General features: G+C 30.3%; 2 protein-coding genes and 1 long non-coding RNA gene across 3 annotated transcripts; 1 reads left to right on the plus strand and 2 right to left on the minus strand.

Moving 5' to 3' along the window:
• Positions 1-14,994: 14,994 nt before the first annotated feature.
• LOC140954197 (SPX domain-containing protein 3-like) lies at positions 14,995-16,074 on the minus strand. The gene is made up of 2 exons (XM_073404690.1): positions 15,896-16,074; positions 14,995-15,454 (listed from the first exon to the last, which is right to left on the minus strand). The coding sequence occupies exons 1-2, from the start codon at positions 16,065-16,067 to the stop codon at positions 15,087-15,089; spliced, it is 540 nt and encodes a 179-aa protein (XP_073260791.1). The 5' UTR covers positions 16,068-16,074; the 3' UTR covers positions 14,995-15,086.
• A 4,904-nt stretch (positions 16,075-20,978) lies between these two features.
• Positions 20,979-24,767, minus strand: LOC118041344 (SPX domain-containing protein 3). The gene is given in 4 exon segments (XM_035048631.2): positions 20,979-21,571; positions 22,016-22,181; positions 23,384-23,671; positions 24,717-24,767. Coding segments are annotated over 4 exon segments (873 nt in total). The 3' UTR covers positions 20,979-21,203.
• Positions 24,768-34,789: 10,022 nt separating this feature from the next.
• On the plus strand, positions 34,790-35,745 carry LOC118041343 (uncharacterized). Its single transcript, XR_004686301.2, has 2 exons — positions 34,790-34,939; positions 35,075-35,745. It is a non-coding gene; the product is annotated as an uncharacterized lncRNA (long non-coding RNA).
• Positions 35,746-61,428: the final 25,683 nt, after the last annotated feature.

Consider the following 61,428-nt stretch of genomic DNA (forward strand, 5'->3'; position numbering starts at 1 on the left):
CGAAGTGGATTACAAGACTGATGCTCCTCTGTTTCTTCTCAGAAAAACAGAGATGAACGTGCCCTACGATCGTGAGGCACGAATGCACGAACAGAAGCCATTCTCTGGCTTTATAAAAGCCAGAGGAGGCCACGAAAAAGGAGGACTGAAACAAGAAAAAAAAACAGGGGGAAGAACATTGGAAACAGGGGGAAGTAGAGCGGAGAACCAACAAGAAAAAACCCAAAACGATTAACGAAGAACAGGAGGAGAACAGTGGAACGAACACAACCGGGCAGAGAACGAAAAGAAAATAAACCCAGAAAAACGAACAAGACAGAAAAGGACAAGGGGAAGCACGAATCAAAAACCAGAGCTAAAAAAAAACTCAGAAACATAGAACAAAAAAAGAAAAGCACTGAAGCTAATATTGTCCCTGCCATTGCCTTCATCTCTACAGACATCCCTGCAGAAAAAGAAAACACCCAAAAACATCACAGAAAGCCGGCACCTTCATCATCTCAGGAGCTGCTGGAAAACTAAAGTATACGGGCACAAAATCAAAAGGAAGAAAAGGAAAGCAGAAGAAGGAGCAGAGGAGAGGAGGTAGTGTCGGCCAACCAGAGCTTTGTCATCGTCTCCATCGACTCGCAGACCAGGTAAGTGACCACTTCTTTTCAGTTAATTAGCATTTACACTCACCCAAAAACATCACAGAAAGCCGGCACCTTCATCATCTCAGGAGCTGCTGGAAAACTAAAGTATACGGGCACAAAATCAAAAGGAAGAAAAGGAAAGCAGAAGAAGGAGCAGAGGAGAGGAGGTAGTGTCGGCCAACCAGAGCTTTGTCATCGTCTCCATCGACTCGCAGACCAGGTAAGTGACCACTTCTTTTCAGTTAATTAGCATTTACACTGTGCAAGTGAATTTTAATTCACGTGCACAGTGTAGCAACACGCGTGCGTTAGTGAACACGTGTTGCTTAGCCCAGCCAGGCTGCCCAGTCTAAAATTAAAAAATAATAAAAAATAAAAAATGAAAAATATGTGAATACATAAATAAAAAAAATAGATTTATTGGTTTATTCACTAACGCCAGAATGAGGAATAAAAATACTGATTTAAATTTATTTTATTTTATTTTAGCTACATAAAAATAAAAAATATGTGTATGCATAAAAATAAATTTTATTTTTGTTTTTATTCACTGACACTAGAGTCATGAATAAAAATATGGATTTAAATTTATTTTATTTTATAACTACGTAATATTTACCAACGCCAAAGTTGGAAGTATCCGTAGTTGAATATTCACTGGCGCTAGAGTCAAGAATATCACATGCAAACCATCGTAGTATAAACCAACAAAACATTAGCAACTTATGACAAAATTAGCAATGCACCTGCCTCAGGCAAGACGTTTAAGAGGTGATAATATCTTTCATTTTACGTAACCAGTCACGTACCATAAAATCTCTGCTGACCAGTCAGGGTTCCTAGTGACCATAATACTAGGTGGCGACTCCTTAAACAAGATCATTCCCCATTAAAGAACATGATGCTAGAAATCTATTCTTTCCATAATAATGTTTTAAGGTTGCCGCAATGTTGGGTATGACAAAATGGCGACTCCACTAGGCTGTTGGGTCCATCCCAAAAAAAAAAAAATATGAAAATAAAAAATATGTGTATGCATAAAAAAATATATAAAAATTTATTTTATCGGTTTATTCACTAACGTTAGAGTTAGGAATAAAAAATACTGATTTAATTTTTTTTAATTTTATTCAGCTATATAAAAATAAAAAATATGTTTATGCGTAAAAAAAAAAAATTTTTTCACTGACACCAGAGTCGGGAATAAAAAATACTGATTTACATTTATTTTGTTTTTATAGCTACGTAATATTTACCAATGCCAGAGTTGGAAGTATCCGTAATTGAATATTCACTGGTGCCAGAGTCATGAATATTGCACGCAAACCATCATAGCATAAACCAACAAAATATTAGAAATTTATGACAAAACTAGCAATGCAGCCTGCCTCAGGTAAGGACGTTTAAGGGGTGATAATATATTTCTTTTTACGTAACTAGTCTCGTACCATAGAATCTTTGTTAACCAGTCAGGGTTCTTATTGACCACAATATTAAGTGGCGACTCCTTAAACAAGATCATTCCCCATCAAAGAATAGGATGCCAGAAATCCATTCGTTGCCAAACACTAATTTTTAAAGCCGTCACGATCTCGGGTGCAACATATTTAATTGATTAATTTTAAATAATCTCAAATAAAATTGAATATCTACTATGCTGCAAGTCGGATTATCTTTTTTATAACCATAAAAAAAAATGATAGTACGAAGCCTAAAATTTGATAGATACTAGGCAACGAACTTTAAAACACAAAGAATATCCTTTATTTGATGATATAATTTAAAAAAAATTATTGAAACAACAACATATTATATGTGTTAAGGTTAACCTTGATTAACTTGCAAAACTTACAACTCGGATAATGAAACTATAATAATTCTATAAAACATAAATCAAAATAAATTATGAAAGCTAGTTCTGATTAACCAAATACCAAAAAAACAAGAATGAAAATGAAAGAAAAAATTAATTTAAAAACAATATCTAAAAAACAGGGGTCAACTTAGGTGAATTAGTCAAACTCATTATATAAGTTATAAAACTATGATGACTTCATATATTATAAATTGAAAAAATAAAAAAGAAGCTTCTTTTAAATAAAGCCGAGTGATGAAAAAATAAGAAATTCTATCCCAAAATAAATTTACTGGTGTATAGGTTTTTATAAGAAAAAAACAATTTATTTTATTTTATTTAGATGAAATTTTAAAAAGAATAAAGGAAAGCCATTTTATGACAAAGCTAAGAGTTCGGATTTAGTGGATCTATTACAAGGCCTAGAATCAGGGACGAGCCTGTGAACCTGTCATTTTAATTTTTTGTCCTCCTAACAATTTTGTTTTTCCAAATGACGTGGACATCAAATCTCTTATGAACATTGTCTTTGGCAACTACAGCCTCGTTGAAAAATCATGGTAAAGGTATGATGTTTAAAAATTATTTTTCAATTTTTTTTTTAGCTAAAACACTTAAAAAAATATTGTAGATACCTTGATAAACTTGTTTTTAACCTTAAACAACTTAAAAATCAATTTAAAAATTCAAGATTAGCCTAAATCTAAAAACTCATCGAGCTCAAATCTACAATCTCATAAAAATAAAAAAAAACAAAAACAACTTAAGCAAAACTCTCTTCATCGAATGTAATTAATTAACACAAAGATCAATATTTTTCATGGATATTATTGATGTCAATTGAAACTTTCTTTTCCTACAACTGAAATTCGAAAACTCTCTTTTCTTTCTCAACTAGAAATCTAAAAATAAAACAAATAATGTTTTGAGTCAAAATTAAATTTTAAAAAATTTAATAACTGAATAAGTTTATAACTTGGAAATCAAGAGGATGAAAGTAAAAATTTCTCTCCAGTTTTAAAATCACCACCCATTTCCTTCAATTTTTCTACTAAGATCATTAGTTTTTCAATCTTTCCTTTTCTCAAAAAGTTTAATAATTGTGCTTTTAATTTGGTCTTATAGGTGCAAATTAAAACAATGAAAATTAAGATAGAAAAAAAAATAGCACTTTACGATGTGTTTTAGTCCACATTTACACCATGGAGTTTAATGTTTTGTATAATAGTCCACACAATTTTTTGCGGATAAATTGGGCAAGCAACACACAAAATAAAAACAAATGATGAATTCACATAGCAACAAAAAGTTTTATTGAAATAACATATTTTTGGATGTCATGGTTCTAAACTGCAACATTGATTAAATTCAGAATTAATTAGTTGTTTGGTTTGTAATGGTCAGTTAAACCGATCAACCAATTTAAAAAATAATAAAGAAAATCACAAAACTATCAAAATTAGTGCTTGAGATGATTTTTGTAATGGTCAATTAAACCGGTTAATTAATTTACTTAATTTTGTTTTTAATTTGGTCTTATAAGTGCAAATTAAAAAAAAATGAAAATTAAGATAAAAAAAAATAGTGAGATGTGTTTTAGTCCACACTAGTTAGATGACCCGCGCGATGCCGCGGGTCAATTTTTTTGTATAAAAAATATAAAAAAAACTAAGATTTAAAAGTGTTAGATCTTTCTGCAAAGCTATACCCAAGAATTTTGGGTGTGGTTGCAACGCCTGATCCAAGAGTAATATTTATAATATTAATAATAACATTAAACTTGCATGACCCAAGTTTAAGTGGGTTTGGTTGCAATACCAGATCCAATAACCTTTGGATGTGGGTTTGGCTGCAAGGTCGTATAATAAAAGTGTGATAATTAAATAGATTAAGTAAAAAGAAAACAACATAGAAAAAAAAAAACCAACATGAAAAAAATAACTAATGAAGAAAAAGAAAAAAAATCTGAATTAACTGGGTTAACCCTTCAAATCAGGTTAACTCGTTAAACATTGAATTCGTGTCATGAAGTTTTATAACTAAATAGAAAAAAAAAAGTTGACGGATTAACCCAGAATTAACTTGGTTAACCCGTGAAACCAGGTTAACTCGTCAAACCCGGGATATGTGTCATGAAAGTCCGATAACTAAATAGAAAGAAATTTAACATTAACAAACTAAACCAAATGAAAAAAAAAAAAAATTAAAAAGAAAAAAAACTATGGGTTTCCTTGTCAAACCAGGTTAACTCGTTAAACCCAAAATCCGTGTCATAAAAGTCTGATAACTAAATAAAAAAAATTAACATTAACAAAAAAAAAATAGACGGGTCAACCCAGAATTAACTTGGTTAACTCGTAAAACCAGGTTAACCCATCAAACCTGAGATATGTGTCATGAAAATCTAATAACTAAATAAAAAAAAATTTAACATTAACAAACTAAAGTAAACGAAAAAAATTAATTAAAAAGAAAAAAAAGCAAAAAAAAACTTGGGTTAATTCGTCAAACCAAATTAACCCGTTAAAGTTGGGATCCGTATCATGAAAGTCTGATAACTAAATTAAAAAAATTAACATTAAAACAAGGAAAAAAAACAAAAAAAATAGACGCGTTAACCCAGAATTAACTGGGTTAACTCGTGAAACCGAGTTAACCCCTGAAACATGAGATATGTGTCATGAAAGTCTGATAACTTAATTGGAAGAAATTTAACATTAACAAACTAAAATAAATGAAAAAGATTAATTAAAAAAAAAATAAAAAAAAAATCCGGGTTAACTTGTGAAACCAAGTTAATATGTTAAACCTGAGATTAGTATCATAAAAATCTGATAATTAAATTAAAAAAAAAATTAACATTAATAAATAAAATTAAACAAAATAAAATTTATTAAAAGAAAAAAACAGCTTACAAAAAAAAAAATTCACAATGAAACGCTGAGTAGCTATAGTTTATTAGATAATAATTGCCTGAGCCTCCACATATGTCAATCAAGATTGACCAGCTTATATCATGAGGCGAAATTGCTACTGTCTTCATCTCATCCATTACGGCTTTTCCATGGTGGTAATCACTACCCCATGCTTTTATTAACATATGAGATGTTGCGGGAGTGGGAGTGAAGGGAAGGCAGAATTTATCGCGAGAACGAATAAAACTCTCTCCCATAAATACTTTGAGTCAACAGCAAAAACTGCACAGTAATCCACAGTGATCTTAGATACAATCTACAGGGATTTACTGAGCAGTTTTAGTTTTTTTTTAATTGCTTTTTAAACCATGGAGTTTAATGTTTTGTATAATAGTCCACACTATTTTTTTGCGGATAAATTGGGCAAGCAACACAAAATAAAAACAAATGGTTAATTGACATAGCAACAAATTTTTTTTACTGAAATAACATATTTTTGGATGTCGTGGTTTTAAACTACAACATCAATTAAATCTAGAATTAATTGGTTGATCGGTTCATAATGATCAATTAAATCGGTCAACCAATTTAAAAAATAATAATAAAAATCACAAAACGATCAAAATTGGTGCCCGAGATGATTTTTGAAATCTAAATATTTGATGGTCGCAGTAGCGATTTCATGGTTATTTTAAGAAAAACGATATTCAAAAACTCTTATAAAAATTTAAGTATAATCCATACTTAAATTAAAATTTATGATTTTTTAGAGTCATTATTATGATATAGCACAATTAGACTCTCTCTTGAATTTAGACTTGTTCTACTGGTTCACATATTCATTTTTCAGTCCATCCACGTAACATATATGTGGCATATCCTTATATAGTTGTGTCACACTCATATTTAATTGTTCAGAATCATTCGTTGTCACAAGCCCAATTACACATTAACACTTATAAGACATATTTGAAAAAAAATTCACAAAATCATAATTTTTATGTTCAACAATCGATCGGTTCATATAATTAGATCAATGAGGCTATACGTTAAATTATTACTACTTTGTGAAGTGCAGTAATTATCTTGTCTCACCTATGAATAACAACAATTAGAAAATGTTATATTTTTGAAGGGCGACATGTAAAAATATGTTTTTTTTTAATAATATTATTATGCCAAAACTTTCAAATATATATATTCTATTTTTTTATTAAAAAAAACCCTCATTTTACACTACACAGCACCATGTTTTCTATAATTAGAAAATGGTACGTATATTACATACCAAAAAAGAAGCTGTGTCTTAGGGGTTGGTGATGTGTCTTAGTACGTATATATATATTTGGAATTAATGATGTATTTGGTCCCTCACCTCCCATTTGGCCATTTCACAACTCATTTTTATTATCCTACTGCACTCAGGAATATGTAGGAATCGGTAGATTGATTGGCTTGATTTATTTAAACCAATTAACCGTTTAAGTCGTCAATGGAGTTCCAATAACTAATTTTTTTTAGAAACTTATAAATAGTTCTTATTTTTACAAAAATAAAGGAGGGATTCTAAACATATAATATATAAAGATCATTTCAAGCGCAAAACTAACTAGAAATCATCAATCTTAATATGCTCTAAGATTGTGCTAAATTAAACTTTCATAACCAAGCACAAGGTTATAATTATCACACTTAGCACGCTTACACTCTTTTAAATATTTAAAGTTCTATTAAGCGAGTTATAGAGATATAAGATTTAATTGTATTATCTAATCATATAAATTATTTCAAACAATCATAAACCTTCAAGAGTTTATAAGGTATATCACCAAGATAAAAAAATCTTAAAAAAAATATTTATTTAAATGGTAAAAAAAATTTTTGATGAGGATTCATCAAATACATTATAATAAGTGATTTGAATTATTAAAAAAATACAATTGAGTATAGTTGATATCTAAAATGTTAATTACTAAATCACATTAAAAATCAAGCTTATAATTTTTTTATCTATTTAATTTAAATATTATATTATATTATATTATATTATCAGTTACTGTTAAAACCAGCCGAAGTCAGCAATATGAAACGAGAAGGAAGAGGTAGGAAGTCATCACGAAAGTACCAAAAGGAACAAGGAAGAGAAAGTAAGATCACAGCCACCCATCTTTAAAGTTGAAAATATATGTACCAAAAGGAACAGGGAAGAGGTGGATATTTTGTTTTTTTGTTTTTTGGACCCCACCCCCCCCCCACCTTCTTCCCCCCGGTCACTGGTATAAGAAGCCCTGGTTTATAATTAATTTTTGGAAGAGGCATAATACACTGAGATGAGGAAACAGCGGGGCTCTGGCTATCCCGTTGGAAGGCTTGGCAACTCCTCCCAAAGAACTCATAAAAGAAAAGAACAAGGCAAGCAGAACTTCTGCTGTCACTGTGATGCTAATCTTTGCCGCTGCGAGGAAAGGTTCTATACATCCTTACTAATCTTTCATCCACTTTTATCGCTTCATAAGTTAATATGTTGATGTGCATTAGGATTGCAAGACATTTTGATGAGGTTACTCTGTTTTGCAGTTTGCAAGGGTTTATTTTCTCAACACCGTGCCATGCTGTCTTTGCCTTTCTCAATCCCTTGCTAATTACTGTCATTCAAGTTAAATTCCAAGGCACAGCACAGTCTCCATTTCAAACAAGCTTACCAAGCATGTGGGCTTTTCTGCTGGCAACAATCATCTATTGCTTTGCAGTTGCTGCCACCATGAGATTTAAGAGCACTTGGTACTCTCGACTTTCAGGCCATGTTGCTTTCTTCGCAGGATCTTTTTCATCGATCTCACTGGTATCGGTCCTGCTCCCAGCCCTGCTAGGGCGTCTTGTTTTTGCTGTGTGGATTATTTTGCCAGTCATGGTTGCTCGTAACTTCGTCCACTTCATATGCCTGTGGATCTACCAAAGGATCATGACGTTAATATTCAAAATACTTGGCTTTTGGTATTTGTTCCTGGATAACATGTCGGTTGAGGAACAAGCAGAATACCTTGTGGAGAATCTGGAGATTGTTGTTGCCCATTAATTGTGTTCCAAGGTAGAAGCTCTACTTTCCGATATTACTCCAACAAGTTTTTTAAAAAGTTTCTATTTTGTTCCATACTATCAATAAATTAATAAAGGGCAAGAGGATTATCCTAGTACAAACAATACTATATTAATACAATTTTTTCCCAAATATCGATCTAATGAAAAAGGGTGAGGCCATTTCTCTGAGTATTGGGCTCACAAAGTTAGCTAATTGCTAACAAGCTTCTGCTTATTGTGGAGCCCGGGACTTGACAAACCTCCGATGAGTTCAAGTTTTGGACAAACCGGAAAAACTAAGAAACACGTTAAAGCAGCATATATGTCGAAGCAGCACACCGAGACAAGGTTTTGATGTAAGCCGCAGTCACAGGAGCTTTCTTCGATCATTTATTAAGTGTCAAGATGACTCAGTTTATCGTCTATTTACTGTACAAATTCTTATAACAAAACATATTTCTTGAATAAAATATAAAAAAAGAGAGAGAAATAAATTATTAAGCAACTATCATATTGTTGTGTAACTACGACAGTATCAAGTATTTCATAAAATCCAATCTTATTAGACAATGGGTATAGGAGAATTGAGCTGTAGTGACTGAATAAGATCAGAATCTGGCAAGTTCAGAGGAGGCAGAGAGAAATGGCTGTAAGTAGAGCTGCCTCTTCTAATTTCTTGCATGGTCATTAGAGCTGCGATTGTGTTCCTGAAAATCCCTTCTCCCGCAACCGTTATGGCTTCTCTTCCTTCTTTCACTCTCTCTTCTTCCTCTACAGGGAATACTGTATCTATCATGTATTCGCATTGCTTGACAAGCTTTGATACTAGATCCGTAATAAAAAAGGGTTGCTCCAGCACCTTTTGAATGAATGGAAGGCGCAATAACCCACCTGTTCTCTTGTCATACTTCTTCAATATCTTGGCCAATCCTACATTAAAATTTGATTTCAATTTCAATCATACTCCATAATTAACACATTGACATTTCAATCCTTCATGCCTAAAGGGGCTAAGCCGCTCAGGGACAAGGGGGACGGTATAGTTTCTTCTCTCTCTCTCGCTCTTTCTGTTTTTTTTTTGGACAAGTTTTGTTAGGGTTTTCTTTTTACATAGAAGTGAGACTGGAAACTGAAATCTCGCCCATTTTACATATGTAAGTGTAACTCTGAGCCACAAGCTCATTTAACTTGGTATAATTAATTTATCACAATTGATCATTAAATGATATGTTATCAGGCTGTTTGCAGGAATATAGTCGATCTTTCAAAAGTGGGAGGTTGATCAGTGCGTAGCTTTGTCAGGCTAATCAAGTACCTGTGTAATTGATGTTGCTGTAATTCTCCATAAGCACCATTTCACCGTGGAAATTGACAATGTTTTTTCTAATCTTTCTCATCTGCTCTTTGTAGTTTGTACTCTGCCTCTGAAGGCTGACTTCCACTTGGCCCCCAAGTATCAATCACTTTCTGGATCCTCTGCTTTAGTTCCTGCGTATATATATACCTTCTTTAATACTTGTTATGACCCGACAATTGATGTCATTTTTTTAATATTTAGAGAATTTGCTGCAGTTAAGCATAAAATAATATGCCACCAACAAGAATTTCGAAACAGTTATTTTTTTTGTCTGTTTAAGAACCAAATTTATATCCCTGGGCTCATATACTAGTTTCTACTGTCCTTAGCAACTTATTATACATAATTACATGAATCATGTTGTGCTCTAATTTTTTCATTGGTCCAATTACATCCTCCTTTCTTAGATAAAATGCAAATAGGCCCCTCTATTAGGTCATCCAAATTTTCATTAAAACCCACACGCAAGTCAAGTTTTAACTTACAAAATAATTGAAAATCATACAACAAGCAAGAAAATCAAAGTTACACAATTATAACTTTTAGTTTTTTTGTGATTATTTATCATTTTAAAATCACGTGACTTGTAAATGAACATAAAAGTGGAAGATAATTATCATCAACGAGTTCGTAAAAGAACCCACGTGGAGCAACAATTCCTATTGCGAATCACAGTCTTCAAGATCGGCCACCAAACCAACAGCCTCATTAATTGCTTTCCAGTGGCGGCACTAATATTGGCCACCATCCTCTCCTCCTTTCTTCCTCCAACGAAAATAGCTAACCACCTTGATGACAGCTTGCCCCGCCACTAAATCAGTCTCAGCTTCACTCACTAACACCTCATCACAACACTTGCCAATCATCATAATAAGAAATCAGATTAACAAAGCAAATACCCAATTCCACCGCTCTGCCCAGACCTATCATTTAAAATATTATCTTAGATGATAATCAATGGCCGTAAAAGCATCGTCACAGAGACCCACCCAGTGCGGGAACGAAAAGAATCGAGAAGGGGGAAATATTGAATCTTTCTTTTCCAAATGAGGTCCAGAAGGGCTTAAAATTACAACACAAAACTTCTAAACAGAAACAATTTACTGGGCTACCAAAAATGACCCAAAGACCATTTACATGGGCTGACCTATAGCCCACAATCGTGCTGAAAATGCGTAATTCAGTGACACTAGGATGATGGCGAAAACGTAGCTGAAAAGGGCCAACTTCCTAACATTGCGCTGCTGGTTTAGCTGAGGAAGGCATAACACTTGACACTGGACTGGTGGTTCCCTGTTCATATGAGCAGTGACCGCCATTCTTTTCTTTCTTTCCTCTTTTTTTTTTTTTTTTTAATGTTCTATTAATCATCTGCCAAGAAGCTTCTCTCTTTGCCTAGGTATTATGGGTCATTTTAGTTCTAATCAGCCATAATGCCCGCTTGACATCGCTGGACCATTTTCAAAAACATTTTTTTTCTTAAAGTAATTAAATAAATATTCTTAAGAACTCTAATAATTTAAATTATATATAGAAACGTGTTTATTCTATCAAAATCTTTTTACTTTGTCATCATTTTCTTTTTTAATTTTGGTAGAAGAATGATTTTTTTAATTGAAAATATGATTATTTGAACAAATCAAAATTTAAAAATAAAATAAATACCCATGAAAACTCAAACAAATCAAATCAAGTAGGAAATATGTACTTATTTAGCAAAAAACTTTTTCTTTATCCATTAAGTTCTTTTTTAATTTTTTGGAAAAAGAAATTTTTATCAGAAACATGGTTATTCAATAAAAAAAAAACATATCATGAGTTGTGAAGCAATTAAAAAACAAGAAACAAAAATAAAATTTTAATTATTTTTACACACCTATATAAAAAATAACAAAATAATCACTTGAAGAAAATAATATGAAAAACAAAAAATATTTATTAAAATGATAAAAGAGAAAAAAATTGATGAGTCAGCTAAGATTCTAGGAAGCCACCACGAAATATTTGGCCAGGCCAGTGAAGGCCAATAAAATATTTGGCGACAAGGGATGGTCGGCTGAATAAAAAGCTTCAAAACTTGTCCACCCTTTTATAGTTTGGTCTTGAAACGTAATTTACAATCGTGGAGAAGAGGCATAATACACTGCGATGAGGAAACAGCGGGGCCCTGGCTGTCCAGCTGGAAGACTTGGAAAATCCTCCCAAAGAATTCATAAAAGAAAAGGTTAGCCAAACATCAGATTATAATTATTATACTCACTACACTTATACTCTTTCAAACATTCCAAATTCTATTGAGCAAATTATAAAGATATCTGGTCATAAAAAGAGTATTGTTACATTCAAACAATTATAAATTTTCAAGATCAAGAGTTTATGAGATAAATTCTTGGTTGTTGGCAAGGTACATTACCAAGAAAAAAAATCTCAAAGAAAGTATTTTTTTAAATAGTAAAAAAAATTGGTGAAAATTAATTTGAATTATTAAAAGAATTCAACACTCAATACAATACAATATAATTAAAAAAAATTATATGAAGAAAAATTATTGCAATCCACAATGTTTTCAAGAAAATAAATATAATTTTTTTAAGAAAAAAAAACTTGTGGGGAAACGCTGTAGCAATCAACAATGTTTTTTTTTAAAACTATGAAGCTAAATTTTCAACCAGTTTAATATGAAAAAAATAAAATCAACAAAGATCAATTTGAAAAAAAATATAAAAAAAAATAAAAAAAAACTATGTAGGAAAATATTGTAGCAATCCATAATGTTTTAAAGAAAAACAACTATATAGCTAAATTCTCAATTAATTTAATATTTAAAAAAAATTAACAAATATCTTTTAAAAAAAATCAAAAAAAATTAAAAAAAAAATCAATGTTGAAAAAAACAGAAGAACATCGTGTAACAAAACAGGGAGGAAAGCTATAGTGTTTTCCTCCAGCATTTTCCTCCCATGTTTTAGAGTTCTTTTAATATTTGTGAGGATTCATGACGTTTTATAGAAACTTGAAAGTCGTCACGAGGTTCAGGAAGGGAAAAGATGGGAGGAAGGAAAACGATGGGAGGAAGGAAAAGGTATAAATTATGGAATAAATAATGTTTTATGAGGAGGAAAAGGTACCAACTTGAACTTTGCCAGTGCCAAATGATGTCGTTTGAAGCCTTGGTATATGTACGCTCGAGCTTTGTCTTCTTCATCTTCTTCTGGGACCCAAACCAGAAACTCCACCTACCAGCCTCAAGGAAAGAGGTGATAAAAAGTGGAAAGTATTTCAACAAAAAAAAAAAGTGGAAAGTAAAAACACAAATTTATACATGAAATATGTGAGAAATGTCAAACTGGATTCGCACCGGAATAATTCTCATTGACAGCTTAAAATTGGTTACGGCCTAAGGGTATATTAGTACTTTTCACCTATCGTACTTCTATATATAGTTTGGTCGGAAACATGATTTACAATCGGAGAAGGCTAGGCAAATCCTTCATTAAGGCATACTACATTGAGATGAGGAAACAGCGGGGCTATGGCTATCCACTTGGAAGGCTTGGCAAATCCTCCCGAAGAACTCATGAAAGAAAAGGACAAGGCAACCAAAACTTCGGCTGTCACTGTGATGCTAATCTTTGCCGCTGCGAGGAAAGGTTATATACATCTTTACTGATCTTTCATCCACTTTTTTCGCTTCATAAGGCAATATGTTGATGTTACTCTGTTTTGCAGTTTGCAAGGGTTTATTTTCTCAACACCATGCCATGCTGTCTTTGCCTTTCTCAATCCCTTGCTAATTGCTGTCATTCAAGTTAAATTCCAAGGCACAGCTCAGTCTCCATTTCAAACAAGCTCACCAAGCATGTGGGCTTTTCTGCTGGCAACAATCATCTATTGCTTTGCAGTTGCTGCCACCATGAAATTTAAGTGCGCTAGGTACTCTCGACTTTCAGGTCACGTTGCTTTCTTCGCAGGATCTTTTTCATCGATCTCATTGGTATCGGTCCTGCTCCCAGCCCCGCTCGGGGGTCTTATTTTTGCTGCGTGGTTTATTTTGCCAATCATGGTCGCTCGTAACTTCGTCCAATTCATATGTCTGTCGATCTATCAAAGGATCATGACGTTAATATTCAAAATACTTGGCTTTTGGTATTGGTTCCTGGATAACATGTCGGTTGAGGAACAAGCAGAACACCCTGTGGAAATTATTATTTCCAATTGATTGTGTTCCACGGTAGAAGCTCTACTTTCGGATATGACACCTGACAGGTTTCTTAGAAAGCTTCAACTTTGTTCCATGGTATCAAATAAAAAGTCAACTTTTTCATTTTTCATTTTTTCTTACTCCTCTCAAATCTCCATACATGTTATGATATCCAGGAAAAAACTTCAAAGAATTCAAGAAAACAAATCCAAATGGTAGCTTTTTCATTGACCAGGAGCAGGAACTTTTTTAAAACTAGAAGGGTGATTTTTGAGAAATTCTAAACTTGAAGGATAGAAGTTAAACATTGATGAATCTTTAGGGGAAGAAATGAAGTTTACCCAATAATCAAATCATGCAATTCCGTACTAATTGTTTTTAAAAATATTTTTTGTTTAAAAATATATTTTTTAAATTTATTTTTGATTTTAACCTATCAAAATGATATGAAAAAACCAAAAAATACTAATTTGAAGTAAAGAAAAAAATAAAATTTATTTTTCAAAAAATATTTTTGAAAAGTAAAAATAAATAGACAAATAAATTAATAAATGGCAAGAGGATTATTTTATTGCAAAAAATCCTATATTAATACCATTTTTTCCCCAAATGTCGATCTAATGAAAAAGGGGGGAGGAATGGAAGTGAATTGATGCCATTTCTCTGAGTGTTGGGCTGACAAAGTTAGCTAATTGCTAACAAGCTTCTCCTTATTGTGGAGCCCGGGACTTGACGAACCTTCAATGAGTTCAGAGTTCTGGACAAACTGGAAAAATTAGAGAAACATGTTAAAGAAGCACATAGGCAGTAATACACCGAGACAAGGTTTTGATGTAAGCCGCAGTCACAGGAGCTTTCTCCGGTCATTTATTAAGTAGGATTGTCAAGATGACTCAGTTTATCGTCTATTTGCAGTACAAATTCTTATAACAAAACATATTTCCTGAATAAAATATAAAAAAAGAGAGAGAAATAAATTATTAAGCAACCATCATATTGTTGTGTGACTACGACAGTATCAAGTATTTCATAAAATCTAATCTTATTAGACAATGGATATAGGAGAATTGAGCTGGAGTGACTGAATAAGATCAGAATCTGGCAAGTTCAGAGGAGGCAGAGAGAAATGGCTGTAAGTAGAGCTGCCTCTTCTAATTTCTTGCATGGTCATTAGAGCTGCAATTGTGTTCCTGAAAATCCCTTCTCCCGCAACCGTTATTGCTTCTCTTCCTTCTTTCACTCTCTCTTCTTCCTCTACAGGGAATACTGTATCTATCATGTATTCGCATTGCTTGACAAGCTTTGATACTAGATCGGTAATAAAAAAGGGTTGCTCCAACACCTTTTGAATGAATGGAAGGCGCAATAACCCACCTGTTCTCTTGTCATACTTCTTCAGTATCTTGGCCAATCCTACATTAAAATTTGATTTCAATTTCAATCATATTCCATAATTAACACATGAACATTTCAATCCTTAATGCCTAAAGGGGCTAAGCCGCTCAGGGACAAGGGGGACGGTATAGTTTCTTCTCTCTCTCTCTGTTTTTTTTTTTTTGGACGAGTTTTGTTAGGGTTTTCTTTTTACATAGAAGTGAGACTGGAAACTGAAATCTCACCCATTTTACATATGTACGAGTAACTCTGAGCCACAGGCTCATTGAGTAAGAGATCGTAAGGATAAAGTTGAGCAGCCCCTTCGACATTAGCTGACAAGAACGGACTCTGTTGGTATAATTAATTTATCACAATTGCTCATTAAATCATATGTTATCAGGCTGTTTGCAGGAATATAGTCGATCTTTCAAAAGTGGGGGGTGATCACTGCGTGGCTTTGTCAGGCTAATCAAGTACCTGTGTAATTGATGTTGCTGTAATTCTCCATAAGCACCATTTCACCGGGGAAATTGACAATGTTTTTTCTAATCTTTCTCGTCTGCTCTTTGTACTCTGCCTCTGAAGGCTGACTTCCACTTGGCCCCCAAGTATCAATCACTTTCTGAATCCTCTGCTTTAGTTCATGCATATATATATATATACCTTCTTTAATACTTGTTATGTTCCGACAATTGATGTCATTTTTTTAATATTTAGGGAATTTGCTGAAGTTAAGCATAAAATAATATGCAATCAACAAGAATTTCGAAACAGGTATTTTTTTTGTCTGTTGAAGAGCCAAATTTATATCCCCGGGCTCATCATGATCATATACTAGTTTCTACTGCCTTTAGCAACTTATTATACATAATTACATGAATCATGTTGTGCTCTAATTTTTTCATTGGTCCAATTACATCCTCCTTTCTTAGATAAAATGCAAATAGGCCCCTCTATTAGGTCATCCAAATTTTCATTAAAACCCACACGCAAGTCAAGTTTTAACTTACAAAATAATTGAAAATCATAAAACAAGCAAGAAAATCAAAGTTACACAATTATAACTTTTAGTTTTTTTTGTGATTATTTATTATTTTAAAATCACGTGACTTGTAAATGAACATAAAAGTGGAAGATAATTATCATCAACGAGTTCGTAAAAGAACCCACGTGGAGCAACAATTCCTATTGCGAATCACAGCTTTCAAGATCGGCCACCAAACCAACAGCCTCATTAATTGCTTTCCAGTGGCGGCACTAATATTGGCCACCATCCTCTCCTCCTTTCTTCCTCCAACGAAAATAGCTAACCACCTTGATGACAGCTTGCCCCGCCACTAAATCAGTCTCAGCTTCACTCACTAACACCTCATCACAACACTTGCCAATCATCATAATAAGAAATCAGATTAACAAAGCAAATACCCAATTCCACCGCTCTGCCCAGACCTATCATTTAAAATATTATCTTAGATGATAATCAATGGCCGTAAAAGCATCGTCACAGAGACCCACCCAGTGCGGGAACGAAAAGAATCGAGAAGGGGGAAATATTGAATCTTTCTTTTCCAAATGAGGTCCAGAAGGGCTTAAAATTACAACACAAACTTCTAAACAGAAACAATTTACTGGGCTACCAAAAATGACCCAAAGACCATTTACATGGGCTGACCTATAGCCCACAATCGTGCTGAAAATGCGTAATTCAGTGACACTAGGATGATGGCGAAAACGTAGCTGAAAAGGGCCAACTTCCTAACATTGCGCTGCTGGTTTAGCTGAGGAAGGCATAACACTTGACACTGGACTGGTGGTTCCTGTTCATATGAGCAGTGACCGCCATTCTTTTCTTTCTTTCCTCTTTTTTTTTTTTTTTTTAATGTTCTATTAATCATTTGCCAAGAAGCTTCTCTCTTTGCCTAGGTATTATGGGTCATTTTAGTTCTAATCAGCCATAATGCCCGCTTGACATCGCTGGACCATTTTCAAAAACATTTTTTTTCTTAAAGTAATTAAATAAATATTCTTAAGAACTCTACTAATTTAAATTATATATAGAAACGTATTTATTCTATCAAAATCTTTTTACTTTTTATAATTTTCTTTTTTAATTTTGGTAGAAGAATGATTTTTTTAATTGAAAGTATGATTATTTGAACAAAACAAAATTTAAAAATAAAATAAATACCCTTGAAAACTCAAACAAATTAAATTAAGTAGGAAAATATGTACTTATTTAGCAAAAAAAAATTTCTTTATCCATTAAGTTATTTTTTAATTTTTTGGAAAAAGAAATTTCTTAAGAAACATGGTTATTCAATAAAAAAAAACATATCATGAGTTGTAAAGCAATTAAAAAACAAGAAACAAAAATAAATTTTTAATTATTTTTTACGCACCTATATAAAAAATAACAAAATAATCACTTAAAGAAAATAATATGAAAAACCAAAAAATATTTATTAAAATGATAAAAGAAAAAAAAATTGATGAGTCAGCTAAGATTCTAGGAAGCCACCACGAAAATATTTGGCCAGGAAGGCCAATAAAATATTTGGCGACTGGGGATGGTGAGGCTTAATAAAAGGCGTGAAAACCTGTCCTCTTTTTTATAGTTGGTCTTGAAACGTAAATTTCAATCGTGGAGAAGAGGCATAATACACTGCGATGAGGAAACAGCGGGGCTCTGGCTATCCAGTTGGAAGACTTGGCAAATCCTCCCAGAGAATTCATAAAAGAAAAGGTTAACCAAACATCAGATTATAAATTATATACTCACTACACTTATACTCTTTCAAACATTCCAAATTCTATTGAGCAAATTATAAAGATATCTGGTCATAAAAAGAGTATTGTTACATTCAAATAATTATAAATTTTCAAGAGTTTATGAGATAAATTCTTGGTTGTTGGCAAGGTACATTACCAAGAAAAAAATCTCAAAGAAAGTATTTTTTTTAAATGGTAAAAAAAATTTGGTGAAAATTAATTTGAATTATTAAAAGAATTCAACACTCAATACAATATAACTAGATGTTATGCATGTGGGATACCGCGGACTAGTTGCATGCTTGTACATTATCGTAGGTTTGTGAAAAAAATCATAAAAAAATATTATATGAAGAAAAATTGTTGCAATCTACAATGTTTTCAAGGAAACAAATATAATTTTTTTAGGAAAAAAACTTGTGGGAAAACACTGTAGCAATTAACAATGTTTTTTTAAACTATGAAGATAAATTTTCAACTAATTTAATATGAAAAAAAATAAAATTAACAAAGATCAGTTTGAAAAAAAATATAAAAAGAAATAAAAAAAACTATGTAGGAAAATATTGTAGCAATCCACAATGTTTTAAAGAAAAATAACTATATAGCTAAATTATCAACTAATTTAATATTTTAAAAAAATTAACAAACATCTTTTAAAAAATAATAAAAAAAAAGAATCAATATTGAAAAAAAAAAAAGAACATGTAAAAAACAAAAAGCGGGAACAAAACGGGGAGGAAAGCTACAGTGCTTTCCTCCAGCATTTTCCTCCCATGTTTTAGAGTTCTTTTAATATTTGTGAGGATTCATGATGTGATGGGAGGAAGGAAAAAGATGGGAAAAGATGGGAGGAAGGAAAAAAAGATGGGTGGGAGGAAAAGGTATAAATTATGGAATAAATAATGTTTTATGTGGAGGAGTATAAGTGCCAACTTGAACTTTGCCAGTGCCAAATGATGTCGTTTGAAGCCTTGATCTATGTACCCTCGACCTTTGTCTTCTTCATCTTCTTCTGGGACCCAAACCAGAAACTCCACCTACCAGCCCCAAGGAAAGAGGTGATAAAAGGTGGAAAGTAAAACGACAACATTATAAATGAAATATGTGAGAAATATCAAACTGGATTCGCACCGGAATAATTCTCATTGACAACCTAAGGGTATATTAGTAATTTTCACCTATCGTACTTCTATATATAGTTTGGTCGGAAACATGATTTACAATCGTGGAGAAGGCTAGGCAAATCCTTCATTAAGGCATACTACATTGAGATGAGGAAACAGCGGGGCTATGGGCTATGGCTATCCACTTGGAAGGCTCGGCAAATCCTCCCGAAGAACTCATGAAAGAAAAGGACAAGGCAAGCAAAACTTCGGCTGTCACTGTGATGCTAATCTTTGCCGCTGCGAGGAAAGGTTATATACATCTTTACTGATCTTTCATCCACTTTTTTCGCTTCATAAGGCAATATGTTGATGTTACTCTGTTTTGCAGTTTGCAAGGGTTTATTTTCTCAACACCGTGCCATGCTGTCTTTGCCTTTCTCAATCCCTTGCTAATTGCTGTCATTCAAGTTAAATTCCAAGGCACAGCTCAGTCTCCATTTCAAACAAGATCACCAAGCATGTGGACTTTTCTGCTGGCAACAATCATCTATTGCTTTGCAGCTGCTGCCAACATGAGATTTAAGTGCGCTAGGTACTCTCGACTTTCAGGTCACGTTGCTTTCTTCGCAGGATCTTTTTCAACGATCTCATTGGTATCGGTCCTGCTCCCAGCCCTGCTAGGGGGTCTTGTTTTTGCTGCGTGGTTTATTTTGCCAATCATGGTTGCTCGTAACTTCGTCCAATTCATATGCATGTGGATCTACCAAAGGATCATGACGTTAATATTCAAAATACTTGGCTTTTGGTATCGGTTCCTGGATGACATATCGGTTGAGGAACAACCAGAATACCCTGTGGAGATTATTATTTCCAATTAATTATGTTCCACGGTAGAAGCTCTACTTTCGGATATTACTCCGACAAGTTGTTTAAAAAAGCTTCAATTTTGTTCATACTATCAAATAAAAAGTTAGCTTTTTCATATTTTATTTTTTCTCACTCCTCTCAAATCTCCATACATGTTATAATATCCAGGAAAAAACTTCAAAGAATTCAAGAAAACAAATCCAAATGGTAGCTTATTCAATGATCAGGAGTAAGTTATTACTTTTTTTAAAACTAGAAGGGTGATTTTGAGAAATTCTAAACTTGAAGGATAGAAGTTAAACATTGATGAATCTTTAGGGGAAGAAATGAAGTTTACCCAATAATCAAATTATACAATTCCCTTATGGATAACTCATCCGCAAGCTTGCCTTTAAGAATCCTTGTGCATGCCCCTTTGCAGCTTTGCATAAACTTAAATTAATCAATGGCAAGAGGATTATCCTATTGCAAACAATCCTATATTAATACCATTTTTTCCCAAATGTCGATCTAATGAAAAAGGGCGGGGAATGGAACTGTATCGATGCCATTTCTCTGAGTGTTTGGGCTGACAAAGTTAGCTAATTGCTAACAAGCTTCTGCTTATTGTGGAGCCCGGGACTTGACAAACCTCCGATGAGTTCAAGTTTTGGACAAACCGGAAAAACTAAGAAACATGTTAAAGCAGCACATATGCCTAAGGAGCACACCGATACAAGGTTTTCACGTAAGCCCCAGTCACAGGAGCTTTCTTCGGTCATTTATTAAATAGGACTGTCAAGATGACTCAGTTTATCGTCTATTTGCAGTACAAATTCTTATAACAAAATTTATTTCCTGAATAAAATAAGCATATGGCCCAAATCTCCTCAACTTAATGTACCAACAGACTCGTAATTGAATCTAAATTCGTTAATCATCACTAGGAACTGCATTGACACTATTGTATACAAAAAAAGAGAGAGAAATAAATTATTAAGCAACCATCATATTGTTGTGTAACTACGACAGTATCTAGTATTTCATAAAATCAAATCGTATTAGACAATGGATATAGGAGAATTGAGCTGTAGTGACCGAATAAGATCAGAATCTGGCAAGTTCTGAGGAGGCAGAGAGAAATGGCTGTAAGTAGAGCTGCCTCTTCTAATTTCTTGCATGGTCATTAGAGCTGCAATTGTGTTCCTGAAAATCCCTTCTCCCGCAACCGTTATGGCTTCTCTTCCTTCTTTCACTCTCTCTTCTTCCTCTACAGGGAATACTGTATCTATCATGTATTCGCATTGCTTGACAAGCTTTGATACTAGATCGGTAATAAAAAAGGGTTGCTCCAGCACCTTTTGAATGAATGGAAGGCGCAATAACCCACCTGTTCTCTTGTCATACTTCTTCAATATCTTGGTCAATCCTACATTAAAATTTGATTTCAATTTCAATCATATTCCATAATTAACATATGAACATTTCAATCCTTAATGCCTAAAGGGGCTAAGCCGCTCAGGGACAAGGGGGACGGTATAGTTTCTTCTCTCTCTCTCTCTGTTTTTATTTTTTTGGACAAGTTTTGTTAGGGTTTTCTTTTTACATAGAAGTGAGACTGGAAACTGAAATCTCACGCATTCTACATACGTATGAGTAACTCTGAGCCACAGGCTCATTGAGTAAGAGATCGTAAGGATAAAGTTGAGCAGCCCCTTCGACATTAGCTTACAAGAACTGATTCTGTTGGTATAATTAATTTATCACAATTGTTGATTAAATCATATGTTATCAGGCTGTTTGCAGGAATATAGTCTACCTTTCAAAAGTGGGGGGGTGATCACTGCGTAGCTTTGTCAGGCTAATCAAGTACCTGTGTAATTGATGTTGCTGTAATTCTCCATAAGCACCATTTCACCGTGGAAATTGACAATGTTTTTCCTAATCTTTCTCATCTGCTCTTTGTACTCTGCCTCTGAAGGCTGACTTCCACTTGGCCCCCAAGTATCAATCACTTTCTGGATCCTCTGCTTTAGTTCCTGCGCATATACATACCTTCTTTGTTAGCTAGTTTTAAGGACATGGTCAAATCGCGCATCAGCTTTGCTACTTCAGAGTTACCTTCTTTGTCATCGAGTATATATACGAGACTAATTTATGTTATTACAGTACCTTACATTAGTTTTTTCATATCTGTAATTTCTCTCTTCCATCTATATTTTAAAGGAGAAATAAGATGTGAGAGAACAAAGTAGCCGTATAAATTACATCCTATAAAATGCAAGCCAACTATGCTAGTTCGCGCGTGTCCTCATGTAAAAATATCTGAAGCAAGTAATTTTTTAGTTCTGTTGCATAATAATATTAAATTCATTTTCTTATAAAATTTCAAAAATAACAAGTAAGATTCCGAAAAATCTATATTTGTGAGTATTTTAGAGATGCTTCATGTTTCGCAAATATTACTGATAATATCATCACATGTGACATATGAAATTGTTATTTATGTAAATAAACACATTTGTGTCAAGTACTTAAGTAAGAATAATAATAATAATTTTGAATTATACACACACACACACACTTGTTTCATGTACTGAAGTAAGAAATAATAATATAATTTTTGAATTTATATATATAATATATATATATATATAATATATATATATAATATATATAAACACAGTCTGTGTCAAGTACTTACAATAAAATAATTATTATTATTATTATCACACGTATGCAGTGTTAAAAATAAATAATAAAAAACAACAATATATGATTTTAAATTTCCTCATACAAGGTTGTTTTCTGTCATTAAATATATTCTTTAGATGTAAGAATCTAAATAATAATTAAGATTCGGAAATAGAAGAAGTACAAATCATACCAATCTTGTGCGAATGAGATCTGATAATTACTTATAAAACTTACATGAAGTTGTTAATATAAGACCACATTTTCACTAGCGTTGCTTGTGAAGCTATTATTCCTGAGTTTGATCGACTCAGCACATAGTCCATTGTGTCAAGCAAGTAGAGTGAGCATTTTTTCTTCCCTTTTTGACCCCATTTTAGAACCATAGTTGATTGCTAATTTAATTATTTAACCCGACAAGTCAAACAAGTATGCTAGCATTTGACTCAAATTGCTTTGCCTCCATTAATTACCCACCAAAACTAGCTTGATCAAACGAATATCAGAGTAAAAAGGAGGAAAAACTGCGAGAAAAATAAAAGCATACCTCATGCCGAATAATGAAATCCTCTTCTTGTTCCATGAAAAAAGTATTGAACTTGTCGATTTCAACTGTTCAGCCAGACGCACCAAACTCAGCCTCTGCCTTTCCATACTCAACTGATCCATACGAGAACGGTGGAGCAGATGAGATCAGACGAACAAGCTTCTTCAATTCCTTGTAAGACAAAAACTTGTCACGCCAATCTGGCAAGGTTTCTTGAACTTGTTGCTTCAATCTCTTGCCGACTTCATTGTATGTCCGAATACTTATGCTTCTCGGACAAAAATCAACCTCTAACAATTTATTGCCTGAGTTACAAAGAAGTAAGGCCAAACAAAGTGGAATTGTAAAAGATTGTGTAATGTGTGGAAAGAAAATGAATTAATGGGGGGATTTATTAAGAAAAGGTTAGTAGAATATTAGAGGGCATATGCTTGGCGTGATGAAGTGGCAGTTAGAAAAGCTACAAGAGAGTTGTTGAAGTAAGAAAATTCCTAAGCATATTCGGTTGCTCTCTTGCCGAGGACCAAATTTATGAAAAATGACTTTATGGTATAGTTTTGCATTAAATATTAGCAAGTGGGGTAAATGGGCCTTCGGGCTGTCTAGTTTTCACACTTTCACATCCCTGTGGGGTTATACACCATTTGAATTGGTGTCCGTACAAATCCTGAAGTGGGTCCTACATCCTATCTATTGGTGTTTTGAGGAGGGGTGAGTGACTGCCAGTTACTATAATATTGTAGTTATAGGAGAGGATATGGAGAGAGGATGATTCGAGCTAGAAATTCCACAGAATCTCCTGCTGGAACGGAGATTGTATATAAACGTGAGTTCGGACATGTTTTTGGCGGTGAACAAACGAGCGAATATTTGATCTTCGAACTAGAAAATCCTCTGCTCCTTTTTGTTGTATTGGGCCTCAACCACGTCACGTCTCTGAGCAGACCATTCGATTAAGGTCACATTAATACCTGTTATGATCCGACAATTGATGTCATTTTTTAAATATTTAGGGAATTTGCTACAGTTAAGCATAAAATAATATGCCATCAAGAAGAATTTCGAAACAGGTATTTTTTTTGTCTGTTGAAGAGCCAAATTTATATCCTGGCTGTCATGATCATATACTAGTTTCTACTGCCTCTAACATAACTTATTATAAATAATTACATGATTATGTATGCTCTAATCTGTAAAACAGCTCATATGACAGATATTTACATGCTATAATGGATGGGCTTCCAGGCTATTAATGAAGATATTCCGGGGTGACAAGCCATTAGCCCATAATCTCCAGTCTTAGATGTTGAAATGATCATTGTACAGTGCATACCTTAAATGGGCTAGCTCCATTTCTATGTTGGGTTTCCTTGACTTTTACCATTTTCTCGATTTCTAGCACCCTGACAGTTTTTTTTTAATATATATATATATATATATATATATAAATATATAAAATTCTCTACAGTCAACTTCTGAGACTCGACAATCAATGGATTTTCCTTTGAAAAAAAAATAAAAATGAAAGTTAGTGGATTTGGTTTCTCGCTGTTATAGTAATGTTTTTATTTTAACTGTAATTTTTTTTCTCTCACTTTGCACATTGAATTAATTTTTTTTATTGAGTTCTGAACAAAACATTTCACTCTAAACTAGCATATATTAATCAGATTTTTTCTCATGACCTTCTTTAAGATTTGATCCATAAATGATAGATGATAGCTTAAGAACTAAATTCACAGCCAACCCTAAATCTTATATTACAGGAGGAATTATTAAATATATCTATAATTATACTTTTAGATTTCATTAGATATATAAACGATCATAAGATATTATCTAAGAACTCCAATCATATTCGCATAGAGATTTATTTTTTGAACGAAAAAAAAAGGTGTGGCATTATCAAGCAGTAAAAAAAGAGAGAAAAATTATAAGGTTAAATTTCCTCTATCATTTCACATAAACCAATTGAATAATCAAACATTACATGTAAAAAATAAATTGACCCTGCAAGATCATTTATGAATCCACTTACGTTACTTGTTGATGTATTTATATAGTCTATGAGTGATTTAACAGAGTAGGCAATTGAGTATACAAAACAAACAGACAGATAACTAGATTTGCCGTTAAGAAAAAACCCGGCAATGAAGGGGAAGTGCCTTATTTTTATTTTATTTTTTAACAGTAACGATGCAGACTGCAGTACGTCCGTGCGCTTCACGAGTAAGACGTCTCCCTCGTATTTTAACTTTTTTTTTTCCTGTTTTTCTGTTTTTCTTAAATTTAAAAAAAAAAAAAAAACGCGTTGTTTGTCTGAAGACAGACTTCTGAGCTCTAAAGGGACCCTCTCATGGGCAACTTATTTGTCTATCTTTTCATTCTAATGTTGTCTTTTTTACATCTGCATTTACTTTGTCGAACCTGGCTTGAAAATTTTATAACATAGGGAGTTAATACGGATTATATTATTTTTTATTTATTGTATAAATAGCTACTCAATTTTATTGTGTGTTTTACAAGCAATATAATAATTTTTGTAAGAGTAATTTTTAAATTAAAAATTAATTAAATGATGTTTTTTTATTTTTTTATATTGAAATATCAAAATAATCAAGAAATATTCTACAAAAATTAATTTATATAATTTTTTAAATTAAAAAAAATAATTTTAAAAAAAACTTAAAAAAATAGATTGAATAATAAGCTCACCCTTAATTAAATCAATTACAGTGTCTTATTGTTCAAACAACATTAGAACAGCCGAAAACATCTTCACTTTCATCTTCAATTATCACACGAGCTCACACTCACTGATCCTCCTTAATCATTGAGTCACCAACAAGGAACTCATCAAGTTGATGCTGAGTTGCGAAATAAGATCGTGGTTCTTCTCCTAGGATCTACTCGTGGCGAGGAAGCACAGCAGAGTGTTGGTATTTTAGCAAACAAATTAAAGAGGTAAAACTTACTTTACTGATTTTATTCAGACGAGGTCATACAAAGTGTTGGAAGAAACGGATGAATTAGCCACCATTTTTTCTTGTGACTCACCCATGAAGATATTTCTTTTTGGTGACTTTTTCGTTTTTCAATGATAATTTTGTGGATTATTTTTTTTACTTGTAGCACTAAAATTAAAACAGGAATTAGTTGTAACGAAACGTAGAGGTGGCTTTGACAGGTCATGACTATGTCACTCCCGGTAAGGTAAGTTGATTCTGAAAAGTTTATTATGTAAAAAAAAAAAGAATAAATAAAATAAATCATAAAATACTCTCAGATAGTGGTAGCATTAGGAAATGCAGCACAAATGTTGTTAGGTGAAATTTTTAAAAAGTTTTTAAAATTATTTTTATATTTTTATTATTGTTTTTATATATTGATGTCAAAAATAAATTTTTAAATATTATTTTAATATATTTTTTAATAAAAAATATTTTAAAAATAATCATTATAATAATATCAAACACGAAAATTATAAACAGATGAAAAGCTATTTTTTAGGAAGGGCTGTGCTAAATTCACAGGCATATCAATCATTTTAAGAAGTTAAACAGAATTATAAAGTTGTTACTGTAGCATCGACTTTTTAGAAGAAGAGAAAAGTCTCGCTTGTCGTGTAATTTTATTTTTTATTTTTTGAAAAAAAGTCATATAAGCATCAATACTTTTTATTCTAATCTTTTAAAACTAATATAGTTTAACTTAATATTTTATCTTTTTTAAAAAAATCATTTTTAACTGTGTGACACATATTTTCCACTTCATATACTTCAAAAAAATAATCCATTAATTGGTTTTTTTATCTTTTTTTTTAAAATAACTTTAATAATAATTTTTTTAATATCATATTTCTCCACCTGTGAAATAGTTTTATAGCCTATAGTATTATTTTATATTATCATTATTTTGTGAATCTTGATTATATCAAAGTCAAGTTATGATAGTAAAATAGAGAAAAGTATTCTTCATATTTGTTAATTAAATCATATTTTTTTAAAATATAAAATTTAATGTTCATTAGCATAATAATGCGTGTCTTGGAAAGCTTCTTAAGAATCATAACAATTAACAAGAATAAATCTGGACGATAACAAATCTTTGATTTAAAAAAATATAAAAAAATAGGCAAAAAATATAATATATATTAAAAAAGGTTACGTAACAAAAACTTAATTATAAAGTATTTTGTAAATAAAAAAGATAAATGACAAAATTTTAAATGTATTTAGAATCGCTTAGGAAATATAAACAGACATGAAACTTATTAGAAAGAAAAACTTAAAACTAAATTTATTGGTTTAATAAAACTTAATCGGTCAATTATCTTTAAAAAATGATCTTATCTATATTTTTTTTAATTTTTTCCAAGGACGGTAAAGGTTCTATTCACTTATAAGCTAATTATTTCTTTGATCATAAAATATTCTTTTATTATTGACTAAATTTTTTAAAGTGAGCCAAACCCAAAAAATGAAAAATATTTAACTGTAAAATATTTTTCTCCAGAATAAATGAAGGCTAATTTCCTTCAATCACCTTTTCTTAAAAGAAACGAAAGAAGGATGAGAAATAAACATGAAAGATATGTGCATTGCACTGCTCACCCCTGCACACAAGCCACTATCTTTCTTATTTTTCGCCTCTCTGTAGTTTCTCAAACATACAGTCAATGCTTAAAAGAGAGATTTTATAGGCGAGGTCAAGCTCATAATTGGGATGGAGTGGAAATGGAATGATGCTAACAAGTACTTACCAAATCTTCTTTCGTCTTGGTTTTTTTAGAGAGATTGTGATTGTCGGGCTTGTTGCATTGAAAAAATGAAGTGAAAAAAAGAAAGAAGGAGAAACGATGCTTGAAATATATATATATATATAAATATATATAGAAGAAGAATGAGAAATCTTCATTTAAAATTAGTTGTATGGTTTTGATCGCAAGAGAGAGTAAGAAAGTAGTTTTGTTGCCTTCAAGTATTATAACTAAAACATGTCACAAGCTGACTGTTTACATAAGCACATTTTTTCAGACGAACTTTCTTATTGTTCTTGTAATTCTGTGTTAGAAGACTTTGATTGACCTGCTTATATTTTGATGAATGATTGCAAGTTTCTACTCCAGGGACCTGATTTGGATCTTCTAGTGAGACGCAGGGATCAGAAATTGCGTCTCTTGACAAAATTGAAGACGTATTAATACTTGGGGACATTTTATTAGTTTATCCAAGCTTCCAAGGAAGGCCCCCAAACAAAAATTCCACCAATCAGAAAATACCGAAAAGGTCAGCCTGATATTCCCTCTCCTCACCGTATAAAAAAAAAACCCCTCCCTCCATCTCTACCAGCAAATCCAGCATAAACACTTGAAAACCCATTTGAGCCTCCTCCAGTACAAACTACAAAGACAGCATCTGTGTAGAGCAGAATGGCTGAAAACCTCAGGGAAAATCCTGCTTTCGAAAAAGAAAGGTTGGTCTAAATTAAATTTCTTTTGCTTTGTTTCCTTTATGTTTTTATAAGCCCGTCACTTTCTCTTTCTTGTATTAATGCTTCCTTCACTTTAATCTCTATTTTTCCAGTCAAGGAATTAGCCTCTTAAATTGTCCTTAAATTTTTTGACCTAGAAACTTAGCGTTTTTAATTGTTGATGTGATAACAGCATTACTATGCAACATGGAATATTTGCCCTCTTGGTTGGGACGCTAAACAATCAAATCCAAGTGAAGTACCAATCAATTAAAGGCTCTCCATTCGACAGCCACGACGTTATTATGTCAGTTTTCCTTGTTGCTCTGCATCTTTTATTATGCCACGGCATCGGTGGCCGAAGTTATGCTCCGAGCTAGAAAATCAACTTACTACACAGTGGTTGGCAATCTCCGACTCTTTGCTAGTGCCCTTGCTGCGATATTGCTTCTAGCTATTCTGGCTCCAATTCTGGGGTGCGTTATTTCCGTTGTATGGGCTTGTTTATTTTTAAGAGTCGCATATGAATCAAGCCAAGAGATGTCCAACATTTTAAGCCAGTTAACCACCAATAAGTTGCTTGACATGGTGACCAGGCTTATTGCTCGCGTGAGGAGCCGCAAGGAGCGAAGAGAGAAACCGAATCAGCCACGTGTCTAGCTCACTACATGTCCTTAGAATTTAGATAGAGTAATTGACAGAGTAAATTTATACATGTTTGGGACTTGTTCTGGTTGTTCTCCTCCCCACCCTCTCTGTTTTCTTTTACCTTTTAAAGAAATGTTTGTATGTTTGAAGAGGAAGATTTGAGAAGATGTTGATTATCAGGAATTTACTTGGCATGTAAAAAATGTGATGAAATAAATTTTTTTCTTTTATTAAATAGTACGAACAATTTTTTTTTTGTCTCGACTTATTGTCAACACGCTAACAAAAAGGTTTGTGTCTTCAAGCTTGGTTAGGGGCTAATACACATTTGGTTAAAATATTCTTCACCCGGCACGGTACACGTCAGAACATTTTAGTTAAGGCTATATATTTTTACTTTTTAAAGGTAATTTTTTTAAAAAAATAATTTTTATTTTATTTTTTTAATTTAAATTAATATATTTTTTGTGTTTTCATGTTTATTTTGATGCGTTGATGTTAAAAATAATTTTTTTAAAAAATAAAAAATATATTTTAATAATTTTCTAAAACAAAAAATACTTTAAAAAACAATCACAATCATAATCTTTAAAAACCTCGTAACTCTTAGTAGATTTATCTAATGCACTTTTGTTAGAGATAGTACTCAAAGTTTTTGAAAAATAAAATAATAATATCTAAAGCATTAATTTTTTCTATATATATATATATATATATTTTTTGTAATTAAACTTGGTATAATTGTTCAAATTTGAAAAATACTGGCCAAACTAATTTTTTAGATTTGAATTTTTAAATTAAATTATATAAAAATTACTACAACATGACCTTACTCACTGGTTAGATCTAAAGAAAGAAAAAACATGTTCCCCTGGTCACCTGCAAAACTAGCAAATTAGATTATAAATTTTACTGGACTATCTAATTTTTTATTTCTATAATTTCATAAAAAAATACAAAAATTAATTTACAGTGAATTCAATACTAAATAATAAAATTATTTAAAAACACAACATTACTCTCGCGTATTAACTGTTGAGCTACAACACTAAACTATTAATCAGATGATTTAAAAGATATACTAACTTTGTTTACTGTTGATACAGTGATCGATTATAATCTCTATGGAAGCTAGACTTGAGCCACCATGTGGATGAATCTAAGGGGCCGTTTGGTACTGCGGTCCAAACGGCTTTTTACCCAATTTCAAATTTTTTTTTTTTTTTTTTTTACTAAAATTAAGTTCGGTTTGTACTTTCTGGATCGTTTTGATGTGCTGATATTAAAAATGATTTTTAAAAAATAAAAAAACATTATTGGCATACTTTTCGGCACGAAAAGCTATTTGAAAAGCAACAGCTACCACACTCCCAAACACCCTCTAATACTTGGCACGTGATCCATGGATCTACTGCAAGGAAAGACAAAATACCCTCACTGCAAAGAAAATCAGATGCAGTTGGAGAAGAAATTAATATTTAGGTAAGTATTGGGATTATTTTCCCATGGTGGTTGCAAATTACACAATATAACTAAATAAGACAGTGTTTACTGTGGATGGACTCTTTTTTTTTTTTTTTGTGATCATTGAACTTTGTTTATTTACAGTTCATCATTACAGGCTGTGAGCATGTTTTTTACAGGTTAAACTTGATGATAAATACAAGAAAATATATATAATAAAATAAAAATTGATGTAAAGTATTTGTATTTTTTCTACGTTATTTACTTATTGCTATGAATATTAACCTTTTTGTTTTAGTTTTTAATTAACATCTGCATTTTTTTAATTTATCATTTAATAAATTTTTTAATTAATCTTATCAGACACATGTATTATGTTTTTCATTTTTTAGCTAACAAGTTTTATAATACTATAAAAACATATTGACAAGATAAGATAAGATTATTTTCTATTATTTTAAGAATTAATTGAAACCCTGTCAGAGTACAGCGCAAATAGATTAGACTAGTTTGTATGCTTGTAGTATGCTATGAGGAGCATGATTTTTTAAAACGTAAAAAAAAATATAAGGTCTCGAAAAATTATTTAACATTATTATTAAATCAAAAAATATAATTATTTTGAAATTTTTTCTATGAGGATAATTTGTTTATTAACGTATTTCTTATTTATTTTTAGTAAACACAAAGTTTTTTAATTAGAATTGTTGTTCCAATTAAAAAAACTATTAATCATCATTTAAAGCAAGTTAACAAAAAATAAAAAACAGTATTTACGTGTGGTTTAAGGATGAAAGAAATCTTAAATGTAAATAAAATTATGTTCAAATTTTTATATAATTTTTTTAACAAAAAAACAATCTGCATCAGTTATGTCAAAATTAAAGTGCAGGTGATTATGGTGAATTTTTCATGAGTTTTTTTTTTTTTAAAAGGATCAGGTCTAGCATCTGCCCAACTATAACAAATATACTAACTCGTGCACCTAGCCCTGCTTTAATATTTTATTAGAAGGCGGGTGACATCTCATCCTTAATGAAAATATTACATGTCTCAGCGCTCAAACTGCTGAGCTCTTGCTTCAATTCCATGCGATAATTAACTAAATTATGATATAAAGTTGTTATTAATTTAATGCTGAAATAAAAATTGATTTCACGAGATAGAGTTTTAGAATATTTCTAAAAGATTGAAAGATGAAGGACGAATTTAAATAACAATAGTATTCTTTCACTTAAAGCATGGCAAGCTTCAATTTGGACATCCAAGTTTTTATTTTTACTTTTTCAGTCCTTGATATTTTAGTTATTTATATTTTGACTCTAAACTTTATTTTTTTTTTTTTGCATTTTAATCCCTGGACTTTTATATATGCTAGAGAAAGACATCATGAAATGGAGATGAGAGAAAAAAATATTTGATAGATCAATATTTCTGACTATAAAAAGAAGATCGTGGTGTAAATTAATTATTTTTTACAAAGAAAGTTTAATGTTGATGGTTTTTATGCATAAAAAAATAGATAGGGCACCTAAATATTTTTTATTTAGTTTAATTTTTATTTTTTAAAATGTTTTTAGTGTTATAAAATAAGAGAACCAAAACTTGAACCTTGCTTTTTTTTGTCACGAAGATAATTGAAAACAATAATGGTAGACAACAAATATCCGATCAAGACAAACAATGTGTCATCCAATCTAATAATTAAAAAAAAAAAAAAACAGAGAGATCTGAGGTGGTGGCATAAGAAAAATATAAAGCAAAACCAAGGAAGTGGCCTCAGGCTTCTTTTTTTTTTTCCCTCTTAGGCTAGGTGTGTTAAGAGTGATCATTTCTGATTCGGTTCGATTTGGTTTTTATTAAAAAAAAAAATTAAACTGAATTTTTTTTAAAAAAAACCAAAACCAGTTTGAACCGGCCAGTTTCGGTTCGGTTTTGTTTTTTTTAGGGAAAAATACCAGTTCAAACCGGTTTGGCACGGTTTTTCCGGTTTGGCTTGATTTTTTTTTCCAGTTTTTTTTCTGTTCGGTTTTTTTCAGTTTTAGGCTTATAAAACCGATACTGAACTGGTCGGTTTTTTTAAAATTTTAATTAGTTTAATCGGTTTTTTTCATGGTTCAGTTTTTTAGGTTATTTTTTTTTGTTTTCTTAATTTCTCAGTTTTTTTGCTCATCCCTATGTGCGTTCACCATAATGCCTAACTTTTTTATATATTTGGTTTTATCTTTTATTTTATTTTTTAACTAATATCTTCTCCCTCATTTCCTGAAAAAAAATAATTTACCATCTAATATATTTTTAAAACAATTGTATTGGACAAAATATATTGTTTTTTTCCATTTTTTAGATAACAAATTTTTATAATACTATAAACATATTGATAATATAAAAACTATTTTATATTACAATAAAAATTAATTTGAATCGTGTTAGAGTATAACGGGGATAGATTAGACTGATTTGCATGTTCGTGCTATGCTATGGAGACTATAATTTTGTAAAATATGAAAATATATCCAAGTTTTAGGGAATTATCTAACATTGCTGTTAAATTTAAAATTACACTTAATTTACTTGTCCTAAATAAAAATAATATATGTCTCAACACTTAAACTCATGATCTCTTGCTTCAATCTCGTGTACTAACTAATTAAATTATGATAAAAATTGTTATTACATGTGTTAAACAAATAAATTAATTTGATTAATATTTTATACAAATAATAAATCACTACAAGCATCCCAAGATTTTTCTAGTTTTAATAAGTTTAATAGTTTAGTTTCATTTGAAAGTAATTAAGATAACTGCAATAAACTATTAATCCACCAATGGAATGGATAGAGGGTTTCATTGACCTTACAGAACGCCACGTGTCGATCCCTAAACCGTCGATTCAATCGCCCTTGCACCTCCATTCATTTTGTTTGCTTATTAACAGTTAAGTACAGCTCGAGGACGTCTCGCCCGTTTGCCATTCTAGAAGCCTCTAGTCCTGCGCAATCACTTTCATCCTTTTGTGTTGCTTTTTCTATATGTATATTTTTTTTTAAGTTCCCTCTTTAGCATATCCAATAATCATACTATTGCCATAAATCTATTAACCGTCTTTAATTACACGCACTAGTTTCTTGACAGGCACTTCAAAACTTATATTATTTAATTAATTTATATCGTTGTTTTTTCCATTTTCTAATAGATTGTTTAAAGATTTATAAATGAATAAAACTTTACTGTTTATTAAATAAACATATTATTTTGAAATAATTTCATAAAACCTTAATAATTATAATTAAATTAATCTACTTAAAAGCTCAATCGTATAAAATATTGAATTAATATTAGAAACATAAATTGAATTATCTCTCAGAAATTAATAATTAATAGTTAGGTTGAATATATGTATGTAAGTTTGAAGTGTTGATATTTTTAAATATTTACAATAAATTAAATACTGTGATTGATTAAGAATATTAAATGATTGTTAACAGTTTTTTGGGAACTCAGCATGTTGATTGTTTTTTGCTTATAATTCGTTGAAGGCATTTTAATTGTATTGCTTTTTTAATTTAATATTAATGAGATAAGAGTACAAGTTTTGTAAGATGATTTATATATATATATATATATATATATCGTGACAATTGCAATGATTCTTTTTTCTCCTTTTAAATTAGCTTTAGCTACGAAGTTGATGTTTTAGCGTGAAGCGAGGATTAATTAATTTCCCAGGACGCCGGCTTTTGAAGAATACGTCTTTGACAAAATTGACAAAACGAAAGACGTCTTTTGAAGACCCCACCCGTTCGAGACTAACCCTTTTCCTCGCCTATAAAAGGCCCTATCAATGAAGTAACGACACCTCACCCATTGGTCTAGAGATCCAAACCCCAAAGACAACATCTCTCTAGCTAAAGAAAGCTGCAGAAAATGGCAGAAAAGCACCCGCTCAATCTTGGTTTCCAAGTAGACAGGTTACTCTAAATCCTCTTGCCTTTAATTCTTTTTTTCATCAAGTTCAGAGGGATTCAAATTAAATTCCGTTTTCCCTTTATTTCACCGTCTTCAATTCTTGTGTTCAAGTAATTTTAATTTTGTTATGATGACAGCATCGAAGCGCGGCATGCCATTTTTGCCCTGCTTGCGGACACGTTAAGCAACCAAATCCAAGAGAAATACCAGTTTCTCCATTTGACATCCACATGAGGGTCATGTCAGCAGTTTTTGTTGCTCTGTTTATAGACGCCACAACATCAGTTGCCGAGGTTATACTCCGGACGCAGAAATCATTCCACCAGAGACTTGTCGGCAATATTCGCCTCTTTGCCAGCGCCCTTGCTACAATTCTGCTTCTAGTGACTTCCCTGATTGTGTCCTGCATCGTTTCTGTCTTGTGGACCTGTTTACTTGTGAAATTAGGACATGAATCATGTCAGGATCTATGCCTGTTGCTAAGCCAAACAACTGATGAGGTACCGGACATGTTGAAAAAGCTAATTGGCTCTCGTGACGATAATGAGATAATCTTTTATGGGCTGGGCTATCATTTTGATTTTGTCAAGCTTTGAATGGGCTTCATCTGTACTGCAAACAAAAAAAAAAAACTTCAGAAAATATAAAAGAAACTATTAGTTCTAGGGCATGGATTTCCAGTTAGACAAAACATTGCTCACGGAAACAATTTGGTCCGGTCTACTTTTTGACAATAGACCGGTGTCATTAATAAATTTTTATAGACCATTGGGGAATGTTATATTCCTAATAAAAAAACTTAAAAGCAGCAAGATTTTTTATGCCTTTTATATTTGGAGACGCGGGTTGTATCACGTTATGCAAGTGCCAGGAATATTTCTTTTAAATGATTGTCCAAAGTCTAATCAAATTAATAAGAATTGATTAAAAATAAAGATTAATTCGTAGTCTAATCAAATGAAGATTAATTTGCCCAAATTAGCAGGCAAGTAAAAGTGGGATCCATTAGAAAATCAAATCAAGTAAAAGTGGCCCGAATCTAGCACATTGCAATAAATTCTTATTTTCATTAGAAAAAAGAATACCGCAGTATTATCAGGCAAAAAAAAGATTTTAAGAAGTTATATGGATGAATTCACAAATAGTTTGCTATTAATTAATATGAAATTTGATATCTTTACACCTGATTAATGGTTATCTAGAAATAATTTTAACTTCTGGCGGCCGTTGGTGGAGGAATTTTTATCTTTAATATACTAGTTTAGTGCAGCAGTAATATTCAACGATTTCTTCTGCCCAGCAAATCTGTTTAAACAAGATAAAGAACAGTTGTTGCAAAGTATATATGCTTCAGTCTGCTCAATTAGAATTTAGAAGATAAACACTGCTGTTTTAAGTTGTTATCTGTAATGTTTCGGAAAGCAATTCCACGGGTCGACCGGTGGCGGATCTTCGGTTCAAGATGGGCTTTCAGGGACCAAGACATTTGGTGGATGTCTTATCCAAACCGGGGAGGTGCAACTTGCTGATAATATTTGGCCCATTCTCTCACTAGGTTTCGATCGCTGTTAGACAGAAGAGAGCCCTCTGCTTTAAAAATCTTACCGGATCCACGTGGCTGTCACCAAGCCATTGATGCCTTAAACGGATTCCCCACCTTTCTCTCACGCGTGGATAGATAATGTCTACGGAGCATCGACTTTGGAACGTGGTGATGTCAAGTTGGGGAGTGTTCGTCTTTGACTATAAACAGTGCAGTTGCGGACGTCTCAAGCGTTTTTCTATCCTTTTTTTCCCCGGCACCAGTAATAAACTAGTACAGAGACATCTGTTAATATATATATATATATATATAAGATTTCTTTTCGAATAAATCCATCGTTAGTGAATAGTTTTTAAATAAAAAAATAATATTTAAATCAAATTAAATTTTAATCTAACCAATCAAATCATAGGTTGACTAGACAATTTCAAATTGGTTTTTTTTAAACCGGTGAAATAAGATTTAATAATATATCACATTGAATTAAAATTAATATTCATTTATGATTTTTAAAAATAAGTATGTTTGAAAAAGGAAATTTTAACTTCAGGTATGATTTTATAATCATGTTTTTTGAGAAAAAATTAATCAATATCCACTCTGAATATGACCCTTGTTTTCAGTAAACTTTATTATCATTATATAAATACACGAAAAATAGTAGTTTTGCGTTGTTATTTTACTATTAATTGTTAATTGTTTTACTATTCCAGTAAACAAATGCAAGAAAAATAACATGTTAACATATATATATATTTAATGAACGGGTATATTAAACATGCGTAATAGATTGGACTAGTTTTTTAATTAACATTTTCAATTTTTTTTAATTTACCATTTAATAATTTTTTTAATTAATTGTATCGGACACATTATTTTTCCATTTTTTAGCTAATAAGTTTTATAATACTATAAAACATATTGATAATATAAAGACTATTTTCTATTGTTTTAAAAATTAACTTGAATTTTATCACAGTGCAGTGTGAATAGACTGGACTAGTTTGTATATAATTTTTTAAAATATAAGTAAAAAATCTACATCTTATAAAATTATTTAGTATTGCTATTAAATCCAAAAAATATAATTATTTTGTATTTGTTTTTTATCAAGATATTTTTTTATTAACACATTTCTTGTTTATAAGTAAATACAAAGTTTTTTAACTGGGATCATTGTTTCAGTTAAAAAAAATATTTATGATCATTAAATATATTGATAAAAAATATAAAAATAATATCTTCATATTTTATGTGTCATTTAAAGATAAAACAATATTAAATGTGATAAAATTATATTCAAAATCTATATAAAAGATTTAAAAAAAAAAATATGCATCAATCTTTCATGAATAATTTATTATTATTTTCATATCATATACATGCTAATTTAAAAAAAAAAAAAAAAAAAAAAAAATTTAAAATAGTATTTAAGAGTTGTGTCAAATTTGAAGTGCAAGTGATTGTTATATGTTTTCTTTTTTCTAGAAAATATATAAAATAAAAGAGATAGTTCATGTAAAATATTTGTATTGTTATATGTTTCTTTCTACTTGCTGCTATGACGGTTTGTTTTAGTTTTTAATTAACACTTGCAAAGAAAAATTAATTTACCATTTAATATATTTTTTAATCAATTGCATCGGACACGTATATTGTTTTTCCATTCTTTAGATAACAAATTTTACAATATTATTAAAACATATTGACAATATAAAGACTGTTTTCTATTTATATTAAAAATTAATCTGAATTATATTAGAGTGTAATGCGTATAGATTAGACTGGTTTATATATTCACGCTATATGCTATAAAGACCATAATTTTTTTAAACGTAAAAAAATATTTAAGTGGATGGAGGGTGTCATTGGCCCACTATCCCAGCATGTTTGAATTGGTGATTAAGACCTTACAGAACTCTACGTGTCAATCCCTAGACCGTTGATTCAATCACCCTTGCACCTCCATTCATTTTGTTTGCCTATTAACAATTCAATTCAGCTTGAGGACGTCTCGCCCGTTTGCCATTCTAGAAGCCTCCAGTCATACGCAATCATTTTCATCCTTTTGTGTTGCCTTTTTTTTTTTTTTTTTAAGTTCCCTCTTTAGCATATCCATTAAAGATTGTACGCGTCTATTTATGAAATTTCATTTATTCTTAATTTGTGTTAAAAAAATATAAAAAATATTATTCATTAAAAATATCAAATAAGCGCTGTTTTGCATGCTGATATTTCATAAAATCTTGATAATTATAATTAAATTAATCCTTTTAAATTCTGAATCATATAAAATATTTCTTAACTTTGAGTTAATTAATATTAGAAACATAAATTGAATTATCTCTCAGCAATTAATAATTAATAGTTAGGTTAACTATATATATTTCCTTGAAAATAAAAATTACTTAACAATTTTCCCTTGACATTATATCACTGTGAACCTTGTTTATTTCATTCCTTTTAGTCATGTAAAATTGAATATAAATTAGCATTGAATACATGAATAAAAATCTTAATTAATCAAGTATTTAAAGAAAATATGATTTTTTATACTGTTAGTACTTGTCCAGAAAACCAGAAGCAATGTATAAAAAAATTAACTAAGAATTCAATTTTACAACTTGATGTAATTTAACTATTTTCAAATTCTTATACTTCATATTTCTTATTAGATTATTTCTAAGTCTGTTTAAAGATACCATAATAAAATTATTTGAGTTAGAAAGGGAGTTGATATGTTTTTCCTTTTATTTTTTCTCACATGCAACTCCTGTAGTATCTCCCAACTATAATATTAAAAATAGGATTTTCATTTAATTTGCGGGTTAAGGAAAAATATATGCCGATTTTCCTCACTTGCAAAGAAAAAAGGACTCTTATTCTTCTAATTTTAAATTATTATAAAATAAAACTAGAATTATAGTCTTTGCTATAATTCGTCGAAGGCATTATAATTGTATTGCTTTTTATATTTAATATTAATGAGATAAGAGTACAAGTCTGTAAGAGATGAATTTATAGATATAGCGACAATTGCAATGATTCTTTTTTCTCTTTTGAAATTAGCTTTAGCTACGAAGTTGATATTTTAGCGAGAAGCTAGGATTAATTAATTTCCCAGGACGCCGGCTTTTAAAAAATACGTCTTTGACAAAATTGACAAAACGAAAGACGTCTTTGGAAGACCCCGCCCATTTGTGGGGTCAACTATGATTCGAGACTTCAACCCTTACCCTTGCCTATAAAACCCCCCCATCATTGAAGTAACGACACCTCACCCATTTGTCTAGAGCTCCAAACCCCAAAGACAACATCTCTCTAGCAAAAGAAGGCTGCAGAAAATGGCAGAAAACCACCCGCCCAATCATGGTTTCAAAGGAGACAGGTTGCTCTAAATCCTCTTGCCTTCAATTTTTTTTTTGCATCAAGTTCAGAGGGATTCAAATTAAATTCCTTGTCCCCTTTATTTCACCGTCTTCAATTCTCGTGTTTAAGTAATTTTAATTTTGTTATGATGACAGCATCGTAGCGCAGCATGCCATTTTTGCCCTGCTCGTGGACACATTAAGCAACCAAATCCAAGTGAAATACCTGTCAATGCCAGTGTCTCCATTTGACACCCACCAGAGGGTCATGTCAACATTTTTTGCTGCTATGTTTATATACGCCACAACATCAGTTGCCGAGGTTATACTCCGGACGCGGAAATCAGTCCATCAAAGACTTGTCGGCAACATTCGCCTCTTTGCTAGCGCCCTTGCTACAATTCTGCTGCTGGTGACTCTTTCCCTGATTGTGTCCAGCATCATTTCTGTCCTGTGGGCCTGTTTATTTGTGAAGTTAGCATATGAATCATGTCAAGATCTCTGCCAGTTGCTAAGCCAAACAACTGATGACGTACTGCGCATGTTGAAAAGGCTAATTGCCACTGTGACGAGCCCCGAAGAGAAACCAAACCAGTCGAATGTATAGGTCCTTACAAGTCCCGGGGCAGATTAGGACAGTTTTAAATCATGGACTTGTTGCTCCTAGCCGCTTTTTGTGATTTACGTTGTGATATTGTTTTTCTAATGATTTGGATCTCTAAATATAAGCTCAAAAGATTTTTTTTTATTATTCAATTTGACTTTTAGTTTTTAGGCTAATAAAAAAATGTTTTTAAATTTTAAATGAAAACGAGTTGAAGTTTGGAGGTTTTTTGGTAAAAGTCTTTTAAAACATGTTTTTTCGCTCACCAAAGTTTGTTAAAGTTGATGAAATTTCACAAATGACATGTTGTTCATATGAGTTTTTTCGCTCACCGAAGGTAAATTCCTCTATCATTTCACATAGACCAATTTAATAATAAAACATTACTTGTAAAAAATAGATTGACCCTTCGAGATCATGTATGAATCCATTTACGTCCCTTGTTAATAAAAAACGCGGCAATTGAGGGGAAGTGCCTAATTTTTATTTTCTTTTTTAACATTAAAGATAGTGTTTTCAAACCCAGTATAAGGTCTAGATCACGGGTTTTGATTGGATCAATTTTAATTTTTTTATAAATTAAAATGATATTATTTTAATAAAAAATAATTAATAAATTACAATTAAATTTTTAACCAAGTTTTACAAATTAACCGGATCATCAAATCGTCAAATCCCCAAATTTTTAATTACCTCTAACTTTTTATAAACCTAATCTAGGCTCCGTTTGTTTGCAGGAAAGTGAATTTCTTTTGGAAAGTGAATTTCGGGGAAAGTGAATTCGGGGAAAGTGAATTCCGGGAAAGTATTTTTCGATGTTTGGTAGTGTTATGGAAAATGAACTGGAAAACACTTTCTAGTGTTTGGTTATGTCATGAAAAATGAGCTGAAAAATAACTTATTAATATTTTATTTTTCTCAAGTTTATTAAAATAATAAGGAACAAATCTTACAAATTAAAAAGTTGAATGAGAATGAAATTGAAAAAAATATATAATTTCATAAATTATCACAAATAATAATCAAAAATAACAGGGATCAAATCTAAAAATTAAAAATAAATTAAAAATAAAGAAATTAAAAATAATAATAATCAACATTTCATAAATTATTTCAAATAAAATAAATAACAATCAAAGAACGAGGATCAAATTTGATAAATAAAAAAATTTCAATAAAAAAATAATAAGAAAAAAGCAAATAGCAATTATAAAAATAAGGACCAAAGTTAATATAAAAATAAAAATTTTAAGAGATGAAATCGAAAAATAAATATTCAAAACAAAATATATATAGCAATCAAAAGTTTGAGGATCAAATTTGATATAATCAGCAAATAATGACATTTCTAAATTTTTCATAATTTCCGGAAAGTGTTTTCCGCTCAAATTTTTCAGGGAAACACTTTCCTGAAAACCAAGGCAAATTTTTCTTTTACTGGAAAGTGTTTTCCATTGACCAACTTTTCTACTGGCAAACAAACACAAGAAAGTTTGGAAAGTGCTTTCCCGGAAACCACTTTCCAGAAAACAAACACAGCTAAAAGGAAAATACTTTCCTGAAAACCAAGTCGATTTTTTTTTGACTAAAATTGACTGGAAAGTGTTTTCCGCTGACCGGAAATTGTTTTTCGTTGACCAACTTTCATAATGACAAACAAAAACAAAAAAGTTTAGAATTATTTTCCAGAAAACAAACAAGTTACTAGTGCCACTTTTAATTCAGCTAAATTCCGGATCAACCCACCATTTAGTTTGGGATTTTAAAATTATGATTAACGATGCAGACTGCTGTACGTCCGTGTGCTTCACGAGCAAGGACGTCTCTCTCGTATTTTAAATTTTTGTTTTGTCTTTTTCTGTTTTTCTTAAATGTCTTTTTAAAAAACGCCTCGCTTGTCTGTAGACGGACGTCTGAGCTCTAAAAGGGACACTCTCAGCTCTCAAGGGCAACTTATTTGTTTATCTTTTTATTCCTAATGCTGTCTTTTTACATATGCAAATGCTTGTCGAACTTGGCTCAAAAATCTATAACAAACCTGTATTATTAAGTGATGGAGATAATACGGAAAAATTACTTTTATTTATTGTTATAACTAATTAGTTACATACTTTTGTAAAAATATTTTTAATTAAAATAATATTTTTTATTTTTTTAAATTAAAATATCAAAACTGTGATAAATATCTATAGAAACTATTTTGATATATTTTAAATAAAAAATAATTTTTGAACAAGACAAAAACAATCACACCCTTAATTAAATTAATTACAGTGTCTTCTTGTTCAAACAACATTAAAAGTGGCAAAACTTACTTTACTGATTTTATTCAGACAAGGTTATCCAAAGTGTTAAGAGGAAACGGATGAATTAGCCACCTTTTTTACTCGTGACTCTCCATGAAGATATTTTGGTGACTTTTCCGTTTTCAATGATAATTTTGTGGATATTTTTTTTATGTAGCACTAACATTAAAACATGAATTAGTTGTAACGAGACGTAGAGGTGGCTTTGACAGGTCATGAGCCATGTCACTCGGTAAGGTAAGTTGATTCTGTAAGTTTATTATGTAAAAACAAATCATAAAATACTCTCAAATAAAGACAGCATTTGGATATGTGACTCAAACGTTAAAATTATCATTGAAAATTTAAAATAATTTTCTTGTTTAAAAATAATTTTTTTTATATATTAATATCAAAAATAATTTTTTTTATAAAATATTATTATAATTTATTTTTAAATAAAAAAATATTTTAAAATAATAATCACATGATAAGAAACACTAGGAAAAGCTATTTTTTAAGCCACTTTTTAAGGAAGGGCGGTGCTAAATTCACAGGGCATATTCATCATTTTAAGTTAAAAAGTTGTTACCAACTTTTTAGAAGAAAAAAAGTCTCACTTGTTGTGTAATTTTATTTTTTATTTTTTGAAAAAATGCATACAAGTTTAATTTTTTTAAAGAAATAAACTATCAATAATTTTATTCTAATCTTTTAAAACTAATAAGTTTAACTTAATATTTTATCTTTTCAAAAAATCATTTTTTAACTGTGCGACACATATTGTCCACTTCATATACTTAAAAAAAATAATCCATTAATTGATTTTTTTTTATCTTTTTTAAAAAGTACTGTAATAATAATTTTTTGTAGTATCATATGTCTCCACTCTTGAAATAGTTTATAGCTATATTATTTTTTATATTGTCATTATTTTTTCTAATCTTGATTATATCAAAATCAAATTATGATAGTAAAAAAGAGAAAAGTATTCTCAATATTTGCAAATCATATTTTTTAAAATTATAAAATTTAATGTTCATCAGCATAATTAATGTGCGTCTTGGAAATCTTTTTAAGAATCATAACAATTAACAAGAATAAATCTGGACGATAACAAATCTTTGATTTTAAAAAAATCTATAAAAAAATAGGCAAAAAATATAATATTAAAAAGATTACGTAACAAAACTTACTACAAAGTATTTTGTAATAAAAAAGATAAATGATAAAATTTTAAATGTATTCCTGGGATGGAGCGGAATGATGCTAACTAGTACTGACCAAATCTTCTTTCGTCTTGTTTTTTTTTTCTTTTTTACTTTTTCGTCTTGGTCTTGGAGTGGGATGATGCTAATCGGGATGGAGGACGTTTAGCTCGAGACGTCTCGCCCGTTTGCTTTCTTAATTGTTTAAAAGAGAAAAAAAAAACCTCTTCCGCATACACTGCCATTCCAGAAGTCTCCAGTCATATGCAATCATTTTCATCCTTCTATTTATGAAATTTCATTTATTGTTGATTTGTGTTAAAAAATATAAAACATATTATTCATTAAAAATATCAGATAAGCACTGGTTTGCATGTCGATAATTTTAAATATTTACAATAAATTAAAAAAAAAACTATGATTGATTAAGAATGTTAAATGATTATTAACAGGTTTTTTGAAAACATCCATTAATCGTACTATTAGCATAAATCTATTAACCGTCTTTAATTACACACACTAGTTTCTTGACAGGTACTTTTAAACCTGTATTATCTAATTAATCTATATTTTTTTTTTCTATTTTCTAATAGACTGTTGAACATTTATAAATGAACAAGACTTTAATGTTTATGAAATAAACATATTTTATTTTTAAATAATTTCATAAAATCTTGATAATTATAATTAAATTAATCTCTTTAAAATCTGAATCTTATAAAATGTTTTTCGTCTTGGTCTCGGAGTGGAATGATGCTAATTGGGATGGAATTGAATGATGAGGCCTTCAAAGTATTATAACCAAAACATGTCACGAGCTGACTGTTTACACTTTACACAAACACATTTCTTCACACGAACCTTCTTATTGCTCCTGTAATTCTGAGACGTTTTTGAAGACGTATTTTGACTTGGGGACATTTTATTGGTTATCCAAGAAAGGCCCCACACAAAGTCCCACCAGTCAGGAAATACCGAAAAGGCCAGCCAGAACCTCCCTGTCCTCAACGTGTATAAAATGCCCTCCCCGCCAAAAACTTGAAACCCATTCGAGCTTCAGTATCTGTGTAAAGAAATAAAACAGAGCAGAATGGCTGAGCACCTTGGGGGAAATCCTGCCTTCGAAAAAGAAAGGTCAGTCTAGAATAAATTTCTTGGCTTTGTTTCCATTCCTTTTTTTTCCTAAGCCCATCACTTTTCTCTTTCATGGATTGATGCTTCCTTCACTTCAATATTTTCTTTTTTACTGTTGAAGCTTCACTCAAGGGATTAGCCTCTTAAATTGTCCTTAATTTTTGCATACTTAGTGATTTTTGTTGTGATGGCAGCATTATTATGCAACATGGAGTATCTGCCCTCTTGATTGGGACGCTAAACAATCAAATCCAAATGAATCACCAATCAAACCCATTTGACAGTCACGACGTTGTTATGTCAGTTTTCCTCGTAACTCTGTTTATATATGCAACGGCCTCGGTGGCCGAAGTCATGCTCCGAGCTCGAGAATCAACTTAGTACACACTGGCTGGCAAGCTCCGACTCTTTGCCAGTGCCCTTGCTGCAATATTGCTTCTAGCAACTCTTGCTCCAGTTCTGGGATGCATTATTTCAGTCGTCTGGGCCTGCATATTTATGGGAGTCGCATATGAATCAAGCCAAGAGCTGTACACCATTTTAAGCCAGATAACTAATAAGTTACTTGACATGTTGACCAGGCTAAATGCACGCGTGAGGAGCCGCAAGGAGGAACCACATCAGTCACGTGTCTAGGTCACTACATGTCCTTGGAATTTATATAGAGTAATTGGCACGGGCAAATACTTGTTTGGGACTATTTCCTGTTGTTCACCTCCTGCCCGCCCCTTTTTTTCTTTTAGTAAAAAAAGCATTGGACGTTTGTAAAAAATGTAATGAAACAAGAATTTTCTCTCTCTCTTTTTTTTTTGTATTTTATTATAGGACTGGCAGATTTTTATTTTTATCTCGACTTATGGTCAACATGCTAGCAAAAATGTTTGTGTCTTCAAGCTTGGTTAGGGGCTAAATACACATTCGGTTGAAATATTCTTCACCCAGCACGGTACACGTCAGAACATTTAGTTTATCTAACGCGCTTTTGTTAGAGGTTGTGTTCAATTTTATTTTATTTTTATGTAAAAAGTTAATATTTCAAGCATTGAAAAAATTGTGTGATTGTAATTAAAGTTGGTATAACAGTTAAACTTGAAATTATTTTTTTATATTAAATTTTAAATTAAATCTTACAAAAATTGTTCCAATATGACCTTATTTATTGGTTAGATTTGAAGAACAAAAAAAAACCATGTTCGCTTCAACCCCAAAGCTAACAAGTCAGGTTATAAAAAAAATTTTTTATTCTATAATTTATAAAAAAATTATAAAAATTAATTTAATATTAAATAATAAAATTAATTAAAAAAACATAACATTAAATGATGAAATTGTAAAAAAAAAAAATAAAAGAGCCAAACTGATTTTTTTATTTTGTAATATAATAAAGAAAGGATCAATTAAAAATAAAAAAATGAAAAAACCCATTCTTGCATGAGCTAGGTTGGGCCTATTAAAAAAACTTATAGAGCGCTTTGGGAACGCTGTTAAAACTGAGTTACCACAAAATTTATTTATTTTTTGCTAAAATTTAATACGGTTTATATGTTTTAAATCGTTTTGATGTTCTGATGTTAAAAATAATTTTTAAAAAATAAAAAATTCATTGATATATATTTCAATACAAAAAATTATTTAAAAAAATAATCGCTACCACATTACAAACATACTCTTAGACAAGTTCCCAATAGATAAGCCATTTGTCATTTAGGTAAATATTGTGCCGCCAAAGTTTCAAACTCATATTCTCAACATTACTCCAATGATCTTAAAAATATATTAACTTTGTTTACTGTTGATACAGTAGCCGATTATAATCTCTTTGGAAGCTAGACTTGAGCCACCACGTGGACGAATCTAATACTTGGCACGTGATCCATGGATCTCCTACAAGGAAAAACAAAATACCCTCACTACAAAGAAAATCGGATGCAGTTGGAGAAGAAAATAATATTTAGGTAAGTATTGGGATTATATTCGTATGGTGGTTGAATATGAAATATTGGCAAATCACAAATTATAACTAAATAAGCTGGTTGTTTACTGTGCACCCACACTTATTTCACAGCTCACCCTTATATTCATGGACTTTTTTTTATTATTATTTCAGGTCATTTAAGTTTTTTCTTTTGACCATTGAACTTTATTTATTTATAATTGCATCATTATAAAATAAGTTAAGTGAACATGTTTTTATGTGGTGGTATGATTTTTTATTTGCATGTTCTAGTTAATCCTATATGTCATATTGTCATGTATTATTTTGATGTTGAAATAAAAATTAATTTTACAAGATAGAATTTTAGATTATTACTAAAAAAAATCAAAGGTGATTGAAAAACAATAATGGTAGACAACAAATCTCCTATTTAGATAAATAGTATGTCATCCATTCTATTAAAAAAGATAACAGAGAGATAAGGGTAGGTGACATTAGAAAAATAATAAACAAAACCGAGCAAGTGCCCCGGGCTTTTTTTCCCCTTAAGCTAAGCGCGTGCCAAAACCACAATGCCTAACTGTTTTTATATATTTGGTTTGATTTTTTATTTTATTTTTTAACTAATATCCTCTCCCTGTTTTTTTTGTTTAATATTATTTTTGAAGGAATTAATATTTTAAAAGGGGTTTTACAATTTCATAATAAAAAAATTATTATAATTTATCTTTAAATTGTTGTACTCATAAAATTTTAAATAAATTATTTGTATATGTATTATGCATTTATAATACCGAAAATCATATTTACATGACAATTAAAATAAATCCTGATGATAAATACTAGAGAATATATAAAATAAAAGAGATAGTTCATGTAAAATATTTGTATTGTTATATGTTTCTTTTTACTTACTCTATGACGTTTTGTTTTAGTTTTTAATTAACATTTGCAAAGAAAAATTAATTTACCATTTAATATATTTTTTAATCAATTGCATCGGACACATATATTGCTTTTTATATTTAATATTAATGAGATAAGAGTACAAGTCTGTAAGAGATGAATTTATATATATAGTGACAATTGCAATGATTCTTTTTTCTCTTTTGAAATTAGCTTTAGCTACGAAGTTTCCCAGGACTAATTAATTTGAAGCTAGGATTAATTAATTTCCCAGGACGCCGGCTTTTGACAAATACGTCTTTGACAAAATTGACAAAACGAAAGACGTCTGTTGAAGACCCCGCTCATTTGTGGGGTCAACTATGATTCGAGACTTTAACCCTTTTCCTTGCCTATAAAAGCCCCCCATCATTGAAGTAACGACACCTCACCCATTTGTCTAGAGCTCCAAACCCCAAAGACAACATCTCTCTAGCAAAAGAAGGCTGCAGAAAATGGCAGAGAACCACCCGCCCAATCATGGTTTCAAAGGAGACAGGTTGCTCTAAATCCTCTTGCCTTTAATTTTTTTTTGCATCAAGTTCACAGGGATTCAAATTAAATTCCCTTTTCGCTTTATTTCACCGTCTTCAATTCTTGTGTTTAAGTAATTTTAATTTTGTTATGATGACAGCATCGTAGCGCAGCATGCCATTTTTGCCCTGCTCGTGGACACGTTAAGCAACCAAATCGAAGTGAAATACCAGTCAATGCCAGTTTCTCCATTTGACACCCACCAGAGGGTCATGTCAACATTTTTTGCTGCTCTGTTTCTATACGCCACAACATCAGTTGCCGAGGTTATACTCCGGACGCGGAAATCAGTCCATCAAAGACTCGTCGGCAATATTCGCCTCCTTGCAAGCGCCCTTGCTACGATTCTGCTGCTGGTGACTCTTTCCCTGATTGTGTCCTGCATCATTTCTGTCCTGTGGGCCTGTTTATTTGTGAAGTTAGCATATGAATCATGTCAAGATCTCTGCCAGTTGCTAAGCCAAACAACTGATGAGGTACTGCGCATGTTGAAAAAGCTAATTGCAACTGTGAGGAGCCCCGAAGCGAAACCAAACCAGCCGAATGTATAGGTCCTTACAAGTCCCGGGGCAGAGTATGGTAGTGTTAAATCATGGACTTGTTGCTCCTAGCCGCTTTTTGTGATTTACGTTGTGATATTGTTTTTCTAACTCGCTAGAGAATTAGATAATTGAAGGATATGACACTCTTTTTATGGGCCTTTTCTTCTTTTTGTTTGTACGAGGAATGAGACTTGCAAAGTTATCTGAGCTAGATTTATTTTGTGGTCGGCAAGCTCATGGAGGGGCTAAATAGTTTGATGAATGATTTCAAGTTTTTTATTTTTTACTCTAACTCAATCTACTATGAAGGGAAATGATAAGTTAAAATACATCTTGAACAGAATGAAAACCGTATTCTGACCTCCCCACCCAACCTTTTTTTTCTTTTAATTTTATTAATCACCTATATTTATTTAGATAACAGTTATCGTATGATTGAAATCTCAGTTCATGGATTATCAGATCAATTACAAAATAATAATTGTTTAATTAACTCAAATAATATTATTTTAGATAAAAAATTATTAAAACTATCTCAATTAATTTATTAGATTTAATTAGATTAAAAAAAAACCTGACGCGTGGATAATGTCTACGGAGCATCGACTTTGAAACGTGGTGATGTGAAAAGTTGGGGAGTGTTCGTCTTTGACTATAAACAGTGCAATACGTCCGTGCGCTCATATCCAAGGGGACGTCCCAGGCGTTTTTCCATCTTTTTTCCCTATAAACCAATACAAAGACACCTCTTTGGTCTTACACCCACGTCTCCTACATCTCCCCCCCTCCCCTCTCTCTCATATATAGGAATTTTTTTATATATATAAATTCATCGTCAGTGAATAATCTTTTTTTAAAAAATAAATTTTTAAAAAATTAAAAATAATATTATTTTAATACTTTACAAAAAATTATCAAATTAAATTTTAATTTAACCAGTCTAATTATAAGGTTAAATGAACTTTTTGATTCATATGATTATCCTACGTCATTTATAATTAATGCAGCACGAACCAATAAGATAGGTTCTTACCGCACGAAAAAAATATACTTCATAATTTATAATTTAAAGATGTTCCAATTAAAATATTAATTTGGTCACTCATAAAATTTAAAAAATAATAGAATAATTATTAGCTATTGTCAATCTAGCTTTGGAATCTGCTTGTATATACTTATCCTTTTCCCTTTACTTTTATACTCGCGCGTTGAAATTTGGAGGCGAAAAAAAATCAAAAGTAATTGAATATACAGGCTCTATTTGATTTGATCCTATTGTGCTTTTTTTTTACAAAAAAATAAAGTGGATATTCAGATTAATTTTTGTATATTTTGATTAATTTTATAAAATTTAAAATTAATAATTATATAAATTTTAATGATTTTAAAATTTATAAAACTCAATTTTTTTTTGTTTTTTTAATTAAACAGCTTATATTCATCATTTAATGAAAAAAAATAGGCACGGTATCTAAGAAAAGAAGGTGAAAACTTGCTGGTTTCCTACTTCTCTTGTAATAAACTTGTAGTATTTCTTATGGACGCGCCAAGCAAACCTATAACTAAAAGAAAAGGCTTTTCCATAGCAAACAAAGCAATTGTAAATGATTCAAATTGGAAACATAGAAAAGGTAACCCTTCACTTTTTTTTTTCTCATTTTATAAACGATAAGTGATGTAATAAAATATTTTCTAAGTTGATTCTAAGTGAAAAAAGCGGCGGAGATAAAGTTTTTCTGAGTTATTCTGGTTATAAAAAATATAAATTTTTTAAAAAATACGTGTTTATCTTGAAATAAAATATTTAATATGGATAATTTAGATCTCTAATCATCACTCGAAAAGAATTTTTTTATTCAATTTAATTTTTTGGTTTTTAGATTAATAAAAAAGAGTGTTTTGAATTTTAGATGAAAATGAGTTGAAGCTTGGGGTTTTTTTTTGGGTAAAAACTCTTAGACAATGACTTTTCGCTCATCAAAGATGTTTGAAATTTGTTAATGTGGATGAAATTTCACAAATAACATGCTGTCCATATGAGTTTTTTTTAAAAGGAAAATAAACGCGCTAGCCTGACCTTACCCATACATGTTGAAGTTTTTTATTGACAAGGCACATGAGCCTAGCAATCTTGTCCCATGGGCACCTAGCTTCTCTAGCATCTTTTTTTTTTATATATAAAATATTAAAATTTAATTCTTTTTAATTAAATAATTACAGTGATATTTTAAAAATCACTCAATTATATTATTTATAAAAATAAATTATAAATTTTTATGGTTATATTTATATTTTTTTAGAATCATATATGAAACTACTATGCATAATATTTTTAAACAAAGCACATGAATATTCAATGAGAATAAAATATATTTTATTATTATTTTTACTTTTAATTCTTTATATTTATTTATTTTTTTATATAATAACATAAAAATTATTGGTTAAGAGATCATGATAAATTTTTATATAAAAATCAGACTTCAAATAATATTTTTTATAAAAATAAAAATAAATGAATGAATAAGAAGACAAAGGACAGGCTAAATAAACAATTTTTTCATCTTAAGTTTAAATAATTTAAATCACTATAACTTTTTATTCATAAAATTATGTTATTTATAAAAAATTGTCATATAAAAATAGAAATGCATAAAGGAAAATAGAAAATTTTAACTAAAAAACACATCTTTTTCTCTAAAAATTAAATTATTTGAGATTCTTTGAAGTAATTTTATAATCAATAAGAAATTAAATATTTATTGATTTTAAAAATTACCCGATGTCGCTTGAAAATTAAAACCCGAGTGGATTTCTAATCATTCTTGTCGTCCGGTCAAGTTTGGTGACGGGTGCCGTTTTTTTTAACAAGTAGACGAGGTTAGAATTTTAGCGAACGCTAGGATTCTCTAATTTATATTGAGCTCAAGACGGGTTTCGAAAATACGTCTTTAGAGTTTAGACATAACTAAGGAGTAAAGGCGTCTTGAGGACCCCACTCGACTTTCCTAGGCACCTCCAGCTGTGACTCGCCGCCTATGAATAAAGGAACTAAAATATAACTGACGGTGAAATTCGAAATAAAATATAACCTACGCTGAAACGCGAGTCAAATATCTGGTTATAACTAAAATATGTTAAATGCTCACTGTTTGCATAAACACATTTCTTCATACGAACTTTCTTATTGTTCTTGTAATTCTGTGCTAGAAAACTTTGATTGACCTGCTAATATTTTGATGAAGGTTAGTGGATTTGGTTTCTCGTTTTCTTAGTAATTGTTTTTATTTTAACTGTAAATTGGTTTCTCGTCTGAGCTCTAAAAGGGACCCTCTCATGGGCAACTTATTTGTTTATCTTTTTATTCTAATGCTGTCTTTTTACATATATAGTTGTCGGACTTGGCTCAAAAATCTAAAGAAAACCTGTATTATTAAGTGATGGAGTTAATACGGAGAAATTACTTTTATTTATTGTTATAACTACTTAGTTACATACTTTTGTAAGAATATTTTTAATTAAAAATAAATTAAAATGATATTTTTTTTTTTTTAAATTTGAATATCAAAACCTGTGATAAATATCTATAAAAACTATTTTGATATATTTTAAATAAAAAATAAATTTAAAAACAGTTGAGCAACACAAACAAGCATACCCTTAATTAAATTAATTACGGTGTCTTCTTGTTCAGACAACATTAAAAGAGGTAAAACTTACTTTACTGATTTTATTCAGACAAGGTTATCCAAAGATATTTTGGTTCCGTTTTCAATGATAATTTTGTGGATATTTTTTAAATGTAGCACTAAAATTAAAACAGGAATTAGTTGTAACGAAACGTAGAGGTGGCTATGTCACTCGGTAAGGTAAGTTGATTCTGAAAGTTTATTATGTAAATAAATAAATAAATCATAAAATACTCATAGATAATGGTAGCATTCAAAACGCAGCACAAATGTTGTTATGTGAAAATTTTAAAAATTGTTTAAAAATATTTTAATATTTTAAAAATGTTTTTATTTACTAAATTTAAAAATAAAATTTTAAAAAATATTATTTTAATATTTTTTTTAAAAAAAAAATATTAAAAAAACTGTAATCATAATATTAAACACGATAATTGTGACGTGACTAGAGGAAAAGTTATTTTTTAGAAAGGGCTGATGCTAAATTCACAGGGCATATTAATCATTTTAAAAAGGTAAAAGTTCTTAGTGAACATAACATCGACTTTTTAGAAGAAAAAAGTCTCACTTGTCGTGTAAGTTTTTTTTTTTTTTTTGAAAAAGTGCATATAAGTATCAATAATTTTATTCTAATCTTTTCAAACTAATAAGTTTAACTTAATATTTTATCTTGTTTTTTAAAAATCACACATATTTTCCACTTCATATACTTAAAAAAATAATCCATTAATTGTTTTTTTATGTTTATTAAAAAAATAATTTGATAATAATTTTTTTTAAATATCATATTTCTCCACTTGTGAAATAGTTTATAACTATAATATTTTTTTATATTATCATTATTTGTTAATCTTGATTCTATCAAAATCAAATTATGATAGTAAAATAGAGCAAAGTATTCTTCATATTTGTAAATCATATTTTTTTAAAATATAAATTTAGTGCTCATTAGCATAATTAATGTGTGTCTTGGAAATATTTTTTAGGGTCATAACAGTTAACAAAAATAAATCTGGACGATAGCCAATCTTCGATTTAAAAAAAAATCTAAAAAAATAGGCAAAAAATATAATATTAAAAAAGTAACGTAACAAAACTTATTATAAAGTATTTTGGTAATAATAAAGATAAATGATAAAATTTTAAACGTATTTTAGAAACGATTTAGGAAAATATAACAAGACACGGACTTATTAGAAAGAAAAACTTAATAAGTACTAAACTTATTGGTTTAATAAAAATATCATAAAACTTATTGGTCAATTATCTTTAAAAAATGAACTTAATCTATGAAAGGAAATGATAGGTTAAAATACATCTTCAACAGAATGAAAACCGTATTTTGACCTCCCCACCCAACCTTTTTTTTTTCTTTTAATTTTATTAACCACCTATATATATTTAGATAACAGTTATCGTATGATTGAAATCTCAGTTCATGGATTATCGGATCAATTACAAAATAATAATGTTTTAATTAACTCAAATAATATTATTTTAGATAAAAAAAAATATTAAAACTATCTCAATTAATTTATTAGATTTAATTAGATTAAAAAAAACCTGACGCGTGGATAATGTCTACGGAGCATCGACTTTGAAACGTGGTGATGTGAAAAGTTGGGGAGTATTCGTCCTTGACTATAAACAGTGCAATACGTCCGTGCGCTCATATCCAAGAGGACGTCCCAAGCGTTTTGCTTTCTTTTTTCCCCTGCCCCTAGAAACCAATACAAAGACACCTCTTTGGTCTCACACCCACGTCTCCTACACATCTCTCTCTCTCTCTCTCTCTCTCTCTCTCTCTCTACACACACACACACATATCTAGGAGTTTTGTTTTAATAAATCCATCATCAGTGAATAATCTTTTTTTTTTAAATAATAAAAATAATATTATTTAACACTTTTAAAAAAATATCAAATTAAATTTTAATTTAACCTGTCAAATTATAAGGTTAAATAGATCTGATTCATATAATTATCCTACTGTTCATATCAATGCAGCACGAACCAATAAAATAGCTAGGTTAGTACAACACAAAAAAAAAAATTATACTTCATAATTTATAATTTGAAGATGTTATAATTAAAATATTAATTTGGTCAAACATAAAATTTAAAAATAATAGAATAACTATTAGCTATTGTCAAGCTAGCTTTGGAATCTGCTCGTATATTCTTATCCTTTTCCCTTTACTTTTATACTCGCGCGTTGAAATTTGGAGGCGAAAAAAAATCAAGAATAATTGAATATACAGGTTCTACTTGATTTGATCCTATTGTGCTTTTAAAAAAATAAAAATTAAAGTGGATATTTAGATCAATTTTTATATATCTTAATTAATTTTATAAATTTTAAAATTAATAATTATATAAATTTTAATGATTTTAAAATTTATAAAACTCAAATTTATTTTTTTGTTTTTTTAACTAAACAGCTTACATTCAGAATTTAATGAAAAAAATAGGCACGGTATCTAAGAAAAGAAGGTGAAAACTTACTGGTTTCCTATTTCTCTTGTAATAAACTTGTATTTCTTATGAACGCGCCAAGCAAACCTATAACTAAAAGAAAAGGCTTTTCCATAGCAAACAAAACAATTGTAAACGATTCAAATTGGAAACATAGAAAAGGTAACCCTTCACTTTTTTTTTCTCATTTTATAAATGATAAGTGATGTAATAAAATATTTTCTAAGTTGATTCTAAGTGAAAAGAACGGTGGAGACAAAGTTTTTATGAGTTACATTCCAGTGATACAAAATATAAATTTTAATGAAGATATGTTTATCTTGAAAAGAAATATTCAATATAGATAATTTAAATTTTTAATCATCGGTAGAAAAGAATTTTTTTATTCAATTTAATTTTTAGTTTTTCAGACTAATAAAAGAGTGTTTTTGAATTTTAGATGAAAATGAGTTGAAGTTTAGGGTTTTTTTTTTTTGGTAAAAAATCTATTAGATAATGACTTTTCACTCGTCAAAGATGTTTGAAATTTGTTAATGTGGATGAAATTTCACAAATGACATGCCGTTCATATGAGTTTTTTTTAAAGGAAAATAAACACGCTAGCCTGACCTTCAAGTCCCATGCATGTTGAAGTTTTGTATTGATAAGGCACATAGCCTAGCAATATAGTCCCATGGGCACCTAGCTTCTCTAGCGTCTTCTCTCTTTCTCTCTCTTTTTTTTTAAATAAAAATAAAAAAATAAAATTATTTTTTAATTAAATAATTATAGTAATATTTTAAAAATCACTCAATTATATTATTTATAAAAAATAAATTATAAATTTTTATGGTTATATTTATATTTTTTTAGAATCATATATGAAACTACTATGCATAATATTTTTAAACAAAGCACATGAATATTCAATGAGAATAAAATATATTTTATTATTATTTTTATTTTCAATTCCTTATTATTTTTTTTCATATAATCATATAAAAATTACTGGTCAAGAGATCATGATAAATTTTTATATAAAAAAAAACTTCAAATAATATTTTTTATAAAAATAAAAATAAATAAATGAATAACGAAGAGAAAGGACAGGCTAAATAAACAATTTTTTCATCTTAAGTTTAAATAATTGTTACTATAATTTGTTATTCATAAAATTATGTTATTTATAAAAAATTGTCATATTAAAAATAGAAATGCATAAAGGAAAATAGAGAATTTTAACTAAAATACACATCTTTTTCTCTAAAAATTAAATTATTTGAGATTCTTTTAAGTAATTTTATAATCAATATGAAATTAAATATTTATTGATTTTAAAAATTACCCGATGTCGCTTGAAAATTAAAACCCGAGTGGATTTCTAATCATTCTTGTCGTCCGGTCAAGTTTGGTGCCGACTACCGCTTTTTTAACAAGTAGACGACTTTAGAATTTTAGCGAACGCTAGGATTCTTTAATTTTTATTTAGCTAAAGACGGGTTTCGAAAATACGTCTTTAGAGTTTAGAGTCTTTAGACATAACTAAGGAGTAAAGACGTCTTGAGGACCCCACTCGACTTTACCAGGCACCTCCAGCTGTGATTCGCCGCCTAAAATAAAGGAAGCCTTGCCCCTCTTCGCCCATCTTGGACCCTCGACCTCGACCGCATCTCCGTAGGAAAAAAAAAAAAAAAAAAAAGAAGAAGAAGAAAATGACTGCAAACCAGAGGCCAAATCTTGGATTCGAGAGAGACAGGTTATTATAAATCTCTTTGCTTAGTTCTTCATCTTTTTTTTCTTTTACTTAATTATTTAACCAAGTTCGTACTAATTTCCTTTTCTTATCAATTAACTTCCTCAACAATAGAACAAAAGTTATATATATACACACTGTTTTGTAAGATGACCTTACTCTAATAATATTTTTTTTTAATATCATATTTCTCCACTTGTGAAATAGTTTATAGCTATAATATTTTTTATATTATCATTATTTTTGAAACTTGATTATATCAAAATCAAATTATGATAGTAAAATAGAGCAAAGTATTCTTCATACTTGTAAATCATATTTTTTAGAAATATAAAATTTAATGTTCATTAGCGTAATTAATGTGTGTCTTGGAAATATTTTTTAGAGCCATAAAAATTAACAAGAATAAATCTTGACGATAACCAATCTTCGATTTAAAAAAAATCTAAAAACAATAGGTAAAAAATATAATATTAAAAAAGTAACGTAACAAAACTTATTATAAAGTATTTTGGTAATAAAAAAGATAAATGACAAAAATTTAAACGTATTTTAGAATCGATTTAGGAAAATATAACAAGACACGGACTTATTAGAAAGAAAAACTTAATAACTAAACTTATTGGTTGAATAAAAAAATCATAAACTTATTGGTCATTATCTTTAAAAAATTAACTTATCTATATTTTTTCAATTTTTTCGAAGGACGGTAAATATTCAACGAACTTCTAAGCTAATCATTTCTTTGATCATAAAATATTCTTTTATTATTGACTAAATTTTTTAAAGTGAGCAAAGCACAAAAATGAAAAATATTTAACGGTAAAATATTTTTCCAGATATATGAAGGCTAATTCCTTCAATCACCTTTTCATAAAAGAAAGAAGGATGAGAAATAAACTTGAAAGATATGTGCATTGCACTGCTCACCCCCTGCACACAAACCACTATCTTTCTTATTTTTGGTCTCTCTATAGTTTCTCAAACACACAGTCATTACTTTAAAAGAAAGATTGTTAGCGAGGTCAAGCTCATAATTGGGATGGAGTGGAATGATGTTAACACATAGTCATTTTTGGTTTTTTTAGAGTGATTGTGGGCTTGTTGCATTGAAAAATGAAGGGAAAAAAAGAAAGAAGAAAGAAGGAGAAACGATGCTTGAATAAATATATATATAGAAGAAGAGTGAGAAATCTTCATTAAAATCATATAGTTGATCGCAAGCAGAGTAAAAAGGAATTTTGTTTTTCTTCAAAAAGGAGGCCTTCAAAGTATCATAGCCAAAACATGTCACGAGCTGACTGTTTACACAAACACATTTCTTCAACGAACTTTCTTACTGTTCTTGTAATTATGCGGTAGAAGACTTTGAGTGGCCTGCTGATATTTTGACGAATGATTTCAAGTTTTCTTACTCCAGGGACTGGTATGGATCTTCTAGTGAGACACAGGGATCTGAAATTGCGTCTCTGTACAAAATTGAAGACGTATTTTGACTTGGGGGCATTTTATTGGTTATCCAAGCTTCCAAGAAAGGCCCCACACAAATTTCCACCAATCAGAAAATACCGAAAAGGTCAGCCTGAAATTCCCTCTCCTCAACGACTATAAAATGCCCATTTGAGCTTGAGATGGAGGGGCAACAAATTCAGCATAAACACTTAAACCCATTTGAGCTTCATTATCTGTGCAGAGAAATAAAGCAGAGCATAATGGCAGAAAACCCCAGGCCTAATCCTGCTTTCGAAAAAGAAAGGTTAGTCTAAATTAAATTTCTTTGCTTTGTTTCCCTTTTTATTTTTTTTCAAAGTCCATCACTTCCTCTTTCTTGTATTAATGCTTCCTTCACTTCAATCTCTATTTTTCCGGGCAAGGAATTAGCCTCTTAAATTGTCCTTAATTTTTGCGTACTTAGCGATTTTAATTGTTGATGTGATAACAGCATTATTATGCAACATGGAATATTTGCCCTCCTGGTTGGGACGCTAAACAATCAAATCCAAGTGAAGTACCAGTCAATTAAAGGCTCTCCATTCGACAGCCACGACGTTATTATGTCAGTTTTCCTTGTTGCTCTGTTTATATATGCCACGGCATCGGTGGCCGAAGTTATGCTCCGAGCTCGAGAATCGACTTACTACACACTGGTTGGCAATCTCCGACTCTTTGCTAGTGCCCTTGCTGCGATATTGCTTCTAGCTATTCTTGCTCCAATTCTGGGGTGCGTTATTTCGGTCGTATGGGCCTGTTTATTTATCGGAGTCGCATATGAATCAACCCGAGAGTTGTCCAACATTTTAAGCCAGTTAACCACCAATAAGTTGCTTGACAGGTTGACCAGGCTAATTGCTCGCGTGAGGGGACACGAGGAGGAACCAAATCAGCCACGTGTCTAGCTCACTACATGTCCTCATAATTTAGATACAGTAATTGGCATAGGAAAATACTTGTTTGGGACTATTTCTGGTTGTTCTCCTCCCCGCCCTCTCTGTTTTTTTTTTTTCTTTTCTTTTCTTTTAAAAAAATCTCTGTATGTTTGAAGAGGAAGATTTGAGAAGAGGTTGATTACGAGGAATTTACTTGGCATGTAAAAAATGTAGTGAAATAAGATTTTTTGTTTTTTTGTATTTAAATAGGACTGGCAGGTTTGTTTACTGTTAATACAGCATCCAATTAATTGTATTTCTAGCTCATAATCTCAACATTACTCCCACACATTATGTGTTGGTATCGTTTTTTATTTACATGATATTGTTTATCCAATGCCATATATTATTTTGATGTTGAAATAAAAATTTATTTTACAAAATAGAATTTTAAATTATTGCTAAAAAATTTAAAGATGAAAGAGTCTTTTTTTCATTTAAAGCATGGCAAACTTCAATTTGGCCCTCCAAGTTTTGCTTTTTTTTTTTTTTGCCTTTCGGAATCTTGTTCTTTTATTTATTTATACTTTAATTCTAAACTTTATTTTATTGCATTTCAATCCTTGATCTTTCATAGATGCCAGAGAAAATTATCATGGAATGAAGACACAAGAGAAAATATCCAGTAGACCGCATTCTTATTATAAAAAAATGATCTTGGTTTCAATGAATTCTTTTTTATGATAAGAATTTGATCCAGATGATGTTTAGGCATAAAAAAATAGATTAGAGCACATAGATATATTTTATTTAGTTTCATTTTTATTTTTTGGATTCATTGTAAGGTTTCATACTGTTAAAAATTAAGGGACCCAAAACTTGAACCTTGTTTTTATTTATTTATTATTGAAGGTGATTAAAAACAGTAATGCTAGACAACAAGTCTCTTATTTAGATAAAAAAAAAAAAAAAACCAAAGAGATCAAGGTATACAGCATGAAAAAAAATATAAAGCAAAACCAAGCGAGTGGCCTTGGGCTTCTTTTTTCCCTCTCAGGAGTTAGGATAGGTGCGTTCTAGTTTTGGTTTAATCTTTTATTTTATTTTTTAACTAATATCTTCCCCTCGTTTCTTTGAAATTGTTTTGTTTAATTATTATTTTTGCAGGAATTAGTCTTTTAAAAAGAATTTTTACAATTTCATAATACTAAAAACTAATTATTATAATTTATCTTTTTATCTTCTTTTTTTTTCCTGTATTTTATTAAATAGGACTGGACATTTTTTTTTTGTCTCGGTGTCAACACGCTCGAGGACGTCTCGTCCGTTTGCCTTTCTTAACTGTTTAAAGAGAAAAAAAACCTCTTCCGTATATTAGCAATCATTTCATCCTTTTGTGTTGCTTAAAAAAAAAACAACTTCCCTCTGTAGCATATCCATTAAAATTGTATGTGTATTTTGAAATTTTATATATTCTTGATTTGTGTTTAAAAAAATATAAAAAATATTATTCATTAAAAATGTCAAATATTCGCTGTTTTGCAGGTAATATTTTTAAATATTTACAATAAATTAAAAAAAATACTATGATTGATTAACAATGTTAAATGATTATTAACAGGTTTTCTGAAAATATCCATTAATCGTACTATTAGCATAAATCTATTTGTTATCTTTAATTACTAGTTTCTTGACAGGTACTTCAAATTTGTATTATTTAATTAATCTATGATTTTTTTTCTATTTTCTAATAGATTGTTAGAGATTTATAAATGAATAAAAATTTGAATGTTTATTAAATAAACTTATTTTATTTTTAAATAATTTCATAAAATCTTGATAATTAAAATAAAATTAACCTCTTTAAAATCTTAATCTTATAAAATATTTCTTTAACTTGAGTGAATTAATATTAGAAACATGAATTGTATTATCTCTCATAAACTAATAATTGATAGGTTTATTAATAAGAGACTGGATATAATTTAGTTATTAGTATTGGCGATATATATAAATTATAATGTTAGTATTTTATCAATAATACAATAATCAATCACAAGTTTTAAGGAAGTTGGTGCTTTATATATATAGTTTTTGCTATAATTCGTTGAAGGCATTATAATTGTATTG

Source organism: Populus alba, chromosome 14 (genome assembly GCF_005239225.2).
Source record: "Populus alba chromosome 14, ASM523922v2, whole genome shotgun sequence".
Taxonomy (NCBI): domain Eukaryota; kingdom Viridiplantae; phylum Streptophyta; class Magnoliopsida; order Malpighiales; family Salicaceae; genus Populus; species Populus alba.

Bases quoted from the DNA above. Each gene is read 5' to 3' on its own strand.
- LOC140954197 (XM_073404690.1), bottom strand. From the start codon at position 16,067: ATGCATGAACTAAAGCAGAGGATTCAGAAAGTGATTGATACTTGGGGG. The intron at 15,455-15,895 runs GTACTTGATTAG...ATTTTAATGTAG, and splicing joins CAGCAACATCAATTACACAG to GATTGGCCAAGATACTGAAG.